The sequence below is a fragment of the Coffea arabica genome, chromosome 7e, assembly GCF_036785885.1.
Source record: "Coffea arabica cultivar ET-39 chromosome 7e, Coffea Arabica ET-39 HiFi, whole genome shotgun sequence".
Classification (NCBI taxonomy): domain Eukaryota; kingdom Viridiplantae; phylum Streptophyta; class Magnoliopsida; order Gentianales; family Rubiaceae; genus Coffea; species Coffea arabica.
This window is the reverse complement of record NC_092323.1, coordinates 35,292,012-35,364,100: the sequence shown is the minus strand read 5'-3', so window position 1 is coordinate 35,364,100 and position 72,089 is coordinate 35,292,012. Positions and strand designations below refer to the sequence as shown.

At 36.5% G+C, this 72,089-nt stretch overlaps 1 protein-coding gene and 1 long non-coding RNA gene across 2 annotated transcripts in view; one reads left to right on the top strand and one right to left on the bottom strand.

Moving 5' to 3' along the window:
• Nucleotides 1-13,958: 13,958 nt before the first annotated feature.
• Nucleotides 13,959-37,296, bottom strand: LOC113697874 (lysine-specific demethylase JMJ27). Its single transcript, XM_072059385.1, has 13 exons — nt 36,515-37,296; nt 36,298-36,413; nt 35,830-35,929; nt 35,601-35,742; nt 34,964-35,027; nt 34,082-34,880; nt 32,771-33,100; nt 31,180-31,953; nt 29,388-29,460; nt 29,221-29,306; nt 16,648-16,767; nt 16,113-16,168; nt 13,959-14,194 (listed from the first exon to the last, which is right to left on the bottom strand). The coding sequence occupies exons 1-13, from the start codon at nt 37,157-37,159 to the stop codon at nt 14,191-14,193; spliced, it is 3,309 nt and encodes a 1,102-aa protein (XP_071915486.1). The 5' UTR covers nt 37,160-37,296; the 3' UTR covers nt 13,959-14,190.
• Nucleotides 37,297-71,664: 34,368 nt separating this feature from the next.
• The window catches only part of LOC113702479 (uncharacterized), an 824-nt gene continuing 399 nt past the window's right edge, over nt 71,665-72,089 (top strand). Inside the window, exon 1 of the long non-coding RNA XR_003451140.2 lies at nt 71,665-71,702. This is a non-coding gene — a long non-coding RNA (uncharacterized lncRNA). The remainder of the gene's footprint in view (nt 71,703-72,089) is intronic.

Here is a 72,089-nt window from a genome sequence, read left to right as displayed (position 1 = left end):
GGCCCAGGAATTTGTACAAATCATTTGTTATTGGGGAGATTGCAATTTCTTACATGGATCGAAACCCTAATCTATCCAAATGGAATGAATGCGATAAGCGATTTTCTCAAAAACAAATAGCCATCCCAACTCTTGATATCAAAACCCCTAAGTTGTCAAATGGATCAGATGAAATTGATGAACTTTGTTGGATCGCCCTAAAAAAATGGATACACTTGGTCAAATAGATTGAATAAAATTAACGATTTATTCAAAAATGACTAGATTACCCTAAAAGGGTAAACTGGCCAAATGAATTGAATGAAATTTGACAACTTATTCGAAATTGACCGGATCATATTAAAAGGGTAAATTGGTCGGTTGAATGAAATTGGTGATTTATTCAAAATAGATTGCCCTAAAAATGAACAAATTGATAAAATGGACTAGATGGAATTGATGAATAAATTGGTCAAATTGTTTGAATAGAATTGATGATCTATTGACTAAATTGTCCTAAAATGAATGAATTGACAAAATAAAATTGATAAATAATTTGATCAAATGAATTGAATGGAATTGATGGTTTATTCAAAAATCAATGGAATTATCTTCCCTTTGGTAGTTTCAAAAATGCATTGCGATGCATTAGCCTATGAGCCTCCTATAATCAAGATTTGGCCTCAATAAGTTTATCATCTCAATAATGAGGAATTATTTGTGAATTTCTTCAAGTTAATGTCCTTTAAGTAAGGGATTTTTACCAACTATGTTAAAAATGGCCAAAGAATGATTGTTAGATGCTCATATTCTAATGTGCAAAAGTTATTGTGTTATCAAAGAAAAAAAAATCGGATCCTACCTTACCTCGTGCACTACCTCTTCGGATAGTACAAGAAATGTAAACGTGCAAGTCTCATTGGCTTATATATCCGAGACACAGGGCGGTTTATTCCTAACATGGGATTTCCCTAAATGGCATTCCCTTCTAGGGTTTATGCATGATGCCATTTTATCAAAGCGAGTAAATATGCAGTACACAAATGAAACGTGACCTAAAGGAACCCCCTTTTTGTATGCCGGGGTGAGTCTAAAATGAAATGTATTCATATTACAAATGCGAAGCATTGAATTTAAACGTGTCACATCAAACGGGGTAGGCTCCTAGAGAGTACCATGCCAAGACTCTTATTTTCTAGGGCTGATGAATGCAATAGAGACAAAAACCAAGAAAAGTTAGTTCAATCGGATAAATACACATAACATATTGTAGCAAAGCAATACAAAGAGATAAAGCAATAAAGGAAAAGAGGAGTGGGATCCCTCCCCTCGTGAATAGTGTCCCTAATAGGGTAAGGCAGACTCTACCCTAGGTAAACTATCATGGATGCATGAGGTATTGGCTCACTAATGCATCTAGACTCGATATGTTTTAGGTCCCCGAGCCTTCAAACTCGTGGCCAAGGGTCATCAATTCCAAGGCTCTTTGTCGGTGGTTCGAGCGATTCCCCAAACACCGCTACGCACACATCGTGTTACGGCTACGTGTTTGAGTGAATCAATTAAAAAAATCCTCAATCTTCGACTAAAAGCTAAAGGCTATTAACCCAAAGTTTAAAATGGAAGATTGGTGACCCCTCGGATCATGCTACGCACACATCGTGTCGCGATCACACGTCCAAGTGGGTCGCCTAATCCTAATAGGGTGGAGTGGCGTGACAAGCCACTAAAAGAAAAATAAATGTGGGATAAAAAGTAAAGCGTATGCACGTATGCTAGTGCTTGGTTTGGAGGGGAGGGATCGAGAACCAATGCGAGGCTCTAGGGTAATATCCCCCCACCCAAATGCAATGCAAAGCGTGAGATAACATAAATAAACCATCCATCCATCAAATCAATCGTACGCAAATGGGTGAGGAAGTGAGTTGATACGCGCGAAATGCAAAAAATCCTAAAAAAGGAAAAATGCAACCCTAAACATCCAAATGCGATGTATGAAAAGGTTAAAAGAGGAAAAGAATAACTAAATCAAGTGCTCGGACCCACTTAGGAAATCCCCAGTGGAGTCGCCAAGCTGTCGCGCCCCATTTTTAATAATAAAAATATAATAAGTGAGTGAAATATGTTTGAAAAATGGTGATGTGCGTGAAAATGAAAGAGAAAGGCCATGGGACTTTGAAATGCGACGTTTTGGCCAAAAATAGTAATCTAAAAAGGTTTTGGGAAAATGTAGGAGTCGTCACTTGGTATTGAGTTAGGGTGTACCAAGTCACCTAAAAAAATGTGGATTTAAATGTAAAACCTTTTTAGATTGATTCGAAAATCTACGATAAACCAGAGAAAAATGGTTCGGGGGTCACAGTTGAAGAGAAGGAAAGCAAAGACAATGTCTAAGGCATCCTCTCAACCTAACCTAAGCTAGTTGCATGATTTAGTCATGATTTTCCTAATTTCTAACCAAAAGATGTATCGCATTTGAATATAACTAATATGAATGCAATCCTAAACCTAATGAGGAATCGAAAGGGACAAATATCTCTTAGAGGCTCGATCGGACTAAATCACATGAGTTGTGATAGCTAAGGATAAGCCCTCCAAGAGGTCACGAGTAATGCTAATGATGAAAAAATGAATGGAATGAACGTGTGCAATGTGAAAACATGAGCTTGTGTGAAATGAAAAAAGTAATAATAAAAATAATAGTGTGTAAGTGGGAGTGTGCAAATGGGGGTGCAAGGTGAGGTATGTAAAGTGATAGTGTGAAGTGCATGTGTGCTCAGTGGTAGTATATAAAGTGCAAGTGGAAGAGTGAAAATGTGCAAAATAAGAGTTGTGTGAAGTGAAAAATGTGGAAAAGGGGATAGAATATGAAGTGAGAGTGCAAAATGATAGTGGATAAATGAAATGCATGAACCCTAGAGGAATGCGAGCAAGATGGGTACGGGGAGACCCTAAATCGTGACTTTTGCTTTTCCTTTTGGTTAGAAAAAGAATGAGCGTGCTAAGGCTATGTGTAGCCAAACTCGTCCATCCCCCTTACCAAAAGAGTAACTTCCTAACCTAATCAGGCAAATGACCCTAATACTAGAATGAAATGTAAAATCCTAAGATTGTGTTTCAAATGCGGAAAAAGGGGTAGAGGTTCATGTAAAATGCTAAAAAGAAAAATGAATGAAATGTAGTGCAAGCATGCAAGTATGTACTAGCGAGGGACGGCCCTATTGGGTCTAGCATTGGACTAGCCCTTTGCTAACGCACTCTCACAAGCGTTGGACTTGTGAGTGATCGGGAATAAGTAACCATGACTAGCATTGGACTAGCCACGGTTATATCGTACATTTGCATTCACCATATATACACAAGTAAATGGGCATAATTAAAGCAAGTAGGCATGTGAGCACGTAATTCACATAACACGTAAGCATGCATATCTAGATACAAAAATCTAAGAAAGCGGTAACACATAGCACATAGTCACGCAAATCACACAAGTAAGAAATAAAGCAAATAAAGACCCTAACTATTACATTTGAGGGGGGGCATACTACAATCTAAAGGGGGAAATGAAAATAAATGATTAAAATAAACCTAACTATTACAATTGTGGCATTCAAGTGCCTTTCAAATAATTACAAATTAAATGAATTAACTAAATTAAAACAAATAAAGTAACTAAATAGAATAAGCAAAAATAAAATAAAATATCCAAAAGAGCAAGCACTTAATCACGTAAAGCCACATAATTACACATAGGAAGTCAAACAAGTAAAAATAAGGGATAGAGTATACCTCCTTTGAATTGGGGCCCTGATGAAGCGAAATTACTTATTTACCCTCCAAAACAATAAAATTGTCAAGGTACCACTTTAATTAATGAATAATCACATGAAATGGAAATGAACACGAAATTGAATCACTCAAAACATTCCAAGGAAAGTAAACTACTCATATTTAACCAATTAAGACAAACAAGGACCCAATTGAAACAATTAAAGAAGTTAAAGGGGCCAATTTGATTGATTTTTCCAATTTTCTGGGCCATATCGGCATAAGGGAAAGTTGAGAGGTTCAAACACAACAAAAAAAGGACCTAATTGAAAGAAAAATCAAATCATTCGGGCTGTGATGAAACTACTCATGATTCAGGGGACGAAATTACAGAAAAGTAATGTCCAGGGGTCAATTTATATTTAAATCATGCCCTAATTGAACAAGATCTGGAAGTTATACAGGCTTAAATGTGATTTCACCAAAGGGCAGGGATCAATTTGCAAATTTCCAGATTTTTACAAACAAATGGTTCGCTGAAGCTTTCTTCTTCAACGTGACTGAAGGAAAGCTTCTGCAACCTCTGATTCGGCCATTTTGCCCTAACCATCAACTATCATGTTTAAACAAGCATTGAACTGGCCGAATGTTATGCAAAAACAAAAATCGATTCATCCTTGAAACTGAAGTCTCGGTTGGACATTTCATCGAGCAACAAACAGGCATTAAAAAATTTGACCAAATTTTGCTCAATTGAAGTTATAATCAGCCCAGAAATTGCACAGAAAATCAAGATTTCAGTCCAATTTAGCACGTAAGGCACACATATTCTAAAATCCATGAACGATCAACATGAAAATGGAAATAACGAAATCACCGAAAACTCATTTTCAAACACTGGATAGAAAACTAAAATTTTTAGAGAAAAAACTTAAAGTGCTTTGACGATGAAGATCCGCGGGCGATGATGGTGGGTTCCGGTGGTGGCAATGGCGGCTCCGGTCGCGGCCTTTCCCTTCTTGCTTCTGGCCTGAAGCTCTTCTGAATGGCGGCCTGCTCCTCCTCCCTTTCCTCCCTTTTAATTCCCGTAGCTCCTTTTCTATTTCTCCCCCCTTTTGTTTTCTGTCCGCCGTTGCCCTTCCCCGTTTTTTTTTCTTGCCTTTTTCGCTCTTTCCTTTTCTTTTTAGCCGAAAACTTCCCCCTTTTCTCCAAGCTCTCCGTCCCCTCTTTTTACTCTTGCTCTGTTTCTTCTTTTCCCCGTAGCTTTCCTCACTCCGCCGCCCCTCTGTTTCTCCTTTTTTTTTCTCCTGACCGAAGCTCCCTTCCTCCCATTCCCTTCTCTTCTTTTTTTATTTCCCAATTGATCCTAACACTACAAGTGTCTAGACACCTCACCATCTAGGTGATGTGTTGTCCAAGACAAAAAGGGACACTTGTCTCCAATCACATACACTCCACTTGTCTCACATGCAAACTTCAACCAATTTTTGTCATTGTCATTTTTTCAAAAATCACGTTAAATAAATAAATAATATAAACAAATTTAAAAAAAAACAAATTAAACTTTCAAAAATGGCCATTATTTTTTTGCCTCTTTTTCCAAATTGAATTTAAAAGAATTGAAACAAATTTTTCTGAAGATTTTCACACTTTTTTTCTTAATGCAAAAGATACCTTAAAAAATCAAATAAAAAATAAATACAAATATTGAACGTTAAAAAAAATAAAAATTTGGTGTCTACATTAAGTTTGAAGTGCATTATGGAAGTAGGACCCACTAATGTGGTATGAGTGATAAATTTTTGAAGATTAAGAGGAGTTTTGTACAAAGAGATATTATTTTATCAGGTGCTAAGGGATACTAAAAGGTTGGCTAGATATTTTAGCCTTTAGAAAACAAAGAGATGAGGCTTAACCATAGTGAGCCAAGTGTCGCACAAGTCATGGCTCTTTGACTTTGACTAAGACTTTTATTAACAAAAAATTTGGCCAAAATCCTATCATCTTTCCTCCCTCTTTGGCCGAAATTTTGAGCTAAGAAAAAGAGAGAAAATTTCAACTTCCAACTTCCAATCTTGCTTGAATCTTGAGTTTTAACCTTTAATCTTGCAAACTACTCCATAAAAGGCGACATCTAAGGTGGATTAAGGGCTTTGGTGGAATGATTTGGGAGAAAGAAACACTTAGTTTCCATTTCTTCTTAGGGTATTAAGGTAACTATATCAAGAAGCTCTCTTTTCTTTTAATACTTGCATAAGAGTGGATTTAGGGTTTAATTTTGGTAGTTTTCATGAGAAATTTCATGGTTTGAGTGGTGATTGAAAATTTTCAGTTTTGATGCTGAAATTTCAGCTTTATTATGATGATTTGAGCTAGGCCATGATTTAGTAGCTTTGCCATGTGAATTTTCTAGCTTTTATAAGTTATTATGGCTTGCTTATGGAAAATTTTAGCTTGTAGTTGAAATTTTCAGCCTAGGGTTATAAATTTCAGCTTTGTTGTGGTTGATTCTTGAGCTAGAAATTTGCTATTTTTGGGTGGTTTTGTGGCTTTAAACAAGTGTACTTTATAGTCTATAACTTGTGGTTGTGATTGAGGTTGGATTGAGATGAAAATAAGTATTGAGTTTGGATGGAAAAATGAAGAAAGTAGGGGAAGTGCTGCTGAAATTTTATTGACCTTCTTTCTTGTGAAATAAGTGATGTTAGAAGGATGATTTTGGGTTGGTTTGGATTTAGGTTACATGTGATTTCTTGAGTACACTTTGATGGTAGTGCATAAGCTGAAATTTTGACAAAACCATGTGTAGAATAAGAGGAAAGTGATGGTTTCTTCTAGCATGCTTTCTAGTTGCATTTGTTTCACTTTAATCTCGAGGTTGGTTGTCTTTTAGCTATTTGTTGCTGGAAATTCCAGCCATGATTTGGAATGAGGAACTCCTTGGTTACTCATGTCCCTTGAGTCCAAATATTCTCTTTTCACTTCAAAACCATATTTACATTTTTTCACTAGTAGTTACTTGGATTTTCTTTGGTTCACCTAAGCTTTGAATGGTTGAACCATAATCCTTTATCTTGGTTGTTCTTAGGGTTTGTTGGTGATCAAGAGCATAACCCGGGGGCGAACTTTTGACGTTATTTTGTTTAAACTGGTGAGTGTCAAGTGCATGTTTCTTGATATCTTGATTTGAATGACGCCACGTGTTATGTGTTGAATATTGAACTTGATGAGGCGAGGGTGTACTTTATCACACTCATCCTCCTTTTTTTGAATAATCTTGTACTTGCTTGAACTTGATTGACCTGTACTTGTATTTGGGCTTGTGCTTAACTTGTTAGTGCTGAGTGGCAGCATGTACCACACTTAATTCGAGTGGGAGGTGTCTCTCATTCTCGTCTCAGTACTTTTATCTTGATTAAGTCGATTAGAGAGTTATCTCATCAACCCTAGTGCTGAGCGGCAGCATGTACCATACTCAATTCTAGTGAGAGGTGCCTCTCATTCCTGTCTTAGTACCTCTATCTTGATTAAGTCAATTGGAGAGTAATCTCGTCGACCACACTTGTTCTTGCTTGGGTATTCGAGTATTACCACCACTGTTTCTGTTTGGTGTACGGACCTGGTAAGGGGTATGTTTGGTAGATGAAAAACTGGGATAAAGTGGAGATCTATGGTCATTGTTTTGTTTCTTTAAATGTTGATGGAGTGTCAATGGGTTTGGAACAAGTTAATGCAACGGGGAAATTGGCTCTTGAGATCCATCTGTATCTTTTTACTTGAATGCTCTGTATGAGTGGTGGTGTTTACTTATTTCATTATGTGATGCTTATATTTGATCGATTACAAGTTTAGTTATGTGATTTGTGATTGCGTGACCTTTTGACATCTCATTGGGCGAAAAATCACCCTGTTACCCTTTGTTTTTCTTACAGGGAACAAAGTTTTGAGAGCGTGATTTTGGGGAAAGAGTTGAGCTAGTTTTAGTTTTGTTTTGTGTAAGCTCCTCTGTATTAGTAAACTTCACCTGTATTTGTATAAGTTTGGATACTTTGGTTTGTATATTAAGTTGAATCTTTAGCGACTCCATTGTATATAGCTTTGGGTTGATGAATGGGAGTTCAATTGCACGTTTTAGTACTTTATGTGAATTTTGGTTTAGCAGTCCTGGCGAGAGTTGGGCAGGCAATCCGCTAACCTTTGGGGTATGCCCTAAGGGAAGGTGGGGCTGTCACAGTAGTCCGTTGATGAAGAAGGCCATCACCACAGTTTTTTCTCGATCCTCAATTTGTATGCTCTCATCCATGAACCAGATAATATTGTCTTTACAAGGCTCCTTAGGGTGTTGATGAATGCTCATGAGGTGTGTTGATATGCGAACAAAGGCTTGAGATAATACAAATCGTATCACAAATTGGTCGGCCAAATTTTCAACATTTGAGATGGAACCTACATTAGTTGCTGAAACCAGATCCAAGCTCTATTTTAGAGAAGAAAAGGAAAGGCCTGACACCTGATAGGGTCAAGAAAATTGTGAAGAAAAAATATGGTATCAGGGAACCAGTATCCCCTCATATACTGTTCGACCTCAAGGATAAAGAGGGAAGGGTTGTCTCATACATGGAGTTTGTCCCAGCATTCCACCTGATTGTGGACTTGTCAACTAATTCCCTGATCTCTGGACATTATAGGAAAAAAATATTCCCTCTCCTCCTCTTCCGGTGACTATCATTTGACTAACGCTCGAAGGAACTGGGATGGTATCTACTGCATCGCCACGATGTGTGAGAGAAGTCTTTCTCCTCAAGGCAGTAAAAGAATGCTCGAGGTCGGTCTTTGCTACCTTCTGTAGGAAGGCTCAAAATGGTCTTGATCTTCATACTGCCTCTGAGAAGAACCAAAAAAGCTCCAGGATATACTTCCTCTGAAGAATCCGGGATATCCTCCCCTTCTGCTCGCGATTTTCCTTTGATGTGCTTGACAATGGCTTCAAAATACTCTATATTGTCAGCCACAAAGTTGCCCACATCTTCTAAGGTCATCCAATGACCTCAAATACTGCTCTTACCCCTTTGAGAGAATTCCACTGAAAGGTGAGTTCCTCAAGACTCCCTCGAGTTGAGGCTAATCAAAAGGACTCCATACCCTTTGTTATCAGGTATTCTGAACCATTTTTATAAGTTATAATGCAAGTTTTCCATAGATAGCACCAATTGAATAGTCTCAAATCGTGTTGTAGTTGAAGAAGAATGAGCTTGGATAGGATGGTTCAGAAATTCTACAGAATCGTGGTCACTCTAATGCTCAAGTCAGCCCAAGGTTAAAAATTAATTGCTAGTGAAAAAAGTACACAAAAGTACATTATATCATAAAGGGAAAATGATCGGTTTCATCCTTCACATTTCACAAAAATATTCTTTTCGTCCCTCACTTTTAAAATGAAGCAATTTCGTCCTTGACATTTAAAAATTAAGATTATTACATCCCTGAACCCAAATTTCAATCTGAATCAAACCACCAATCAACCTGATTACAAATTTTGGGGGTGTAATTGGTAGATCACTTGGTTTACTCAACTTGATATTCATGTAAACTTTAATGAACCTAAAAAGAAAAAAGAAAAAATTATAATATAAAAAAGAAAGATTAATCTTTTCTACATTATCATTGTATATGCTGACGGTTTTATGTACCACCATATCATTTTAATTTAAGTTTAAACACCAAATTTTATATTTATGATACACATTTAGATTCGCAAGCGGATATACTAACGGTGCATGAAAAGATTTATCAAAAAAAAAAAACTCTACTATTCCAAGACAAAGAATGGCCTTTTATGTTATAATTTTTATTTTTTTGGTTTAATAAATGCCATGTGAATACGATGAAGTTGACCGAATGATCTATCAATTTTATTTTCGAAATTTATTACTGGGTTATTGGATGGTTTGATTCAGATTGAAAATTAGGTTCAGGGATGTAATAGTTTTAATTTTTAAATGTCAGGGACGAATTTGCTTCATTTTAAAAGTGAGGGACGAAAAGAATATTTTTGCGAAATGTAAGGGATGAAACAGGTCATTTTCCCTATCATAAATGTAGATTTCTCAAATATTTATAGGGGAAGTGAGCACACCTAAGAGACTAGTCCCTAGTGAGTCCAACTCGGCTCACCCTATCATACACTAGGTAGATAGAGAGGCCGAATTGTCACCTGATGGACAGTTTCAAGACACAATTGTCAATTTCCCGTTGACCTGGTGTACCATACACCTACATTTTCTATCCTTTCTTCTGATTTATGTAGAATCATATATTGTAGTATATTTTTGTTAGATCATACCACAAAAAATGATACAATTAGAGCTTTGTAGAAATTTCTTGTTTTTGAAATAAAAAATAGGAAATATTATAGTGAATTGCATCATTTTAAAATTATTTTAATTAGTTTCAGGCATTCAAAATGGGAAAAAGCTTTGAAATCTCAAGTATATTCTAGTTTTGGAACAAACTCAAGCACATACCCACAAAGCCCATCAAAAGACTAGAAAGAGTTATAGAGAGAGTAAGTTCTGAACATGTTTATACTCATGGTTGATATAATATTATTCTCCTGATGCAACTAGATGATTTGTTACAAGAGAATGCTACAAAATATTACCTAATCTTATTAATCTTCATATCCTTTCCATGTACTTGAGCTACAAGAATGAATACATATTGCATCTCTTGATTATCATCATGTTTTGGCATACCTAGTGTTGATAGCAAATAATGGATCTATATGCCATTAAGTTGAGGAAGCAATAGATCCATTATTTTGATTTTTTTGAATTACTGGGAGAAAAACAAAACAATCAATTAAAAGACGACAGAAGAAGTCAATATCTCCGTAATTTAGGAAAGCAAATTTCAGCATCATAAGAAATATTGACATACTTGACCCCTTAAAGCCAAAGGGCACAAATCATTGGTAAATGATTCATAATTTACTCAAGAAGGATTGCCCCTCCATATAGTTTATACTTTTTCTCAAAGAACTAAAAATAAAGAGATGATCATTTTTTTTAAGATGATCAATTTAGTCATTTGATAAGTAAATAAATATTTATTGGGTATATGGTGTTGTAGCACAATTCCTGCTAAACAATGATAGCAAAACCATAAAGAGATTATTTTATCATAAACTATGACGTGATAGTGTTGCAAATACTCTAATGAAATTCATGTACTATATAGTGGCAGCCTATTGGAAGAAAGAAAATGTCCTTTTTTTCTTGAAATTTATTAAGAATGACAATTTGTCCCCTCACTAAATTGCCAAATGAACCTTATATTTATAGTTATTAGTAATTTGCCAAAGAATAAATAAATGAAGACAATAACTATAGTAACAAATCTCCAGTTCCAACTTCCAACGTAACTTAAAAGTTACTAATTGATTTTACCTGACCCAAAACATCCTTACCTATGATTTGCGTATCTTTATCATGAGATATTTCTTTAAAAGGATTAAGAAAATTTTCTTGTTAATTTGTGTCCCCACTCAAAAATAGTTCTAGATCTGCCACTAATATCATCCACGCAATTGACAAGGTTTTTTTTCTATATTTAGGGCTATACATTAAAAATCAATCTTTTAACTATTGACAATGTAAAAACTTTTATTTACACGAGCAACGTTGTATACATAACTTTAGTGAGTCTTCTCGAGGTACATTGTGATGAATATCAAGTTCTAGAAAAGGAAATATGTTATAAATTTATATAATTTAATCCACAAATTCACAAAAACCTAAGTCGTTGATAACCAAAGGTGATGGTAATAATTTTCAAAACATGCTTACATGAGATATCAAGGGTTATACCTAAAAAAAATTCCTTCCATAAATGGCGCCCTATTTGTTGATGAATAACTGAAGAGATAATTTTAGAAACCTCCCTTGAAGTTCTTAACAATTTCACTCAACTCCATTCAAGTTTTAATAATTACATTGAGCTTCCTTGGTCCAATCAAATGACTAAAATGTCCATTTAATAGTAATGCATAAAGAGGCATTTAAAGCCAAAAAGAAAAGCCATACAAAACCCTACTTCTTATTATCCTGCTTGCCATCTTCTAATCTCAAAGAACAACAGCCACCTTTTTTACAATTTTCATCTCTCCCTCTCCCCCTCTATCGTACCTCTTCTCTTTTTCCTCCCATAACTACTCCTCCCTCCTACCATATTTTGTTGTTACCAACTATACAACTATTTTTTACCATCTACACAGTTTATCAATGGTCTTCCTATCTCTTTCCTACTATAAAAATTTTAGACCCTTTTCCCTTTTTTTAAATTAGTTTTACTCTTTACAAATGTTGGCCAATTGAAACTACCTAAGCAACAACGTGCAAATTGTAGATTTTAGTGTCAAAGTAGAGGAAGATGAAAAAGGCAATAGTGACATAGGGAAAAAAAATGAAATTGACAGTTGGAAGATGAAGAAGTGACTATTATGTTTGTTAAGCAAAATGCCTAGGAATTGAAAAACTCAATTTGGTTCTCTTTTTTATTCACCTATTGATTGTGATTTCACTATAAAGGTAGAATTTTGTCTTTATTTCTAAAAATGCTATAGACCAACGATGAATTATGTTCTTGGGAACATGGGAGAGTTTCTTGGTATTGGTATTGGGGGTAGTGGTGGTGGATTACATAAGACAAGAATTAGCAAGTACTGAATTTTGAGATGGGTCACTGGCAAGCTTTACTATGGTCATTGAGCAACTTATGGACTCTTCCATAAGTTGCTCAAGTGTGCCAACTCAAATTATTAATGGATCAGTTGACAAAGGATGCTAAGTCATTTTACATTAATTAATCCACTTTTTTCTTTCCATCCAACCTTTCCTCTCTATCTGCTCCAACTACCAACCACCGGATTGTTCTTATTTAGCCCTTGAATTTTTCACTTCACCATGAACTAATCCTGAAACTTTTGTGTGAACATCATATTGACTGAAATTGGGAACACAAACTCATAGGGACAATTGTGGTTTTATAGGACCCTTAAACCTACTTTTGGATAACGTGATATAATGCTATTTAATATGAAGGCCGTGAAAATCCAAAAACTTTGATAGAAAATTCATCTCCTTGTCATCTAGTGTAGTGAATAGAGAGGAAGGGAAAGGAACGTTCATTTGATATAGTCGATGCTTATCACTTTAAGCGATGATGCGGATTACAATATGAATGAATGAAAAACATGAGAACACTGTGCAAATAGGACACTATCTGATTTAAGGAAGACAGAATTATTTTATAGATAGACATAAATGATATGGGCAAAGACTCTACCACTACCTATAGACCTACTTCAATTTGTACTACTACAACTAGTAAGGGTTGGTTGTATTAGAAAATTTTAACCCAAGAATACTAGGGGGATTATTCAATCAATGGATTGGTCACATTGGTAAGGGTTAGAAACAAAAAGAGGATTAATTACTATAAAAATTTGACTTGACATCATTTTATTAACTGACCCATTAATAATTTGAGTTGATATGCTTTCATTGGCTATTGAGCAACTTACAGAAGAGTCCATAAGTTGCTCAATTTCCATAAATTGCTCGATGACCATAATAAAATTTGTCTGGTTGGAATCTTTGGACTCCATTTGCTTGGCTAGGTTTGCCACATACAAGACATTAAAAACAAAACTTTTTTTTTGTTTTATTTTCTAGACGAAAAGTGTTGTAGGATATTTCTGAAAAAAATATATATTATTGGACCTATATTGTTACATAAATCTTAAAAACAAGAGATGCAAGTGTAATTTTTTAAACTTGAACGAAGCTCCTTGCAATTGCCGGAAAACTCGAGAGGTTTATGAAATTATCCCATAACTAAAAGCTACTATTCCTAGTCAATTTACAAGATACCCCTAGCAAGATAAGCACGTCAAAGTCATTTTGGTCAGGGACCAAGAAACCAACTTTGATTGCCTCGTGAACTTGAATATACCAAAACTATATGTATATACATATAGTTTCTACATACAAAGTTGTCTGAACAGTGCCTCCAACACGAACAGCTCCAAAATGGAGCTGATGAGTAAAGCATTTTTTACTTCAGATGACACTCCCCCACTATACGCCCACGTGGAATATCTCAGATTGCAATAATTTTATCCCCATTCCATTTGCAGTCAGAAAAACCAGTTCTGAACAAGTTACGCCAATATATCACCCACATAGAATTTGACTAAAGAAATTTAGTCAGAAATCATAATTACCATGATACAATTTCTATCACTAGCATCAGCAATATCAATATCTAGTGTCACAAGTACACAGTAGATTCAAAAGGATATCTTCACAAGCCAACAAAACTGTCGTTCAACTCTGAACGAGCACAACCATGTAGAGATCCACTTCCATGATGGAACTTCCATCAACTGAAAACCCGGAAAAAAATTTATCAGCCAAGGAATCTCCCAGATATCACGGAAACTAGAAACACCACAAACAAAAAGTCCAAATAAAAAAGATAATGCCACCTATAACATTGGAAATAGAATTATTGAAGATTGAATTACCAACCATGAACTAAATAAAATGAGGTTCCAGGCTAAATTTTCATACTATATATCTCAAGAAAAGGTTTCAAATTTGAAAAATATAAGCATACAAAGAAACCCATTCAAGCAAATTAAACGATCTCGCCACCATTTGGGTAACAAAAATACACATGATGTACACAAATGCAGACATTCCAGTTAAAATTATCACAGATATTCTTCCAGGAATTAAAGCTGGTCTTTAATATACCAGTATTCCAGATAGTAGGGAAGCTCAAAGGACACAGTGGGAGAGTGATCCCCAAAAAGACGTAGTAGCCAGAATTGCAATTCACAATAACAGGTGATTGTTCTGTAAAATAGAGCTGGGAACAGCACTCTCGAATTAGAAGAGATTTATCAGAAAGTGAAAAGTTGTTGCAGAAAAGCTATCTAACTATGATTTTGTGGCCAAGACCATAATTTTAACTCTACTAGTGAAATTGAAAAGCCCTGCATGCTGACAACTTAGACAGAATTGGAACTTTGTGAAAACTAAGCAATTCAAAGTTCAACATAATGCTCAATTCCTTTTACATATAATGTTAATGTTTAAGTATCAATTATATCCTGGTCCAATTTCCAAAACAACAAAATCAGTATCCAACTAGACTGGCCATCTGCTCGCCAAGACCCAACCTTTAATAGGCCTGCTTGGTTGGCAATGAATTTTAGGCTAAAGATATACCACGTCAGTATGCTTTGTGCCAAGTTTATCAACAACAAAGCTCTCAAAATAGGCAAAATACATTCAGCTCAAGGCAGGAGTAACCCACCTCAATCACTATCTCAGGTGCTAAGATTTGCTTAAATTCACAATAAGAGGATGCGCAGTTGCACAGAGCTACATAATTTGAAGTACATATGAAAGTGGATTATTAAAACATCATTAATATGCTAAATGTCAGTTCTTTGTTGATCTTCCCTAGCAAGAACTACATTCTCAAATGCTGTACTACTTTTTTACCCTAGCCCACAAATCTCTTGTTTAACCCCATCTCGTGATGTCACTATGATCAGATCCAATCTACAGTAAAAGCATATTTTCCAAACGTAAGTTAGAATTGAAATTCTACTCATTGAAGTGACTTAAAACTATCAAAACAGTTTGGAAGTGCTTCCTATTAGATGCTCAAATTGTTTCATCAAGTTTGAAAACCTTTTGTGCTTTTACATACATTCCATTGCACTCAAAATTCCCAATTCCCATTCTAAGGTGGTACTAATTAGTAGTCATTATTAACTTTTATGAATTTTCATAGCATCTACCAACAACCACATACAGCATAAAGACTACAAAATATCAATCTGGCATCTAATGGTTGATGAGTTTGTACACACCCTGCAACAAAGCAAGTAATGATACAAGCACAGCATGGAATAGAAAAACTTTGCCATGTCATATTCAATCACACCAAATAAGTTGGATTCTTCTTTAAATCAAACACAGAATTACCAGAATAAAAGATGTAGATGAAAAAACATAGTTACAACAGAAAACATGAAAGAGCACAAGGTTAACCGTACCAAAAAACTTTTGTGTACACCTGAAACTTTCAAAGCGATAATCTGAAGTCATCAACAAATTTAACCCATTACGCAAAGTCAATTCACCTGTACAAAAGAATACGACCATTCAGATACGATGTTTACTATTACACCAGAAATGGAAATTAAGTAGCAAGATGCAAAACAATTAGAAAATTATCTTTGTTAAACCATGCATCAAAATTTGCCTGTCTACAAATGGCAATACCTATTCTCCAAATCAATGATGGCTTCCTTCATTGCATAGTATGTCATTTTCTTGACCTGTCCCAAAAGGAATCCATAGGCTGTTAGACACTGTTTTCAACATGCATCACTTCGCGTAAGACAAATATGTTGCTGATTATATATGCCTCCACAACTGAGGATGAAATACCTTAAACCACAACCAGTCAAGCTAATGATTAAGCATATAAACTTAAAAGTACATGAGAGATGTAGCTTTGTCAATTAGAAAAAATTGAATTGTTCGTCTTCACAAATTTCTGAAAAACAAACGCAAGAAAAAGATGCATCCAGCGAAACTGTAAATGTTGATCAAACTAGTAAAAGCTATATAACAAGCATCAGTTCCTTCAAAAAGTCCTTTTAGTAGCCATATCACCAAAATATTAAATTAAGTGCCAATCCTGCTACCACAAAAAGTGTACTTCAGCAAAAATGCATTCAAAAACAAAGGTCACACATTTAGAAAAAACAAAAAAAAAAAGCCAAAATGAATGTGCTAATAATCAGATTCATACCTCCAATTTGTCTTCCTTTGCTCTGTGGTTCTGAGGAAGTACACGGAATTCTTCAGTCATACGGACACACTCACCAACATTTTCAGGTGAGACAAAGTCGAGGGCAACCTTTATGCATGACTGGGAAAATAAAAGCAACCAAAGCATTAGGGAACTGATCGTTCAATGCATAGAGAGCAAAGAAACAACTCCAGCATATGCAAAACAACCTATTATATACAAACAAATACTAGGATGCTGACCCCTTGAACTGATGTAGGATAGGATGAAAAGCATGGCAGATAATTCTTCAATTCAAATTTTACTCAACTAGCACACCAAATTGGTTCAGTTAGAGGTCAACTCATTGGTCAGTAAACCATCTAGATAGAGGGAACAGCATTTCCTATACATTATTTCCTCAAGTATTGTTCTCAGTGCAATTTAGCATAAAAAAGTCAACCATTTTACAGAATAACACAAAAGATAAGAGAAGCATGTAAGAAATATCATGAAAGCAGAGCTTCATTAAAGACAACTTTCATGTCTGCAAAGCCCCTGGTTGAATTCTATTCATTGGTAACAGAAATACAAACAACCGAATACCCCGGCCGTCCAAATGCGATTGAAGCACTTGGCAAAACGTGCTTTGCAAAACAGTGCAATGGTCAATGCATAGTTTAGCCCTTGAGAAGTATGCTGGAATATATCTTATTGGCCCAGCACAGTTGCTTGTTAAGAATGGATGAGCACATGCAGGCTATCCTTAGACAAACCACAGTTGCAGTGCTCACATTCCTAGAACGAATTAACCAAATTTTGCCGCTAAGTGGACAATTAACTTTTTGGTTCCCTATCATTCATTTTCTTTTGAATGTAAATAGAACCAAAGCCTATATAAATGTACGAAAAAAGGAAGCACGAGAGTAGCAACGGGGCAAAGGGACTGAAACTAAAATTTCAAGATATCATTTGAAAAAAAAAAAAAAAGATTTAAAAGTAAAGTATGCAACTCTTTAGTTTGAACTTCACATTAACATGGTGGGGACAAAATGCAGGTGAAACAAAATAATAGCTGCAGCACAGACATTACAAGCTTTAAACCGATAAAAGCTGTGGCCACCAGGTATTCTACTCTATTTTCTTTCTTTACTTTGTTCATATGTTGATGACTTCTACTGACTTCAGTTTTATTTTAAATTTCAAACGCAGCCTATTAACGCCATGTGTGACCTTGTCCATCAGAAACCTCAAAACACCAAAAATGCATGCAAAGTATCAATCTCTGAATTTTAGGTATATCTTATTTCGTTTCTAGTTTTGTTCTATTGTTGCAGTGTACTTAACTGGTGGGGTTTTGCATGGTGTGCTTCTTTTTTTAGTTAGGAGGGTGCTATAACAATTTACATCTTCCTTTCAAGCTGCTACTATAAATTTTAGGGTTGGAAACGTTCATTTTTAAGCAGTCATTACTTTACCACAGTTGACTTTTTTGTTTCCTTTTCCTTGCTGTCCCAACCATATTTACAGAGTTGTAGGCCTCTTCGAAGACTTGTTGGATAATTATTAACAGAAGACATTTTCATTAGTGTCTATCTGAAAAGACTGGCCAGTAGAATGTTCGGAACATTTACTCAAAAAATTTTCCAACACCCGCACACCAACAAAGCCTTATACATTTACAAATCTAACTTCACTGCCTAACCTTATGATATTATCTCCAATATTTTCACGCATCACAGTTTGCCACATCAAGCTCTTTAGGAGATTAGCTTCACAAATTAGTAGAGCCAAGAGGAGCTGAAATTTTGTTTACAAGTCATAAATATGAGGAGGAACTACAATTTTAGTGCAATACAATATCCATTTTTAGGGCTGCAAAACACCAGTATTGCCCTAGATTATCATAAGACCAAATAACCCTTTATGAAGTAGTTGACGCACATGTGTCCCAACTATTTGAGCAGCTTCTGACCTATAACAACAGCAACTTAAGAAATAAAGAATAGTCAACAACCACTGACTTCCCACTCCCAGATGGATGCCAACCAAGGCTTCCCATTCACCTAAAAGTGGAGTTAGACGTGGACCTCCACCTATTAAGTCATTTGCAAGAGTATATACTGGACATAAAATTTCTCTTACTACTCTTGATAAAGTTTAACATAACTTAATTTTGGAAATTTCTAACAAGTATGAATAACCTCAACATGCTCCACAATGATGGTATCAAGAAGAATATTTAATTTTTTTTATTTAAAATGTTGCCATGTGTTGAAGATATGTAATCTGATATTATGAAAAGATTTGATATTGTAAATATTAGGAAAGATTAGATTTGATTGATTATAGTATCATATGATTATAGTATCATGTGATTATAGTATCATATATTAATTAGGTAATAATATGATTATAGTATCATATGATTATAGTATCCACTTGTGTATATATATTTGTATATTGTGTAGTTCAAAGTGATATGAAGAAAAGTATTTTCTCTCTCTTTTTCTTAGTTTACATGGTATCAGAGTTTCAGGCTCTGTTATCAGTTTGTCTTTTGACGTGACCCTATTGAGTCACTTTTAGGTCTTTCTTGTGTGAATTATAATGGCAAATATGAAAGGTAGTAGTAGAGAGATGAAAACAGTAATTTCTGATGTTATTCCTACAACATCAAAAATTACTGAACACAAATTGAGCGGAAAATTTTTTTTGGATTGGAGTAAAACTATTCGGATATATCTGCGCAGCATCGATAGAGATGATCATCTCACTGATGACTTGATGGGGAAGAAAAGAAGGTTTGGCTAAGGGAAGATGCAAAACTATTTTTGCAGATCCGAAACTCTATTGATAATGAGATAGTCAGTTTCATCAATCATTGTGAGTTTGTTAAAGATCTCATGGATTATTTGGCTTTCTTGTATTCTGGTAAGGGTAATTTAAATCATATATATCATGTTTGCAAGGAATTTTACAGTTCGGAAAAACAGCAGAGATCTCTTACAGAATATTTTATGAATTTTAAACGTGTACGAGGAATTGAATTCTCTCCTTCCTTTTAGTACTGATGTAAAAACTCAACAGTCTCAACGGGAACAAATGGCTGTAATGAGTTTTCTTTCAGGATCACCAATTGAGTTTGATGCTGCTCGAACACAAATTCTCTCTAGCCCAGAGAATGTTTCCCTCCATGAAACTTTCACACGAGTGTTGAGAACCGAGGGATCTTTGTCTACTTCCAATGTTACTAGTGCTCTCGCGAGTCAAAGTGGAGCTTGTCATAATGGTAGAAACAGTGGCAAAAATGGGACTGATGGGATTGCTGGTCATGAACAATACAACTCAAATAAGCGAGTCTGTTATCACTGTAAGAAACCAGGCCATACCATGCATACGTGTTGGGACCTTCATGGTAGACCTCAACAGCAGTCCCCGTTTGCAAATTTCGCATCCCAGGAAAATAATTATGTGCCGTCTGACAAATCCATACTCATCTTTGCTGATGAGTTAGCCCGCTTTACTGAGTTCCAAGCCTCACAAAAATCTGCTAACCCATCTTCTAGTACCAATCCTCCTTCTATTGATCACTCAGGTAAACCTATTACATGCCTTGTGTCATCTTCTAACAAATGGGTCATCGATTCCGGTGCAACAGATCATATGACCGGTAATAAAGATATCCTCTTCTCTTTTAATCCTAGCAAAGATCATCCGAATGTTACTTTGGCTGATGGGTCATATGCTTCAGTTGTGGGTTCTGGTATAGCAATTCCTGTGTCATCTATCCCCTTATATTCAGTCTTATGCTTACCTAATTTTTCGTTTAATCTACTCTCAGTCAGTAAAATTACAAAAGCTCTCAAGTGCTGTCTCATTCTTTCTTGAATATTGTGTTTTTCAGGATCTTATGACGGGGAAGATTATTGGTAAAGGACGTGAGTCTGGCGGTCTGTATACACTTGAAACCCCTTCATCAAAAGTGCCGAAACCTGTTGCATGTTCCTCCACCTTGACTCCGCTTGAAATTCACTGTCGTTTGGGTCATCCATCTCTACCCATTTTGAAAAAGTTGTGTCCAAATTTTCAAAATTTATCCCCTTTAGATTATGAGTCATGCCAATTTGCCAAACATTATCGTTTGCCTTACTTGCCTAGAGTCAATAAACGGCTTCATCCCCCTTTGAATTAGTGCACTCTGATATCTGGGGCCCTTGTCCAATAGTATCTAAGTCTGGTTTTAAGTATTTTGCCACCTTTGTTGATGACTATTCTCGTGTTACTTTGTTATATTTAATGAGAAGTCGTTCAAATTTATTTAATATCTTTTGTTCCTTTTGTTCTGAGATAAAAACACAATTCAATGTATCTGTCCGCATTTTGCAAAGTGATAATGCAAAAGAGTACTTTTCTAAACCCTTTAATTCATATATGTCAGAAAATGGAATCCTTCACCAATCTTCATGTCCTAACACACCACCATAAAATGGTGTTGCTGAAAGGAAAAATAGGCACTTATTAGAAATTGCTAGAGCCCTTCTATTTCACATGAAGGTTCCTAAGCAATTTTGGGCAGATGCGGTTTCAACAGCCTATTTTTTAATTAATCGCATGCCATCTTCTGTGCTTGCTGGTGAGATTCCTTATTCAATTTTGTTTTCAACCCAATCTTTATTCCCCATTGAGCAATGCATATTTGGGTGTACTTGTTTTGTTCGTAATACCCGTCCTCAGGTGTCTAAATTAGATCCCAAATCGCTCAAGTGTGTGTTTTTGGGTTATTCACGTCTTCAAAAAGGGTATAGATGTTATTCTCCAAGTCTAAATCGTTATTTAGTCTCTGCTGATGTTACATTTTTTGAGACACATCCATTTTTTCTTGAGTCTAATGTCTACAGTAGTCAGGGGGAGGGAGATGATATTCTAGTCTACACTGTTACAATAACTGTTCCTACAAGACCACCGATCATTCAAGTGTATTCTCGTCGTTCTCAACACATAGACTCGCATCTTCCACCATCTTCTCTGTCTACAGATCCGAATCTTGATCCACCGCTTCCTCAGTCTCTAGATTCCAGTCTTGATTTGCCTATTACTTTAAGAAAAGGTAAAAGACAGTGCACTTACCCAGTTTCATCATTTGCTTCATATGACAATTTGTCTCCCTCCTTGCGTTGTTTTACTACTTCCTTAGATTTAATATCTCTTCCTCAACGCTTATCTGAGGCTTTGGAGCATCCTGGTTGGCGGGCTGCTATGGAGGAAGAAATGATAGCCCTAGATAATAATGGTACCTGGGATTTGGTTCATCTACCAACAGGTAAGAAACCTATTGGTTGTAAATGGGTGTTTGCAATAAAAGTCAATCCTGATGGTTCTATTGCTTGCCTCAAAGCTCGTCTTGTTGCAAAAGGGTATGCTCAGACATATGGGGTGAATTACTCAGACACGTTTTCTCCTGTAGCAAAACTCACCTCTGTTCGATTATTTATTTCCCTTGCTACTACTAATAATTGGCCTTTGTACCAGTTAGATGTTAAGAATGCATTCCTTCATGGGGATTTGCAAGAAGAAGTTTACATGGAGCAACCACTTGGATTTGTTTCTCAGGGGGAGTCTGGTAAGCTTTGTAGACTCCGAAAGTCACTATATGGTTTAAAACAGAGTCCTCGTGCTTGGTTTGGGAGATTCAGTGAGGTGGTTCAAGAGTTTGGCATGAAGAAGTGTAATTCTGATCGTTCTGTCTTTTATCAACAATCTGAAATTGGTATTATCCTATTAGTGGTTTATGTTAATGATATTGTTATTACTGGTAGTAACAATGCAGGTATTACAGCTCTTAAAGATTTTCTTCATTCGTGCTTCCAGACAAAAGATTTGGGTATGTTGAAATACTTTTTAGGCATTGAGGTTACAAGATGTAAACAAGGTATCTTCTTATGCCAAGGGAAGTATGTTCTTGATCTTTTGAAAGCAACAGGAAAGTTAGGTGCTAAGCCATGCAGTGCACCAATGATCCCCAACATGCAACTTACAGCAGATAATGGGGAGTTATTTTCAGATCCTGGAATGTACCGGAGATTAGTGGGGAAGTTGAATTATCTTACTGTGACTCGTCTGGATATTGCATATCCGGTTAGTATTGTGAGTCAATTTATGTCCTCACCAAGAACCACCCATTGGGCAGTTTTAGAGCAAATTTTATGTTATCTTAAAGGAGCTCCAGGACGTGGTATACTATATGGTAATCATGGTCATTCTCATGTTAAATGCTTCTCAGATGCGGATTGGGCAGGTTCTAAAATTGATCGAAGATCTACAATTGGATATTGTGTCTTCGTTGGAGGTAATTTGGTATCGTGGAGAAGTAAGAAACAAAGTGTAGTATCTCGCTCTAGTGCAGAGTCCGAATACCGATCTTTGGCACAATCCACTTGTGAGCTTATATGGATACATCAATTATTGTGTGAGGTGGGAATCAATAATTCACTTCCAATGAAATTATGGTGTGACAATCAAGCTGCCCTTCATATAGCATCAAATCCAGTTTTTCATGAGAGAACAAAGCATATTGAAGCTGATTACCACTTTGTTCGTGAAAAAATTCAGCAAAACTTGATCTCAACCAGTCATGTGAGAACTGGAGAACAGTTAGCGGATATTTTCACTAAACCTCTAAATAGTCCGAGAATTGATTACATTTGTGGCAAGATGGGCATGATTAATATCTATGCTCCATCTGGAGGGGGAGTGTTGAAGATAGGTAATCTGATATTATGGAAAGATTTGACATTGTAAATATTAGGAAAGATTAGATTTGATTGATTATAGTATCATATGATTATAGTATCATGTGATTATAGTATCATATATTAATTAGGTAATAGTATGATTATAGTATCATATGATCATAGTATCCACTTGTGTATATATATTTGTATATTGTGTAGTCCAAAGTGATATGAAGAAAAGTATTTTCTCTCCCTTTTTCTTAGTTTACACCATGTAAGTATTTAAATATTCCTATCGCCTCTTGGACTTCTTTAAAACCATTGGGATAAACTAATGTACTAACAGTCCTTGTACTTGTCACATTGTGAGTGATCCTTGCAACCTATCTATGTCATATTGTGATAAACTTGCTTAGTTACCTACAGAAGATTGCTGTCTATTTCAATTCAAGGGGATTTGCAAAAATCCTCAATAGATTGTATGATCCAGTAGCAAAAAGAAACTCAAAGTTGGATATATGCATCAAGCTCAGAATACATTCATATGCATCACACCAGATTCTCTGGGAGAGTTTTAACAACGTTGAATTGAAGCAAACTGCATCTTCAAACTGAGCATTAAACTTCAAATCAACAAAGTTAGACCTTGTGTCAATCACACGGTAGACATTCTTACTTTCAGCTACTGTAGCAATTTCTGGACTTCTTTCATGCAGTTGTCAATGTCATGCAGCATATTCAAGTCTAATGTCATCATAAATTTGATAAACTCCAAATTGTTAAACTACCACTATTTGTGAAATCATGAATTTCCCCTTGACAACCTACATCACATGTCCCATAAAAACTTCCATTTAAGCTGTCACAACTAGTTGTTTGAGAGTTTGAACTGTCCACAATACTCGTCTAACATGCTTCAGTTCCATCAACTGCATTACAGGAAATAGTCTATTTATAGGGCTGCGAAACACCACCATCACCCTAGATAGTAAAAGACCAAAAGCCCTTAGTGAATTAGTTGTCTACCACTAGAGCTGTTAAATGAACCAAACTGTTCGGTAGCTCAGTTCGTTTTGACACATTCGTGTATGTGAAAAACTCGTTCGAAACCTTAAGCGAACCGAATTCGAATGAATTTTTTTGTTCAATTAATAATCGAGCGAACACGAGCATGTTCGCGAGTTTTAACGAACGTTTGCAAACATGGGCACAATTATCATTTGACAAATTTTAAGGTTAATTTTGTGGCTAGACTTTTATATTTGGAGGGTTTTATTTGTTATTTTTATGTTAATGTTAGTTATATAGTTAATGAATAATGGAATTTAGTCACTTAGTGCTTTAATTGTTTTTTAGAATGATTAATGATTTGTATGGCATATTTAAAACTTAAAGTAATTTGAATTTGAGCATTTCGAACATGTTCGCGAACGGCTCGTTTAACACGAACACGAACTCAAACTCGAACATAAACTTTGCTTAACGAGCCGAACATGAACAAAGGTTTGAAGTTCGAAAATTAACGAACGAACACGAACGTTGTTCGAATTGCTTAACGAACAGAGCTCAAACATGAGACACTCGGTTCGATTCAGCTCGTTTACAGCTATATCTACCACATGCGCCACAACCATTAAAGCAGCTGCAAAACAACTAATGCAACACCTTAAGGAACAACCACCTAAAGGCAATTTCAAAGGCCATGGTCCTGCATTACTATAAAAACTTGGTAAAGACAATTGCAAGTATAGGCTGATGAAATCTTTAGAAAGATGAAGGTGCTTACAATGGTTGGCAGGTGTGCAAACTAAAGAACATAATGAGTGAAGGTCATGAAAGGACCATGTTATACTTTATCCCCAAAAAGGCTGCAGATTGGAGATCAATCATGGGGGCAGTTGAAAGTGGGTTGTCTGTCAGGAAGAAAGAGCATACATAAAGGCTTTGGCTTTAAAGGATTTTGGACAGTGAGCGGTTGTGGAAGTGGCAGACAGTGGAGGAAAGAAAGAAAGTGATCACATAGTCAAGAAAGGAGGGGAAGAAATAGAAAAGGTAATAGGGAACAGAATACTTCATGGGGGCAAGAAAGATCTTGGTAAAATGAAAATGAACAGACAAGCAGGTTAGTTGAGTAAATGAACAAGCCATGATGCATTCATAATCCTAACAACAGTTACAAACTGTTTTTTAGCTATTCTCTTAAAATACATTCTTAGACTATAAGCTATTTTGCTATTTTTAAGGTTATTGATATCTAGTTTCATCTCAGATAGGTGTGTATCCAAATAATCAAATGATCATATTGGAGATAGCAAAGAGAAGACAATAAAGGCCATCCTCATGTTATTAATAGAATATCCTATAAAGATGAAGTATGCAGCCTCCTTAGACAAATTCCCCATCTAGGCGAGAAAGGAGGGGAAGAAATAGAAAAAGTAATAGGGAACAGAATACTTCATGGGAGGAAGAAAGAACTTGGTAGAATGAAAATCATCAGACAAGCAGGTTAATTGAGTAAATGAACAAGCCATGATACACATTCTTAGCCAATAAGCTATTTTGCTATTTTTAGGTTACTGTTATCTAGTTTCATCTCACATAGGTGTGTATCCAAATAATCGAATAATCATATTGGAGATAGCAAAGAGGAGACAATAAAGGCCATCCTCATGTTATTAATAGAATATCCTACAGAGATGAATTATGCTGCAGCCTTCCAAAGACAAATTCCCCATCATTTGATCAATTGATGATTATGAAAATCAAGAGATATCATTCAGCAAATGCTGACAAAGGATTCATTAGTACAAAAAAATCAGGTACTGGATATGTTCATACTGTAATGATACAAAACAACAGTATAATCTTTATAGTAACCATTAACTTCAACGCAGTCAGCTCAAATGAATCTTCATCCCCGGCCAGATAGTATTCATTTATGATCCATACACAAATCGCCTTCTTTTATTCTACAAAGTTCAAAAGCATGTTTTTCTACATCTTACCTTCAGTACCAAAGAATGTGAATCATTATTATAATCTAAAACAAATCATCCTGCAGCTGAGGTTTGCTCAACTCCTACATCTTTTCATGATAACATTGGCAAAAATAAGAGGGCGATGTTGAAAGCTTAACATCCATAAATAAGTGACTATCTCAAGGTATTTCATGCATAGATTCATTGAACTGCTTGTTGGGAGCAACCCTCTCAAGTTAATCTATGAAACTAAATTTACTTGGAGCATCTTTCATCAATTAATATTAATATTTTCACCCTTACCACTATGTAGCCCAACTACAAATTCAAACATGACCCTCTCTTCCCAGCCTAAAAAATATGCCTTGTAGTTTCACTGATAAAACAGAATGAAGATTGCTCAGCACAAGGCAATAACCCACCACAGAATGCACCTACTTCAATCAAGGCATGCAACCCTAATCCCCTCCCCTCCCCCTTCCCCCCCCCCCCCAAAAAAAAAGGAAAATAGACAGAGAGAGGAAAAAAATATTTTGTAGCATAGGTTTGAAATAGTACTAAACAAAATGTTTCAACAACCATATTTTGTGCAGCAATATCATGACTTCAAGCATCAATAGAAGATGTGAAACAAACAATTCCATGTTTTCAACAAGGATGAAACATAATAATATGTATGCACTAGCTTGGACCACTTTTATCGCAATACATAATTAAGTTCATCTAGCATGCAAACTTTACCAAGACAACAGAAATCATGTTCTCATCACTTATCACTTTTAACATGTAAACATGACTAAACAACAAAATCATTTACGGAACCAGCAAAAGGTAGAGCTTTCACAGACACCATGAGTAGTGGTACATTACCTTTATAAATGATTTTCATGGTATACTTATTTTTTACCTGTTATAAGTGAATAAGTGGTGAGAATTTGTTGTCCTGTTTCATGGTAAATTTCACAAACTAGCTTAAACACAGTTTAATATTAAAATTAAAGTTATATCCTCTCCCAATTAAAATGTCTTCTTTAGCTCCACCTTACATGGATAATAAGGCTATAAAAAAAGGTGACATTGAAAAATTCTTCTTCCAAACCGGTTACACTTAAATGGGATACTAAGTTTGAATCTCATATTGGCTAATGACTAATAGTAAAAAGTGAGCTTCTTGATGGGTTCAGATTCTATTAAACAAGTAAAAAATTCCTCTAGCGGGATCATTAACTGCAACATGTGAATCTGTACTCAGAAGGTGAAGTATGCAATGTGCAGATTCATTTGATCAAAAGGACATAAAACCTACAAAGGGGCACATTTATCCAGAGAGTCAAAACTCTCATTTACCTTCTCCCAGGCTCCATGTCAAGACTGCCATTGCCACATGACAAGTCTTGGGAGAAAATCTAAAGGAGAAACTATCTAAGAGTGATGTTTTCATGACAAAACGAAGCTCTACATTGGCATGGTCCTCAGAACATCATACAAAGAGTACCAAATGACTTCCATAACTAAGAAGAAGAAATTCAAGATATTAACTTTTATGCAACGCAAAACAAATAAAACACCAAACAAGTGAACTTTTGGAAACTGATTGATTTATAGTTTGCAATCATCACATACATCCTTAGATAGTACGGTTCCCAAACAATCATGTTAAATCAAAGTTATCATTTTGGTTACCGACCTTATAAATGTCCACACAATTGTTATCTTACAACATTAGCATGAAGGTTATTGTTTCTTATTAGCGCAAAGGTTATCCAACATCAATGCAGGAATCTCAAGTTGTATGGCTTGAATAACAAATAAACCAGAAGAATATCATACACATTAAAACATAATAACATCAGAAGAGAAAGCCCACCCTGTGCTTTATCTATTAGAAATATGGAAGAGAAAGAGAATTCAGCAACTACATGCTAAAGCTGGCTACAGGCTGTGAACTATAAGCCATTTTAGCTGTTTACTTTTAATAGGGAAATGGTAGATATTTAATTCAACTAATCCCCTCTCATGACTACACTTATTTCCAGCAAATGTAGTCCACGGATGAGATTTAGACCAGTAAAGGTCCTTGGGTCCAAAACTTACCTCGTAAACCAATATAAGCACCACAAACCAAATGTCATTTAGATAATAAAGGATCTAGCCTATTTAAGGTACATCAAGAATTTCAATTAATAGCCCAAAAGATCGCAGAGAAGACAGCAGAAAAAAAAAAGAACTGCCATCATGCCTGGCAACTAAAACACTTTACAATGTCACCACGCATCTACAACATGAGAAGACCACAGCACCATCTAAAATACATGCTAAAATGAATAAAAAAAACAGCCTAAAAGATCACAGATGGGAGAAAAAAGAAGACCACCACCTTTAGAAAACAAGTTCAAGTTGTAAGGTATCTTCTCCTCAAAAAACCTCTCTCACCAATGCCAAACCATCCATTCTGTCATTCAAATCTAGCCATAATAAACTGCATCATCTTTACACTTGATCACCAAATACATGTTTCTAAATACAAAAGAATGTAACCTAAAACTCATCTATATATTCAATTAGAATTTACACCATCTCAAACCCATGTCTTGCAGAAATTTGAAGACAACGTATTATTATATACATTTATCAACCGTACCGAAATAATTTTGACTATTACAAGTAGCAACTATACATCGTGTAGTTATAAGAGATGACACATGACGTTTGAATTTGAATCATGATTGATGTACAAGCAAATTGTTTCTTGGTGCACTATAGCATGACAATGGACTTCTTCACCTCAAAGTTAGTTGTTGTTTGAGAAAATGAATAACAAGTTACACAAAGTAAATGCTTTCAGAAAAGGAGATAAGAAAATGCTTAACACAATAACTTACCTTCAAATTTCTGACTTGGTGAGGACAGCCAGCAGGAATGAAAACAGCATCGCCCAGTTTTTGAACAAAAGTCCATGGTTCAATACCTATACAACCACATAGAACCATGTTCAATAACGTGCAGTAAGACTAACCATATGCCGAAAGAACTACAACAAAAACCTAACCATATTCCTCTTTGAGCCTCCTCTTATGTTCCATAGTTAAGTATATACTTTGATCATGTATTGGGTGAACCACCTGACATAAAATGTAAAAGATGTAGACAAATTAGCGGAAGACAAACATTTATCTGAAGAGCACAAAGCTTCCACCGCATTAGAGGAAACAATACAGAAAATTGCAAATAAACAATCATATAAACTTTTATCCAAACATTTCATTCAAGAATTCATTTTACCACACTGGCTTTCAGTCATACCAAGTTTCTATTAGGCTTAATTACATATTGCCCTCTTGTAAAAGAAATTAAACAACAAGAGGTTATGCAATAAGGACAACAACAAGAGGAAAGAGAAATTAAATTGAAAAGTATACATTTATTCTATGTAATTTCTATTTTATTAACAAATCTGGTTATGCATTTGTAACTAAAAAAATTAAATTTTTAGAATACATATTTTCCTTATTTTTTTCTCTTTTTCTTCATCTTCTTTTCTTCTTTATGCTTATTAACAATTCATTTGACAGTTAAACATATACATTTTTTTCTGTAGAATATTTAACTATTATAAATTATTATAATTATAAGAGACTAATAAGTGTATATTTAGTAATAGTATTTTATGTAATATCTTTTTCAGTAACAAGTAATGCATACTAGTGCATCAGCAACATTTTATCTACAGTTAAAGCACAACAAGAAATTGTTAATAAAAAATGGAAACTACTTAATTTACATTTATTAAATACACACTTATTTTGTATAATAGTTCAGAATAGTTAAATATTTTAAACAACAAAATAATGATAAATATGTTTATGCATCAAAAGAAATTGTTCATAAGAAAACAAGTTTATGCTAAACAACAAAAAGAAATTCTTTGGTACATTATTCTCAAAATTTGTATATTATAGTCGATATGGAGGACTAAAAAGAAATTTATACATAATAGGAAAAGATGAAGAAGAGAAAAGAAAAAAGATCATCTAACAATGTGTAATAATGAAGGCAAATTGTCCTGCTGCTAGAGACGTACATTTGACTAGCAGTCATAGGGGGCAATTTGTAGGTTTTTTAAATAAAGTGGGCAATTTGCTGCTTAACCCTAATTACAGGTGGGTAATACTTGATTAAGCCCTTCTATTATCTAATTATCTGTTTAGCTGTTCCAAACCAAGAGAAAAATTCTTGGTTTGCCAATGTGCAGATGCCTAAATCAGTAATCTCATTACTCAAGCAACTTTAACTCAGTCACTTTAATAAAATGCTGTAACTGCTAGCATGGCTACACAATTGCTGATGAAATTTCGTTCGCACTCTCTGACTATACCACAGACATGCAGCCTAATGACCATTATAATGAAAAACCAAAAAAGGAAAAAAAATGCTTAATCAATCATATACTAATTTGAAAATATATCAAACATTCAGAGAAAGGTCCAAACTTCAAAAAAATGAAGCAAAAACCATAACATAAGCTATTTGGCATGAGGTGTATATACAACTATTCTAGTAAAAAGACTGAAATGTTTCCAAGATATTGCATTTTACAAAGACACAAATTGCATCAAATATCTAAATGGGATGAGAGAACAAGTACAGACGATTGTCTTCCTTTTCTAAACAGTGGGGCTAGTTCTATTAGACGACAAACCAGGAGAAAAGATACCATGAACAGTCACAATATGCAAAAGCATCACCCATATGTCAAGTTGAATTGACAACCAAGAAACTGCAAACAACAAAATAAGTTCAAGGTAACATCGAGAAGACAGCATTTGCAAATTAGTAGCTACCTGTTCTAGTGGACGACAATAAACATGTCTGAATTCCTTATAGTGTTTCATGAGATACTGTTCTAATTTAGGCACATCCTGCCTCCTGAATATGTCCCACCAAGCACCACTATCCATGTCCGCAAACCCTTCAACATTGTTTCTTAAGACTTCAACAACGTCTACCCCCTTCCTTTCATCCAATTTTCCATCTATACTTGTTTCATTACATTCAACTCTATTTTGCACATCAACAAATTCAAGCTCAGTATCATGACTTCTCTGAACTTCCAGTGAGATGTAAGATCTTCCATTTTCTTGATCAACATTTTCAGCATCAATCAGATTATTTCTCTCAATGTTTTCAGCTTTATTCTTCTCTCCTTTTTTTCTTCCTCTCTTCCTTTTACCACCTTCCTTCACACCATTGCCACTAGCACTAGTATCAATATGCATAGTCTCATGGTTAACTTCTCCATTATCTCCATTCTTCGTCCCTCCCTTCTCAAACATAGTTTGCGAGCCTCCCCCAACCTGATCAGATACTTTGAGTTCTTTGGTTTCAGAATTCAATTCCAAAACATCAATCCCCACCCTCTGCGGAATCCTCAAACAGTTGCTTACAGAAATTTTCCCTTCAGCCTCATCCTGCATGTCAAATATATGATGAGATGTCTTTCCATATCTGCTTAGCTCTCTTTCATCCTGTGCAGAGTGCTTCTGTTTCAATTTTTCAATTTTCAAAAGCTCTTCAGGTTTTAGGACAACACCTTCAGTATGTGTCAGCACATTCACCTGAAATCAGCAATGAACATTCACAAGGAACAATATAAGTACATAAAGCAATTTAAGAGGAGAACAAGGTAACAAAGATGCAGATGGTCCATGGTACTAGAGTTCCTCTAAATGTCAAACCCCCGCCATTTAAATCCCACTGCTCCAATTTACTCAAAGCACTATTTTCTATCATTTTTCACCATAATCTAGGAGCCTGGGTAATAATCACCAGAACATTTTTCAGAGTCGGGTAATCCAGCACTCTGGAATGCATTATTCTAGCTCCAATTTACTTCTAAGCCAACCAAAGTTAAGACAACTTCTAACAATTGACAGCAATAATATGCAATAAAATGTTATGTGACATTTCCTGATTTCCAAAGTCTTAACACCTTGCCACTCCAAAGGATGTGAGAAAGTAACTTTTATGCTTTACGACCGCCACCTTAAATGTTATTTACCAAGTCCAATGACAAAATTGGAAGTAAACCATGTGTAAATTTTGACAGACTTCTCATTAATCACCATTTTTTCCTCAAACTCAACTTTCAATGTCACAACTACCCTAAACAAGGGCATTTCTAACAAATTTTTTTGGGACATGGTGATGTCTTAAAGTTAATCCCAGAAACTCCAAGTTGCACCATACATCAAATGCTTCTACAAGCAAACAAACAAAAAAAGGTCTGATGGAGATACTATGAGCATTGAGTTGCTATACTATGAGCCTTGAGTTGCAAGTTTATGCAAAACTAAGTCCACACTCCGCACCCTCCAGATAACTAAAGCTAAGGAAGAAAGAAAAATGCCACTAATACAAAATTGTATTCCATACCGCATCAGACATATCACAGTGAAGCTTGGTAACAGAGTCTGCACGTCCAAGTTCCTCAGCATATCCATATGCAATATATGTTTTTGGCCCCATGTCTGGCTTCAAGCAATTCTTTGGAAGCTTGACAGCAAGATTTAAATACCCACCACGTGGATGAGTATAAACCTTAAAAGGCAAGCAATTAATAAACTCAGCATTATGACGAGGTAACCGCTCCTCAAATAAACTAGATGGAGGCCAATCTTTCAACTTTAAAATCTGTGGCCATCCATAACTGTCAAAGTTACCCATGGAATAACCTCGAAAGAACTGGTGTACATTAATATCAACCTGCAAAGTATGCAATAGAAGTACTAAAAATTTAATTAAAAATCCAAATCAAGACACTGTATAACTGCAATATTTAGTCATTTGAACAGAATGCGGATCTTGAGATTCATTCAAGGGTGTTAATAAAGCATACTCAGATAATATCAACAAAATATACTGTTTATAGAATGAGAACTTTCAATTGTGATGGGTTATATGAGCATTATGCTTGAAGGTGGAGACATAAGTAGCATTTCAGACAGAAGGCATCCAGCTTAGTATTCATTTATTTCTGACATAAGATCTGAGGATACAAAATGCTACTGCACCATTGACACACCCAACATAAGATACAAATTAATGACCAAAAGATCTCAAAGTGTAGGAAGAGTGCTCAAAGGCACAGTAAAAGGTCTCCCAAAGTAAAATAGAATTAATCTTCCAGAACTGAATTAAACCTACATGACATTGTCAAATTACTTATTCAATTTAGATCACCACATGCGATCCATTCACTTAATAAGAAACAGCACACTAGGCAATGATTTTATTGGGAAAATATAACCAAGCTGACCCCATAAACGATCCAAACAACTTCCAGCATGTATATCCAAAACAAATGCATAACACATAGTCCATCACCCTAAACTAACCCAATATATTTAACTTACAACCACTGAGCCACATTTTTCTCTGCCCTGCCTTTCAAAAGCTACTGATTTTTAGAAAAGATGAAAGTAGATATTGAACAAAAAGGATATTTCAAATCAGAAAAATGAGCAACATTGTCATAAAAAACCTATACTTAAAGAGCTAGATGCAAGATACAACTTGCAGAAGAAAGGGGTTCCAAATGCAATGAGGCAACACCCACACATGCTGCAATTTTTAATTGGGCTATTATCTGCCAAAACTGGATATAAACATAAATTTCTGAATCAGAAAAGCCAAAAAGCATATGAGATGATGTAAATGTTGTGCAGAAAGGGTAGATAAGCTGACCTCACACCAATCTAAGCAACTTATAGCATTTACATTCAAAAGAATTGGATGATTAACATTTTTAATCTGGCGAAAAGCACGCCACATCACCATTGGTTCCCAGCTCAAACCCAATGTTGTATCAAGAACATTCCTGACAATCGCAGGTTCACCTTTCATCCAATGCCATTGAAAATGCTTCAGATCCTCAGGCTGAAGTTCAACAGCTTTTGGACAGTACAAAAAGTTGTCCTGAGAATCTTCACGAGAAGCTGCTTTACGCAAGTTACCACAGCTAACATTAAGTCCATCTGCAGATTTTGAACACGAACACAACTTCTTAGAAATTTCAGGAGCATCTTCAAGTTTGAATTCTTTTATCATTTTCTCTGCCCTCACAAGCAACTCAGAAATCTCAATCTCTGAAATCAAGCACTTGAGTTCCAAAAATCCCTGACTACAGCCACCCAGTTTGGAGGGAGGGCAGGGAATGCTACCATCTTTACTGGATTTCCATTGGCTAACTATGTCCACATCATCCACAGAAGCGTTCTCAATTTGTGCATCACAAATCATCTCTGTATCAGTTTCAGTTTGGGACCATCTAACACACATTCTGCTCTTAGTTGAACCCTTAGCATGACATGTCTCACCACCATGCAAGTAATCTGGCCCCGGATCAATAAATTCTGCAGTCCTTCCCTTATCACTCCCTTGCAGACAGCCATCCCTAAGCTCTCGACAACAACGAAGACAAAGGTCATAAGAGCAATTGGGGCAGCTTCGGTGGTAGTCAACAATAGAAGTTTTGCAGTTGTTGCTGCAGATAAATGATGAAACATCATTCTCTTGAAAATGCGGAGTATGAATGAGTAAGCAAAAAGATTGTGCTTGAAAGCCTACCAAAAAATTCTCTCACTATCCTCACAGCTTCCTCTCTCTACCTTGATCTCTGACACTGACAAATCTGCAATACAAAAATAAGTACATTAAATCCTCTGACCATTTGTTAATACACAATTTTTCAGGAGGTTCTCAAATGTTAGTCAACTATTCTTTTTCAATTCATTAGACCAAAAATTAGCATAAAGGAACACTAGTAGTTAAAAAGCATAAACATCAAATGGCAACCATACTTGTAAGTCTATCCAGAAAAGTCATTTTACGAAGGAAAACTAAGTAGTAACAAAAGAAAAGGCACTTTAAGGATAGCATCTGGTTAACATGTTCATGAGAGTGTCAAGAGAGAACACCAAGCAAGTCATGGTTCCAGAAAAACGTGAAAGCCCATATCACCAACTTTCAACTGAGAACTTATTCACTTATGTTAATTAAATAAGCATATGTCCTCAAGTAGTCACATATTTAGGACTTGCTTTAATAGATCCAACAACTTTATTATGCGTCTATGTGTCTGCTAAAATAATTATGAGTTGGCCTTCTGTTTCTTGCCATGTCTACTCCCAAAATTAAGATGAAAAGCACATAGACAACAAAATCTCAGAGCTTCTACAAACAAAATGAGAGTACATGAGCGTACATTTGAGCTTTGCCTCTATCTCCTTCTCCATCATCTGTTCCTCATTTAATTGTTTCAGGTATGGCAGAAGCAGTTGTAGGATATACTTTGAGTACTCAACCTTTTCTGCAGCACTGAATTCCAGTTCTAATTTCTCCTTGTCCTACATAAAACAATAGCAATTGAGAACATATGATCAAATACCGAAAAGGACGCTCAAGAAAGTAGGAACATGTGGAAGAAAAATCACTTTTATTGGCATCTCCATGCGTAAACAGGCTTTGCAGTTGCAATTCTTCCGACAAACAGGACATGACTCCACAAAAGCCTCTTGTGGAACACCAGGGTACCTGCATATGAGCCATATATTAAAAATAATGACCAACACTTACAGAAAAGGCAAGATGTACCTATGCTAGTTAAACGACTATTCCTCACAAGAGCACAACTGATTAAGCTTACACTGCAGTCCAGGCCCACCAAAAACTCCTACTGCTATTAAACTTGGTAATGACAAATTTCAACAAGCTTGACAAGTACTGAAAATAAGCAGTACATGTTTAGCTTCAAAGTAAGATATGCAAACTCTCAAAAACAGGTCACCATATCAACAATAGACAAATAGACACTTTCAAGTGTGTCATATCCTGACAGCTAAAGAACCTTAACGAACATGAAAAACATTTTGATTCATTTGTCTGCATCTAGGATTTCATACCAAGATTTTATGCAGGGAGTACAATATCTCTTCGTCTTACACATGGTACAGCGAATAACCTCTTCTTTGTCACTTCTCTGGCACTGATGACACATATTGGACTCAATTAAGATACCCTGCCACATCAAAATTCAAATTTAAAAGCAAAAAAAAAAAAAAAAAAAAAAAAAAAAAAAACCTATGTAATGTCAAGTTTCAGATAATGCAAATATCTTACATTCTCATCCTTGAGCACTCTCTTCGGTTTAGCTTCTTCCCACGTCACCAGTTTCTCTTCCTTCTCTCCCTTTCCTTCTTCTCCAGCTCCTCCTCCTTTGTTTTTGTGCCGCTTTTTTCCTCCCTTTTTCTTCTCAGTTTCCCCCTGCTCCTTTTCCTCTCCCCTCATTAATTCACCACCACTCCCACCATTCTCCTCTCCTCCTTTCTCTACTGCAGCATTAGACGGCCTCCTCCCTTGCCTTCTCTTCTTGCTTTCTCCTTTCACATCTTCCTGATGCCCTTCTGATTCACTACCAACTTCCTTCTTCCCCTTGGGTCGTCTTCTCCACTTTCTTCTGCTCTTTTCCCCTTCCTCCGACTCTTCCTCCTCTATAATCATTCTCACCAACTTTAACCTCGCCTCCACACTCGATTTCCTCTGGCTTGCATAACGCCTTCTTCCATCACAATCCCCCTTTCCTTCCTCCCCCTCATCACTCACTTTTCCTTCTTTATTCTCCCTCCTCTCCTCCTCTGCCCCTTCTTCCTTACCCTTCTCCAAATTCAATTCCTTGTTCCCCAACTCTCCATTCTCCCTAAACTCATTCTTGCCAACATCTTCTTGCCCATTATTCTCCAATAATTTCATATTCTCCTCCTCCATTCCGCTCACCTCCAACTTCTTGCCCTCCTTATTGTCCCCTTCTTCGGCAAAAGCCTTTCCTTCTTCAACCTTGGAACTCCTATTATTGTTGTTGTTTCCCTCCTCACTGAAACTGAAACAGCGTCTTAGTAAGGTGTGTTTGGTGTCATAGAATTGGGGCCCATAGAATTGAAATTGGAGAGAGCCAATTCTAATTCTTTTGTTTTTTTTTTTTTTTTGAAAATTCTAATTCTTTTGTTTGGATACAGCTTTTTGAAAAGAATTAGAATAGAATTCCAATTCTACAAGGGCCCACTTCCATGCTTTGAATTCTTTGGTCACCGTGTTTGGCTAATAGTTTTGACTAAGTTTGTCTTTTACAAATTTTTTAATAACTTTATCTATAATAAGTTTAAAAATTTTCAATGTTTTTAAAATACATATTTCAAAATATCCAAAAACACACTAAAAAATTTCATCTTAAATAAATTTTTTTACAACTTCTATAATAAATTACAGTAAAGTTTTACACAAATATTTAAAAAACTCATTTGCCTAATGGCCCCATTTGCCTAATGAGTTTTTTGGGTGCTTATCTAAAATTTTATTGTAACTTACTCTAGAAGTTGTAGAAAAAAATTTTGAAATGTGCAAATTTTTGGATATTTTGAAGTGCATAATTTAAAAATTTTGAGAAGTTTTTGAGCTTAATATAGCTAAGGCCCTGTCCGACAAATGAATTTTTTGGATGTTTATCTAAAATTTTACTGCAACTCATTATAGAAATTGTAGGAAAATTTTTTGAAATGGGTAAATTTTTGGATATTTTAAAGTGTATAGTTTAAAATTTTTGAGAAATTTTTTGATGTTACTGTAGAGCCTGTCTTGTGGCGACCCCACTTCCCCCTAAGGCGAACCAGAGGGTTGGCGGGCCGTCTACCTAACTCTCGCCAAGACTCACGCAAGAAAACTAGCCTAATCCTTCCGAAGCACACTCTAAACTATTACAATATCGTTTTCCTCCAAATAGGCTGCTAACCAAAAACACATTAACTTCAGAAATAACAGCATTTTAAGATAGTTAATCGTCGATTCTTAAATACCTCACGCGTTTCAGGCCCACGAAGCAAAATCAAATAATTCCAAACAACAGTTTCATACAAGCCAAATGACAAATTTAGGGTCTACACTTTTCCGGCTTCAAGTGGCAACCCTAAACAAAAGCTACATTGTTAAGTACGAATTACAACCATACAAAGTAAAAGTAGAGTTCAAATCTTTCTCAAAATGCCAGGACCTGTCAAGGAAAACAAATAACGTGGGGTGTGCTAAATCTCAGTGGTGCCCCGAAACATGCAATCACATAAATCAAACAGCGAGTAATAATTTCCACAAAATTTAACAATTAGGAAAGCGTATAACAGCATAAGGTAGGATATAGGGGCTCTCAGGAGCCGTTCTTCCAAAGCTTGATCAAAATTGACTGCCGTTGACCCTCCGTCAACGTTTGTACTTACAACACGCAATTCCGTAGAACACCGCTTTCACCAAACTCCATCCACCAATCAACCCCCTACTGGGCCCGCATACCGCAAATAGTAGTTTGGTAATACTCGAGTATACTTTTTTATAGACTAGTCGAGGGATTCACCCAACGACGTTACGTCCAACACTTAGATACCATAGACTGGTCGAGGGATTCACCCAACGACGTTACGTCCAACACTTAGCAAGTGCAAGCAGAATATTCACGAAAACATTTCAAGCAAGTCACCACTCGAAAGGCTAATGTGATAAAGTACACATAGCTCACTTCGATGGATCAGAAACCATTTTCCAAGTTATCACAAATCGAGTCAAGAAAGCATTTTAACCAAATAAGCATAGAACAAACGGGGACACTCACCAAGAGTGAAGCTCAAAAGTCAAGTTGGGAATCGAAATCCGCGTCCTCGTTAAACCCTAGAAAACCAAGTTTTAAAGACTATAAGTTTTCTATACAAGTTCTAGGTTTTCGTGTATCAAAGATTATCTAGCGTATAACTAGTTTACTTTCTCAAAATAAATCGACAATTCCACTTAGAATTAAAACTGGTAGAAGTAGTAAATTATTTCGTATAGTTTCCTAAAAAAAAATACTTTTCTTTCTAACGGAGCGGCTAGAACTAATTTACTTGAAGTAAGGTTTCTTGCCAAACAAGTTTCATACGTCTTTTCCTTTAAAATTATCCGAATCTCATATTTTTGGCAAGTTTCTCTAAAGTAACTGGTCGGGACAATTTTTAAAGAAATCTAAGGTCTAAAACTAGTGTAACTATTTCCTAAAAAATAATAAGGTTAGTTTAAGTCAAAGGAAGATATACTAGTTGGCGAGGTTTTAAGAAAAATCCCGGCACCCGGATTTCAAGCATTACCGTACTATACTAAAATTTATAGTTCAATACTAGGTGAAATATATTCACGTAGCTTGATTTAAAAATACTCAAGTCCACAGGACCAAAACGGATTTCACGATTCCAATTCACACGCACATTATACCCCAGTTGGCCAATACAGCAAAATTACATTTCAATCAGCAGTTTCACTAGGGTTTCGTCAATCATTAACTCTTGGTATCCAACAATTTCTTATTATCACAAATCAACTAAAATGAAACTGTTAAAAGTCGCTAACATGTACATGAACACAGGGACAAGATTTGATACAACGTCTTACCCAAGATTTCAACCAATAATCTCTTCACTATACCCTCAAATCTAACTTGCATGTTAAAACTCAGGTATGATATAGCAAATCAAACTTTAATGTAACAATTTGGAACCCAAAATTCGTAAGGAAAACTTGAAAATTCTCCATGCCTTTCCTCGGCCGAAACTGGAAAATTTCAGCAGCTTAGTTTTAACATTTCCGGCCAAAACTAGCAACATATCAAGAGCTTCACATCTAGGTATTTAGCAAGACTTAGAACAACATATTTTATGCATTTCCAAACGTTATTCTCCACAGAAGATTTCCAGAACAAGCTGAAATTTCCAGTTTCACTCCCTCGGCAAAATCAGAAACTTTTCCAGCATTTGATCAGTCACAATCCAAATTTTTCCTTCGGCTAAAACCTTGTATTTTGCACTCAAATCTCACATGCACAACTACTGAACTAATTAGCTATCATTTCCAGTCCAAAATCAGTTCGGGCAACAACAACATTCATCCATAATTCCAGAATTTTGTGCAACTACTCTCGGATGAGCTTGCATGCAGCAGGTTTCTGTTTCATTCTTATTTCCTAGCTTAATCGAACTAATTAACCTCATGCAAGACTTAATAATCTTGTTTTTAGTTAGTTAATCACATCTATCGGCTCAAATTATCCCAAGAAAGCAAATTAAAAGCTGCATTTCCTGAACAAGCTCTCGGTAAACCCATTTTTTCCACAAATCAGATTTTTCATTGTCTTAGCTTATCATCTGAAGGTACAATATCACATGCATGTCCATAACCAGCCTAATCTACCTCTGATCAATGCATCTCAATCCAGAAAATTACCTCAGATCGAAGCTCACTCACGCGACAGAGAAATTGAAATTTTCTCTCCTCTCGGCTCGCTCGCTAACAGGATGTGCTGGTCCTGGTTGCGGTTGGTGCAGCTGTGGTTTTGATGGCTGGAGTTGACGAAGGTGGTGATGATCAGCAGCTCACACGACTTCCACTTGCTCTCTCCCTCTCCAGAACGGAAAGGTTGCAGCTCTCGCGCAGCTTCCTTTCTTTTCTTTCCTCTCGACTTGCAGAGTACGAAATGCAACTCCCTCTCTCACACTTCGTCGATGATAACAAGGCAAAGGAAATGTTGTTGTGAGTTGAGGTGGTGGAATGGAAATGAGTTGCGGATGAGGGAGGTGGAGTGTTTGAGAGGATAAAAGGAAATGCAGTCCGGCAGAGAATGGAAATGTTCTGATTTGAAGAGTGGCCAATGGAGCTCGGATGGTTGCATGGTAATTTCCGAAATTGTGGAGGCTATTTTAGTCTTTTCACATTTCCTCCGAATTTTCACCTAAGACCTCAATTCTAATCTAATTCCAAAATTTACCCCAAATGTAAATTGAATGCCTAATAATATACTAATCTTGCAGAGATTCGATTATCGAGATTTTTAACGTCCTAAGTATACCAAGGCAATAAAATTAATCTAACTCATGCAATATTAATTTAACATAACTAAAACCAATTAATTGAATGTTTTAGCACAATTATAGTATTTATAACATAGGAATTATTTTCACGTACTTAGTTAAGAACAAGTAAAGATAAAACTAAAATTTATTTAAAAAATTAGAAATGCGAATGAAATATGCATGTAGATGAATGTATGTATGTATATTTATATATATATATATTTTCTCGAGGTTCTCACATGTTTGGCAAACAAATTTTTAGTCAAATTCGTCTGTTACAAGTTTTTTAATAACTTTAATTACAGTAATCTCAAAAAATTTCTCAAAATTTTTAAACTATACACTTCAAAATATTAAAAAATTATACACTTTAAAATTTTTTCCTACAACTTCTACGGTAAGTTACAGTAAAATTTTAGACAAACATCCAAAAAACTTGTTTACCAAACGGGGCCGTAGATAAAGTTGTTAAAAATTTTATAACAAATAAACTTCGCTAAAAACTTGTTTGTCAAACAAACCCTAAAGTTGTTAAAAAATTTTATATCAGACAAATTTGGCTAAAAACTTGTTTGTCAAACAGGTCCAATATTTCCAATTCTAATTCCATGCAAAAGTGGGTTGAGATACGGAGCCTAAACGGGTCATCTTAAACATGGATTTTTTTCTTAAGTTACCTAGCTCGCAGACATAACTCTCTCTCATCTCTCTCCTCTGGCACTTTCACGGCAACTTTCTTCTCCGTCAACGCCATAAAATTTCCTCTCTCTTTAATCGGAGAATAGCACCAGTTGCTCCAGTGACCCCTTAACCCTTTTTCTCTCTTTTGATTTAGCATTTGTGTGAGAGCCCGTAAATTTTTTTAAAAAGTACTAAGTTTTATTTTTCTTTTAATTGCACGTTTTTTCTCATTTTATTGATTTGAAAAATTGTGAAAATAATTTTTATGAGTAAATAGAGTTTTTAGATGATTTTTCTAGTATCGAATAGTTTTTGAAAAATTAAGAGCGTATACCGGACGTGGGACCCACTAGTGCAAAAAGTTCGAAAAAATTCAGCCAACTAGATTAAGTTTTGGATACTGGAATTAAATTATCGGGTGTTAAGAGATAATTAGAGGATGATATGTGATTGGTGTGAGAGGAAACAAAAGGATAGAGATGCTTTAATGAAGTGACAAGTGTCACTTTGTGAGTGGTTGCAACTTTTGACTACTATTCATGCTTTTACCATTTGGTTAAAATATCTCAAAAATTACCAAAAATTCACTCTTTTCTTCTCCATCTTGGTCGGCTCTCTCTTTCTCTCTTTCTCTCTCTCTTACTCTAAGCACAAGGAAGAAAACTCTTCAAGCTTGCTCCAAATCATCAAAACCAACCATCCAACCTTGATTTTGCTCCATAAAACCACTTAAGGAGGTGTTGGTGAGTTGTTGTGTGAAGTTATTTGGAAAGTTAAGGTGTCCAATAGCTCTCTCTCTCTTGTTTTAAGGTAAGTTGTGAAGAACCACCCTCCTCCCTTAATTGATGCTTAAATCATGCTTAGTGGTAGTATGAGATGCAAGTTTATGGGTTATTTCTTGATTTGTGGTTGAAGTGATGAAGTTTTATTATTTTTGGGGATTTTTTCTGTTTTAATATAAGCATGATTGTGTGGCTAACTATGATGATTAGAAATGGTATATAATGACTCTAGGAGGTGGAAAAAGTGATTAATTGCAACCAATTTCTGGTTTGGAAGAAATTTCAGAAAATTAGGGTTCTTGAGGGAGCATTCTGCCCGAATTTTTAGCTCCTAGTTAGAGGCCGAATTGGCCTTGGCTTAAAACATGAAAGTTGTAGGGAATGACATTTTAGAGGTGTCTACAAAATTTCAGGTCAATCAGAGTAGTGTAGAATGAGAAAATTCGAAATTACTATTGCTGTTGTGGTTTTACCCGAATGTAAGAATTGCGCCTGTAATTGGTTGTTTTGGCTGGAATTGCTTCCGAATTGGTCGTTGAGGCCTTCTGATGAAATTTATCCCTGTTTCTTAGCTTTCAGCTGATTTTAGAATTTCTGGATTTGGACTTGGAGAGCCTGAGTTATGAGATTTCCGCTAGAATGCGTTGTGGTGAATCTGTTTTTCCGGTTCTGGTATAGTATCTTGCATTTTTGACCTTGTTACACTCAAAATTGGACCAAGTTGCCTTCTGGAACATTGTAGCCCTATCTCTTAGCTTCGAAACGGTGGGTCTTGCACCTTCATCGGATAATCGTAGTGCCTTTGGTACCATTACCGCAAAATGAGGTCAAAAACTGTTTTTTCTTTCAGGGCTAAAGCTAATTCCATTTCCGGATTTTTCTGGTTTCCTCTAATGCTTACGTATGCTCATGGAACCCTATTTCGGTAGTATTTGGCATTGGTTTATGACTTGTAATTGAGTCTTATTGTGCTTATTTGAATATTTTAGGGCTTGACTTTCATTTTCGGACTTTTCCCTAGCTTGAATTATACTTGTACTACTCGGAGCCTACTAAACGGCTATTGAATGAACTTATGTTATGTGTGACTTTGGGACTGGCTGAGGACAATAATGAAGCCATGACGGCTGGAAAAGTAAGCAAATTTAGGGGAAATGCTGTCCAATTTTCTAGGCTGTTTGGTTCCTTTAATTTGAATTGACTTTTGATAGAAATGAACGGCTTTTGGGTTGTTTGAGCCTAGGCCTTCATGTTACCTTTTCGTTCCCAAAAATCATGTTTTGCACCCTTGCATTAGTAGTTATTTGGCGAGGCATACGACTAGTAGTCGAGCCTCACATATGCATTCTGTGTACTCGATTTTGAGATGTGAAACCTTCAATTGGTTTACTTTGATTATTTTAGGGTTTCTTGGCGATTAAAGCCAATCTGAAGTGAAAACTTTTGAAGTATCTGAACTTGAACCGGTGAGTGTACCACTCCCCTCACTTGTTGTTTAACTCGGTTTCTGAACATGCAATCTGTGATATGAACGTCTGAACTATCTGTTTATTTTGTTTGAGACGAGAGTGTACTTTATCACACTCGTTCTCTTGTCTGTTTATATGCCAATTTTGGTACAAATCTAAATCTGTTATCTGTTATCTGTTATCTGTATCTGTATCTGTTCGGACGTCGTTTGGAAGTTTGTATCCAACGACCTTTCTGTGACCTCTGAGCTCAACCCCCGTGGCTAGTTACTCGAGTCGGGCCGGCAAGGGCCTGGACGATTAGATAACGAACCACGGTAGTCTGTTTTGGGATCTTTGGGTATTGAGACCCTTGATTCCAGGTATACTCGAGTATTACCATTTTTGTTTCTGTTGAGGTGAGCGGGCCCGGTAAAGGGGTGTTTGGTGGACGGAATTTGGTGTAAAGTGGGGTCTACGGACGCGTTGGTTCTATATACGTTAACGGAGAGTCAACCGGCTTGGATCAAGTACTGCGCTGGAAAGCTGGCTCCTGAGAGGCACCTGTATCCTTCCTATTTGAGTCCTTATGTTTACCTGTCTTACTTTATAGCGGGCATGTGTATCTGATTTGTATAACGTGAAATGCCATGATTTTTCTGCTACATGTTTGGTACCTCATTGGGCGTAAGCTCACCCCCTCCTCGTTATCTTTGTTTTCCTTACAGGAACCTCTTTTGGAAATCATGATTTTGAGAAGCGAGTTGAGCTAGTTAGATATTCTTTTGCTCTTTTGTATAACTCCTCGAGAGTGAGCAAACTCTAAATGTATTTCGTTTCACTGGTTCCCTTTGATTTGTAAACCTAGCGACATGTATTTATGAAAGTGTTTTCCCCATGTGATTTTGGTAAGTTACTTTTAAGCTTGGCGGTCTTCAATCGTTCAATTCTTTTTGGGTCCTATCGCGCGTAATATAGGATTTGTGTGATTCTACTCCGTAGTCCTGGCGAGAGTTGGGCAGGCGGTCCGCCGAACCCTTTGGTTCGCCTTAGGGGAAGGCGGGGCTGTCACAATTTGACAACTTTTTTGGGATGCTGCTTCAATTGCTCTTGAAGATCGGTACTATCATTTTTACTTGTACTTATCAATGCATTTTTTGATTGTTACTGATGAATTTGTCTCTAAATCGGTGATTGCTAGAATTTATGCAGAAACAATGGAATTTTATCTACTGAACAATTTGTGCTCCCCTTCCCCAAAAAAAAGAAAAAGAAAAAGAACAATTTGAGCCCTTTCCACAGATTTTAGTTTTTCGTTCTTGTACGCAATCTTGAATTGATTTAAATGGGTTCTTTCTTTCTCCTTGTCAGTATTTGATTTTTATACATGTATGTATAATCTTTGCTTCTTACATAGGTTAGCTTTTTTTTTTGGGTAATCATTTGTCAATGGGGTTTGCGTCTGGATAGTCGACTACATTTTGTTTGATGTAATGATCAACTGAAACCTAGAACATTAAGTGCATTCTAATAGTACAATGTTGAATGATTAAGGAAATGAAGGGCTATGGTGGGTTTTTACGTTATGCTCTGTTCTAGTAGGGATTGAAATGGAGACTAAAAAGTTATCCTTTTTGCACTATTCACTTTCTATTTTCTATTTTCTATTTTCTTTTTTTTTTGGTCATGCTCTTAAAGTTGTATTTGATCTAAGCATTGTTATAGCCACTTCATATCTATTTGGTGATTGTGTGACGCCCCTACTTCTCCCAAGGGCGAACCCAAAGGTATCGGCGAAATGCCTGCCCAACTTTTGCCAGGATTCGGTACTAATTCAATTTAAACTCAATAATAACCAATCGATACTAAAAATCGAAGAGATAAAGGAAGGTCGATTCCTTAATAAACGTTCAGGTCTTACATCATAATCTACCCAATTACTTTACATTCCCAAAATATACAGCTTCCAAAATCAAATTCTAAACAAATACATTCACAATTCTAATCAAATGAAGCATCAAGTAAGCTTCTCTAGAATTCCTCCCATTTCATCTCCTGTTAAGGAAAACAAATCTAACGGGGTGAGCGGATGCTCGTGAGGCCAAGAAAACATGCAAGACAAGTAACTCAATAACAATAGTACTTACACAATAGTGAAAACTATAACATTCAAGAAATTCACAATTTATAATAAACCCCCTTGAGTAAGATGTAGGAGCTCTCAAGAGCTAAATCTTTGCTTACTTTGCCCAAATTTAATTCAATACTTTCTCGTGACGACACCCCGTCACCCGGGTAGATAATTAAATTCATAGCACTTTACGTATTCCATTTGTGTTTTTGAGACGACTCGAAAGGTACCTCCCACCCAAATCGGTGTGGTACTTACTATCGCTCAGTTTATAGGTTTGAGACGATTCTAGAGATACCTCCTACCAAATCGGTATGGTACTTGCTATCCTTCAGAAGTCGATGAGACACCGCTCCAATCGACTTAGAATGCTTAATGGTTTTGAAACGACTCGAGAGGTACCTCCCACCCGAATTGGTGTGGTACTTGCTATCGTTTAGAGGTCGATAAGACACCTATCCAATCGATTTAGAATGCTTAATGGTTCTGAGACGACTCGAGAGGTATCTCCTACCCGAATCAGTGTGGTACTTGCTATCGTTCAAATGTTTAGGGTACTGAGACGACTCGAGAGGTACCTCCCACCAAATCGGTGTGGTACTTACAATCGTTCAGTGGTCGATGAGGCATCGCTCCAATCGACTTATGCAGCCATAGCATAATTAATCATTTCATTCAATCATTCATTTCATTTCAATCAAGTTATTTACGATTCATTCATTTCATTTCAATCAAGTCATTCATGATTCATTCAAATGAGACCGAGTGTGATAAGGTGCACACTCGACTCAGTATTTTCAAAATCTCCAATCACTAATAACAATTACGCACATATCAAGTTTACATACACTTGACACTCACCAAGTAATTCAAGAAGCAAGCACAAGCGATTGTTTATGCGTCTTCCGTCAGATCCTCTTGAAGGTCCTCTTGAGTGCGTGAGCAGTTAATAATGAACTATTACACACTATCGCTTAAAACCCCTAATTATTGAGAAATTGTACTCATGTACAATCTAAGAAGATGCCATGGAAATGAGTCTTAATTACTCGTGAATCGAGACTCAAAAGTGGGGTTTTAAATAATACAAGAAAATCTAATTTTCATTTTTGAAATCAAGTGTAAAATGATCAAACGATATCGAAGGAAAATAGAGAGTTCGAAAACCTCAAATTCCTTTAAGTTTGGAAAAATTCAGATTTGACCAGCAATTTATGGAAAATCATATCTCACTCTCTGTAAGTCAAAATTTAGAAAATTGGAAACCGTTGGAAACTAATTCCAAAGTACTAAAAGTTCCTAGAAGACACTTTTCTATTGTTCTAAATTGATGACATTCAAATTTTGGGTTCAAAATGTTATGTTTGGAATACCACGACAGTTTTGGGTTGATTTTTGGTAAAGTTTGGAAATTCGGCAAAATTCACACAATGCGGACTAGCTTCCGAAATTCATAACACAATAAGAAGTTCAAACAAGGTTTCAAACAGGACAAACGGAACTAAATTCGAAGTTTTGTGCATTGATATATAATAGTTTGAAGTCGGCTGGAATTTGGGCACAAATAAGAAATTTTCCAGATTTGAAAAGCAAACTTTGTAGCATCATTTGGATATCGAAAGGTTGTTGAAATAACACGAAATTTTGTAAACTTAAACCTCTACATGTGGAATACCCCTGTATAAAATTTCATACTAAAACTTACGTGGGAAGGTAGTTATCAAAACAACTGAAGTTCGTAAAATGTTTTAAAGCAAATCTGTCTTCTTGCTTTCCTTTCTTTTCAAAACATTTTGCACAATGAAATCAGTCCCATTTCGGTTCATTTTTGAAACCAAGGTCCTAGAAACATCTATTATACATTTGATAGGTGATTGACACCAGAATTTTTGAAACAACATATCCCAAATCAAATTAGACCAGTCGGCTAGCAAGAAAGAAGGATTTTCCAGATTTCCAGCTTTACCGCAGTTTGAAAATTGAACCATCTCTCACTCAATACAACTTGAAATTGAGAATGGTCAGTGGTGTTGGAAACTATATTTCAAAGGCTACATTTCATCAGAAGAAATCAATTTGAAAATTAGTTTATAGCTAGCTCGAATTCAAGCGACAAGCCGCAGCTTATCACTGTCACTCACACAACACGGCAGAACAGAATAGGTAACATTGGTGAACTACTACGGTTAACTCAGTTCGAAATAGATGGTGAATTTTATACTGTTGGAAAGCTACAAATGTCTAGTTTCAAATGTCACAAACGGCACTTGATTTCGACGTCTGTACAGAGAGATATGTTCAATTAAAGAGACAATGTTCATCAGCCCAGAGCATGTTTTTCCAATTTCTATAAAGTTCGAAAATTCAACTTTTGCTCAACCAATTCAAGTGATTTTTGGTAGAAAATTTCTACACAACTTATACAACATATACACATCAGTTTCACAATCATTTGAGTACCTAAAATTTGAAATACAGGTACGGCAAAAAAGGATAGATTTGTCTAGCATTCCTGCGAAATTTTTCATTCATCTTTCCTTCAATTTCTAAGCTTAATACTCATCACAACCACAATAACACTCATATTATCATCATATCAGCACATATACCCAAGGTGGGAATTCATAGAGCTCACTTGAACATTTAAACTCAAACCACAACAATAACCATGAAGCTACAAGCTTCCTAGCAAAGATCCATCCACTAAAACCAAGACTAGAAGATTAGATGATTACCTCCTAGTTTATTGAGATAAACCAAAAAATTTTACCACTAAAAACCACAAGAAAACTGCCAAGATGAAGCTTCCTTCCAAGCTCAAGTGAATCTCCAAGTGATTTTGTGGTTAATTGCAAAGTTAGAGGTGATTTGGAGCAAGAGATGGTGCAAGATGATGAAGAGCTTTGGTCTCTTCCTCCTATGGTGATGCACGGCTGTTATGAGAGAAAAAGAGGGAGTGTTTTGCTGATAATGAAGCTTCCTTGAGAAGCTTAAAGTGTGTGGCCAAAAGTGCTCCAAAAGTCAACTAGGAATAGTGCGCTTACGCGCGCGTTTCGTGCTCGATTCCTCTCGGGTTTGTTTCACTTGTGCACTAAACCTCCAATGCACTTCCATTCATACTATTATTATTCATCCTTAATAGTCAAATAATAAGAGTCTAAAGTCCTTCAATTTATTGCGCGCGCGAAAACGCGTACTTCCGATTTATGCGCGATAAGGTGAAATTTCTAAGAAATTCTTATAACAATAGTATCACTAACTAATATTTGAGTATTTAAACATAAAAATAACTATTTTAAAACTAATGTATGAGTCTTCAATCTCCAAGGTCACTGCACTCTCAAATCGGTTATTGTCTCCAAACATGTATTCACTAAATCTCAATAAACGAGTTTCCAAAAATTAAATTTATTAACGGAACATTTTAAAAATATTTGCAAATCATAGTTCCATGTAATTGGGTCTAAAAAGGTTAAAATAAAATATTCGAAACAAACGGGTAAATAAATATTTAAATAAACCAATAATATTCGATAAAAATAAGAAAATTTTCGGGTCCTCACATCCTCCCCTCTTTAAAAAGAATTTCGTTCTCGAAATTCACACTTAATATAATATCATACCCCTTACTTGCCAGGTCCACTAGATCTGCCAAAATTCACAGTTTCTATAGTTTGCACTAACAATTAAACACTGAATTCCACATAGGAGTCCTAACCTCTAAGCTATAGGGCAGGGATCACACTTTACTTGTACCACTCATGAAACTAGAGTTTGCACAAGAATAGTTGACTACAGAGTCAATTAATAGTCTAGTTAAATGATTTAATCAGGTAGTTCAAAACTCGAATAGGAAGATAAATTTTCAATAGAAAACTAAGGTTACCAAAATCTTCAGACTCAATTTGTCCAAAACCATTTACTCGCATTCGATTTTCAAAATTAACAATTTTAGAAATAACCAGGTTTCTTTTGTCCCAGATGACCAATAAAATATATTATATACATATATATATTTTTCAAATCAAGTCAGTCATAATATGCGAGATAAAATTGAGGGTTTTAATGCATTTTGGATATATATGTGGCAAAATGCGATTCAAAATTTCAAAATTAGAGCTAAAAGATACAAACTTTTCTTCATAACCCAAGACTAAGTTTTCTTAGTAAGAAACTTTAGATAATGTTTTTGCTACCGTCATTAATACATATTTCAAATTCCTCAAATACATTTAAGAAGTTTAATCATGCGATTCAATGCATGGATATTAAAACACATATATAATAAAACAATGTATACTTGAAGGATGTTTCAAAAAATAAAATTTCCTCAAAGTTTTGAGTTAAGAACTGCGTTTGAATAAACGTATATTCTAGAAAACATTTTTAAGAGAGAAAGTGCTTTTATTTAAGTAAAACAAGTAGGTGCAAATCTCAAAATGAGCGAGTGTAAAGTTTTTCAAAAGAAGCAATAACCCGATAAGTAATGCTCATGTCAAAGTATAAGAATACTCTCAGGAGCCAATTTCCCGTTGCTTCACCAGAGCTTGATCAAGTATTAGTTGACACTCTGTCAACCTTCAAGTAAAGTAACCAATCCAATAGTGCTTCGCTTCACACTAATCCGTCCACCATTCAACCCTCTTACCGGGCCCGAACACCAACTAAATATTGGCGGTAATACTCGAGTATACTGATTAGTGAGGAGATAACACTCCACTCGACAACACTAGATACCCATGGTTCGTTATCTAATCGACCAAACCCTTGCCGACTCGACTCGATTAACTAGCCAGTGGGATTTGGGTTCCCAAGTAGTCACTATAGTCGATTACCGATCGACTTAGTCAAGAGAAAAGTACGGAGACGGGAATGAGAGGTACCTCCCACTCAGATCGACTGTGGTACATACTGCCGCTCAGCACTTACAAGTCAAGCACAAGTATATCAAGTCGATTGCAATAATAAACAAGTACATATCACATTAGGACAAATGCGATAAAGTACACCCTTGCCCGATCATACCAATTAAATATCATTAGATCACATTGGTCAAGTATTGAAAACAAGTGTCAAGTTCAATTAGGTATTTGAAAGTACTCACTAAAGATTTAGTGCTTGTCAAAAATCACGTTCAGGTGTAACTCCTTGGTCGGAGTCCAAATCTGTGATACAATATTATTTAAAAGCTTGAAATCAGCTAGGGTTCGAACTTAAGAGTTTCGCTCCAAGAAGAACAAGTAAATGAAACTCATTTAGATAGGATTCATGTTATGTATCAAACTCTAGAAAATTCAGACTCGCTCTTTTGATATTGCTAAAAAAGCAACTAAAACTTTGGAATTCGCATTTGAGTCGCAAAGACGAGGAAAACGTATTTCTATTGATTTTTCCAAGGGTACGAGTTTCGACAAAATTATAACTTAGATACCTCCATGAAAGAGGACTTGAATGACCTAGACAATTCAAGCTCAATTCAACCCCAACTCTTCGCTCAAACTACAAGTGCACACGTCTAGTCCTCGAATGAAAATTTAGGCAGCACGCCCTTTGTATTTACCTATTTTCCAGCCATTTATCGCTTCACTATTTTTCTCAAATCAGCCCTAAAGTCACACACAAGCAATGTTACCATCATAGACTTTCTATTAGGCTCCAAAATCATCCAATTATAACACAAGTCTAATAATACAACCGGAAATCAGTTTTGAAGACAAAAGGCTAAACAGCAGATTTGACATCTTATAGCATTTTGATCACAACTGGAGCAAAGTTTATCGGATTGGGGTACATTTTATACCATTTTGAAGCTAAGACAAAGGATTACAACTTTCATGAAGACAAGTCAACCCAGTTCACATTTGATCTAGGTTGAATTTGCAGATTACAGAACCAGAATTTCAATGTTAGTCTGGTTGTCAGCACTGGATTTGAATGACAATAACTCAAACTACAAAATTCCGATTGAGGTGTTTTCAGATGCGTTGGAAAGCTAAAACACAGGACTAAAATTTTTATGTTTTGACCAAAGGCTGATTTGATACGGATCAAAGTGAAAAATGAAGCCAAAAATGTGAAATCTCAAAACTGTCTACAAAACAGTACATTTGGCAGTCAAGGGCATATTTATCATTTCACATGTTACAATGCTCTAATCGTGCTCCGATCGAGCTGAAATTTTACAGGCAGCTATATAACATCATTTCCTACAACTTTTATGTTTTAACCTAAGTCTAATGCGGCCTCTAATATAGACGAATGATGCTAGTCAGAACAGGGCAGTTTCAATCCTTAAAACTAGAACTTGATGAAACCAAAGTAGAGAATGCTCATTCATGTCTTACACCACTATCCCAACTCCCTATCCAGGATTATAGATATCATATGCTCTCTAAATAACAAGGAATACAACTGAACAACTCAAACCCTAACTCAAAATCCACCATATCCATCAAAACTACCAAAAGAACTATCATTTGCCACAAGTATGAGTTGTTATACAAACATAAGCAAGAGTAAGGAAGAGATAAAGGAAGACAGCCATAATACCTCTCTAAGATGCTTGCAAGAGAAATCCTTCACCTTTCCTTTCAAAAACTTTAGCACACCAAGCTTCCTAAGCTCCTAATTTAGAGGTTAATCGGTTTAGATTTTCGGTTTTCACTCACCTAAGCTAGAAATCCAGATGGAATGAAATGGTTTTCACTCTTTTCTTTTTCCTCTTATAAGTCATGACCAAGATTGTGACGCCCCACTTCTCCCTAAGGCGAACCAAAGGGTATCCGTGGGACGCCTGCCTAGCTCTCGTCAGGACTCAAGACGAATTCCGTTCAAGCTTAATACAATACTAGTTATCATGGTAAGATAAAGTAAGAAGGAGAAGTCACCTCCATAAGTAACTTTCAAACTTATACCACGAGTTCCAAAATACATCAATTATCCAATCCTTACATCGAGTTCTCAAAAGTTACATCAACTCCCGAAAATATACAATCATCACAAGCCCAGCCAAATACATTGGAACCCCTAATACCCAAGGTACATCCGAAGGGTTCCTCTAGGTTTCATCTCATCCATTCCTGTAAAGGAAAACAAATCTACAGGGTGAGCAAAACACCCGTGAGGCCAAGAACACACATGCAAGCACATAGTCCAAGTAACAAGCCCAAATAACAGGTCAAATGATAAAGTACAAGTAATTGACAATTCCAATGAAATGTGAACAGAAACAATTCAAAGATATGGTAGCTCTCAGGAGCTAAGTTCCACATGCTTTGCCAGGGTCATTCGTATACCTTCCCACGATGACTCTCTGTCAACCGGGTCAGTATTTTCAATCCGTAAATCTCTACTTACTTCTCATGTCCGTCCACCGTACATACCACACCGGGCCCGCACAACATTTATAGGGCGATACTCCACCAGTATGCCAAGCGAGATCTCTCAAATAGATCAAGCTTATCATGTAATCTCTTGGCTCACCGAGGTTTCCGACCAAACCCATGCCGGCTCGAGTCCCAAGGTCGGCCTATGAGTTTGAGCGTCCCCCATGTAACATGTGAGCGTCGAGGAGATTCACTCCAGCGACGTATATAGCCATAGCATACTATTTCATGTTATTCAAGCATTAGATATATCCAAGCATTTGATAATTTCAAGCATTTGATATATTCCAGCATTTCAAGCGTGAGTTATTCATTTCAAATTAGAATGAGTACGATAAAGTACACACTCGACTCCATTTTCAAAATCTCAAGTCATGGATAACAAGTAAGCAAGTATCAAGTTCACAGGAGTTCAAGTAATTATGCACTTGACACTCATCAAGTAAACAAGAAGAAAAGTCGATTGAAGTTCAAGTGTCCACCGTGGGATCCTCTTGAAGGTCCTCGCACGAACCTGAGTAATTAATAATGATTCATTACTCATAAACCCCAATTATCGAAGAAGATTGCACTGGTGTACAACCTAAGGAAATCTCATGAAAATGAACCCCAATTATTCGTAAATAGAGACTTAAAGATGGAGTTTTAAAACACAAGAGCAATCGAGTTTTCATCTTTGAAATCAAGTATAAAATGTTCAAGTAATATCGAAGGAATAAGGAGAATTCAAAAAACTCCATTTCCTTAAGATTCGGAAATTTCAGTTTTGATATGAGATCTTTGAAAAATCGTATCTCACACTTTACAAGTTTAAAATTGGAAAACTTCATACCATTGGAAACCTTTTAGAAAGTACTAAAAGTTCTTAGAAGACACTTTTCCATGATTCCAAACGGAAGGTATTCAAAAATTGGCTCAAAGTTGCTGTTTTGGGGTATTTAGGACCGCTTCGGGGTTGGTTTTCGGCAAAATTTGGAAATTCGGCAAAATTCACACAGTACAAACCAGACTCTGAAATTTGTAACTCAATTAGAGTTCAAGCAAGGTTTAAGACACAACAAGCGGATCAAGAATCAGAGTTTTGAGCGCCAAGATATGGTAGCTCAAATTTACTAAAATTTCCTTGTTAAACAAGGGTTTTCCAAATTCAAATCATGAACTTTGGAAGTTTAGTTGAGCAGCGAAACAGACTCAGAATGGCACCAAATTTGGTATGATTACATTATCATATATGGGCTATTCTTCTACCAAATTTCATGGATGAATAAGCACGGGAAGTTGGTTAACCAAATCACTCAAGTTTCCAAAATTTTAAGGCAAAGCTGCCTTGTGTATGAAAATTTCCTTTTCTAAACTTTTGACCAAGGGAAAATGCCTAAAACATGTCTCTTTTATGATAATCAGGTCTAGTGAGGATTCAAAATACATTTTGTAGGTGATTTACACCAAGAATTTCAAATAACAAATCCCAAACCAAGATTAGTTAAGGATCAGTCCAAAAATGAAGAATTCCATCACTGAGTCAGTTTCAAACTTTGGCCACTTCAAACTTTGGCCACAACTCACTCAATTCAACTTGGAATTGAGCATGGTTGATGGCGTCGGAAAATAAATTCATAAAGCTACAATTTCTCAGAAGAAACCATTTTCAAAATCTGTCCCCAACTAGCCCACATTTGAGCATCAAGTTGTAGTTCATGTTCTGCTTTCCAGTGAACCAATGAAACAGGGCAGCCAAGTTCAAATGGTTGGTGTGGTTCACTCAGGTGGAATCTGAACATGAATTTTATATTGTTGGAAATCTGGGAATGTATAATTTCCAATGCCACAAACGGCACTCGATTTCAACATCGGAGCAAAAAGTTATAGCTGAAACAAAAACACTGTTTGGGCAAATCCGGGAAAATTTCCAGTTTTGAAGAGCCTTCGAAATTTCAACATCTACCCAACCAAATCATGTTATTTTTCAACGAAACTTTCTACACACCCCATATAACATGTATACATCATAAACAAGCCATTAGAACCTCAAAAATTTGCACTAAAGTGCACGAACATGGCAGGGGTAAAACAGTCACTTTTGTCCATTACACCTCCTTTGAGTTTCTACCAACAATATAGCCTTATTCCACTAATTTAAGCACTAAACCAACATTAATAACATCATCCTTCACCAAATTAGTCCATCCAACCAAAGTGGGAGTTCATAGAGCCCACACAACAATTTTCCACATAAATAAAGTTACCCACATGGATTTGCAAGCTCATAAGTTCACTATTACTTCCATAAATCATGTTTTTCAAGGTGGATCATCACTTACTCTTGTTGGTGACTTAAAGCAGAATTTTCAATCCAAAGATGCTCAAGAAAACCATGGAAAGCAGCCCTCTTTCTTAGCTTGATGTAATCTCCAAGTGATTTGCTAAGTGTAGGTGAAAATTGAGGTGAATTGGAGGAAGTTTGATGAAGATTTGATGAAGAAATTTGAAGAGCTTTTGAGTTGTTTTTCTTGCTTGATGGCTGGCCAAATGAGAGAGCAAGAGAGAGAGATTTTGGTCTGAAATGAGGCTTCCAAAGGAAGCTTTAATGTGTGGCTATAATTTGTTCAAAAGTCAACTCTCCCTCGCACCCGCACGCGCGCGTTTTGTGCTCGATTCCTCTTGCGTTTGTTTCACTAGTGCACTAAACCTCTAATGCACTTGTATTCATATTAATATTATTCACTCTTAATTGTCCCAAAATAAGGGTCTAAAGTTGTGACAGCCCTACCTTCCCCTAAGGCGAACCAAAGGGGTTAGCAGACTGTCTGTCCAACTCTCGCCAGGACTAACGAAACAGTTTAATGCCATCTAAAACGATTCGGAATATATAAGCACGCTTAAACAAACCAAAATCTCGAAATAAAAAAAAATGAAAATCGGCATCGGCATGAATAGTGCCAGACACGGCAGAATCCGGTCGGATTTCTGGCTGGATTCCTGGCCGGATACTGGCCAGAGAGCATCTGGCTGGATGCTCAAAAATCCAGGGCAATCCGGCCAGCAATCTGGCCAAGTTCTGGCCGGATTCGGCCCTGCCGTTTCCGCCAAAAATTTTTCTTTTGCCGTTTGAAATCCACCCAAACATCAATCAAACATATGCACCTTGAAATTTAGCATGTACAAGCCAAAATAGCATACCAAAGTTACCAAGCTCATTTACACATGTACGGGTTCAATCTTACAATTCAAAAGAGGGAACAGATCAAAATACATTTAGGGTTTCATTCATTGAGGAGCTATACAAAATGTATTCACAACTAGCTCAACTCGGCATCAAACTATCAAAGCCATTCCAAAAGTATTCAAATTCTTGTAAGGAAAACAAAAGGAATAGAGTGAACTTATAAGCATAAAGCTTTTCAGTCCAATTCATCTAATAGGAAGTAAGGCAAGAGCACACATCAATAGATTCGGTAAAAGGATACGGACGGCTCTCAAGAGCCCCTTTCCTCACTTGTATACTTGATCGGACCACATTGTCCCTCCATCAATGTTTAAAGAGTAACCAACCGTAGGCTCCACTTTACTTCCATTCCTTCCACCCGACATACCCCTACCGGGCCCGAACTCCAAACAGTACAAAGGTGGTAATACTCGAGTATATCGGAATCGAGAGTCTCATACTACAAGATTCCATATAACAGTCCCCATGGCTCGTCAATTTTCACGACCAAACCCTCGCTGGCTCGATTCAATCGACTACCAATGGGGTTGAAATCAGTAGTAACAGTAATGGCTGTTGGATACTCATTCAAATGACACCAAATCCAGTATTTCATGTACCATTCAAGTACCACAATAAACAGTCATATATAAGACGAAAGGGTGAGAGTGATCAAGTACACCCTCACTTTAATCAGTTTCATTGGTGCAAATAAGCATTCAAGGCATCAAATTCAAATGTAACAAAGCCACATAGTAACAAGCAAGTGAGTAGTACACTCACCAAGCAAGCAAATGAAATTTCATAAACTTCCGCCCAAAGAGTGTCTTGAATCACCGTCACGTCCTAAAATATTCAAACAAGCACAATAAGACTCGATTACAAGTCATAAACCAATTCCACAAACTACCAAAAATAAGACTCCATTAGAACGTATAAGTACTAAAGTAAGCTAGGGAAAGTCTGGAAATGAAAGTTAAGCCCTAAAACCCAAAAACAGTTTTGACGTCATTTAGCGTATTAGACACAACCGGCACTACGATTATCGAATGGATGTACAATACAAACCGTTTTGAAGCTAAGAGAAAGGGCTACAATGTTGAAGAAGGCCACTCAATCCAGTTTGTAGTGCAACTAGGTCAAAATTCCAATGTAAAAAACCAGAACCGCATAAACAGATTAGTGAACCGCATTCTGGTTAAATAACCATAATTTAGGCTACCAAAGTCCAATTCAATTGATTCCAAAGCCATCCAAAAGCTAAGATACCAGGATATATTTCTTAAGAAGACATCAACAACCAAATCAGTAGTATTCCCGGTCAAACTAACCAATTACAGAAACGGATTATCAATTTCGGACAGAAACAGGGCAGCAGGGGTATTTCAGTCTTTTCATAGGCTACATTGCTCCGATTGGGCTGAAATTTTGCAGGCAACTATAAAATATCATTCTCTACAACTTTCACGTTTTAATTCAAGGCTAATTCAGCCTCTAACTAAGGGAAACAGTACCAGGTACAATGGGGTTAATTGAAACCCTTATTCCGAAATTTCCTTTCAAAGCGGAAATTTTCCGCAAATAGCCACAATTTACGCACTATAACTTCATTCTAAACCATTCCCAACCATCATCTATGGCCACACAATATCAAACATATAAAAACAGAAAAATCATGAATAAATAGAAAAATTCACCAATCTCAACCAAAATCATGAAATAGCCCACAAAATCACATCTTAGACTACCACAAGCCACTAATTAAACATCATTAGATAGAAAAGAGAGGTTCCTTAGCTGCTCACCTTATCAACCAAAGAAAAGAGACAACTTAGCACATTAGTCTTCCAAACCACTTCACTAATCACCTCACAATCACTAAACTAAGGGTTTTTATGGACAAAATTCAAGATTAATCGGTTGGTTTGTTGGATTGAGCAAGATTGGAGAAAGAAATTGGAGAGCTTTTCTTTCTTTTTCTTCCTAGAGAGGGCCGGCCATGAAGCTTACAAATAAGGATGATTTTTGAGTAATTTTTGATTAAATTGGTAAAGTAGTGAATAGTGTGGTCAAAGTCCAAGGGCTAGTCACCAAGTGACACTTGTCACTTCAATTAATACATGGTTATCCTTTGTTTCTCTCACACCAATCCACTTAGGAACCTCTAATTATCTCTTAACACCTGGTAAAATAAACCCGGTATCCAACACTTAACCTAACTGGCCGAATTTTACCGAATTTTCCGCACTAGCGGGTCCCACGTCCGGTATACGCTCTTAATTTCTCAAAAACTAACCGATACTAGAAAAATCATCTAAAAACTATATTTACTCGTAAAATCTATCTAGAAAAGTTTGCTAATAAAGAAAATGCAGAAAAGCATGCCATTAAATAGAATAAAACCTAAAAAATAAGAAAATTTATGGTCTCTCACCCTCTCTCCCTTAAAAGAATTTCGCCCTCGAAATTTCTCACCTTAACTCACGAAAAGTTCAGGGTATTTCTTTTGCATCTCTTCTTCCACCTCCCAGGTAGCTTCCTCTACCCCATGGTTTCTCCACAGTATCTTAACCAATGGAATCTGCTTGTTTCTCAGCTATTTAACTTTCGGGTCAAGCAATTGGACAGGTTTCTCTTCATAAGCGAGCGATTCATCTATGTCGATTTCCTCTGGCTGTATGATATAGGATGGGTCGGGATAGTACTTCTTAAGCATCGAGATGTGGAAGACGTCGTGAATTCGAGAGAAACTGGACGGTAGTTCCAGGCGATACGCTACCTTACCAACCCTTTGGAGAATCTTGTAAGGTCCAATGAACCTCGGTTGGAGTTTCTTTTGTGAGGACCCGAAAATTTTGCTTATTTTATTTATTTTACTGGCTAAAATAAGTATTTACTCACCCGATTTCTCCGAGTATTATTTTCTAAGCTTTTTAGGTTTAATTAAACGTATCCATAGTTTAGTTATATTTTTAAAGCGATTCGTTTTGAAATTTAATTTCTGTAAGCTCGTTAAGTGAAAATAGTAAATACACGATTGGAGTAAATAATCGATTCAAGAAATTACATATAACGAATAAGTGGTTAAATTAAAAGCCTAATTGAATTTTTATAAAAATTGAGAATTTAGAAATATCCTGATTTAACTAAGAATAACGGTAAGAATTTTGAGTGAGAGCTTGACAATTTTATTCCTTATTTAAAATTTAATACATGTTCTATTTTCTTTTATTTATTAAAATACATGTTTAATTAATTCTTTTCGTTTACAAGTAAACCGGTAATACCTCTGGAAATTGTATCACTTACACCATTAAATATTAGTATTAGTTAGAATCTATTGTTATAAAAATAAATAACACAATAAACTTGGAAAACAAATTTGGAGACTTGTGCATTAGTCTCAAAATAGGTACTTTATATTTAAGCATTCAAAAGTTAGTTAGTTATATTACCATCATAGGAATTCTTAGAAATTTTATTACCTCGCGCTTAAATTGGAAATACCTAGGATGGTGTGAGAAAAACTCTTATAGGGGTATGTAAATTAGAATAAACTAAAGTTTGAGACAATATTTGAAGATGATAAGATTCCAACTCCTTAGCAAATAAATACTTTAATGTTAAAAGACCATTGAAGCCTCAATACTTGAATAAATAACCATGCAACCAACTCTATTCCCTTTGTCTTGACCGAGAGAAACATTTGCCAAAGTTCCATTTTTTTTTGCTCCATTTAGCCGAGAGAGTGAGAGTATTTCTGGTTTCTCTTTGCTTCCAGCTGAAGCCGAGAGAGTGTGAGGTAGAGAGAGAGGGATATCTTCATTCCATTCCCACGCACAAAAGTGAGTTGAGTGAGAGGGGGAAACTGCAACTCCTTGGTGTCTATACCAGCCAAATTGGGGAAAGAAAGAAGAGGAGCTAGTGCGATTTGCTTGAGGAACCGAGAGAGAGAGAACCGTGAGTTTTCCTAATTCTGTCCGTCAACAAGAGGGAGAAAGAGAGAGAGACAGAGTGTGAGTTCCTTCTACATTCGCCACATCCACCAGCTGCCATCATCTTCCAACCGCAACACTACAGCTGCAACCATCGTGTGCGTGAGCTTAGCCGAGAGGACAGAAACTTCAGCTTTTCTTGTTGCATGAACCGACCTTCTAGCTGAGGTAAATTCGAGACTTAGATTAACTAATTACTGGTAGAAGAAGCTGTTTAAAAGCTTGTATGTTGAGTTTGTGCGTTTAGACGATGAAATCAAAGCATGAGGAAAATCTGGTTTGATGGAAATGGATATTGCCGTGAGCTTGAACCAGAAATGCAGACTTGATCTTGCTTAATTGAAGTAATCTGAGCTTGTAATTGCGATTAACTAACTAAGAATTAAGTTTTTAAGCTTTGCATGCCGTTCTTTAGCGCGGTTAAGTAAGAAAAAGAAAAGGAAACAAGGAATCTGTTGCATGCAACCTAGCCGAGAATAGGTGAACAAATTCTGGAATTTTTTTGGGATGATTATAACTGTTGTTTGAATCTAATTTTGAACTGGAAATGTTAATTGGCTAGTTAAGAAATTGCATGCCGAAATTGAGTACTTAATATCATGTTTTAGCCGAGTAAAAAGTTGGATTATGACCAATTAGCTGCTGGAAATTCTGTTTAGCCGAGGACAGATTTATTGTGGTGGAATTATTTGCCAAAATCACATGCTATTTGTTTTTTTTCATGTCGAAAAATTTTGATGGTGGGCTCTATGAACTCCCACCCTTGGATTGATGATGGATATAATGCTAGTTTAGTGTTTAAATAGGTAGATTAATGATACCTAGCTAGTCTAGACTCCAAGAGATGCATAGTTCAAAAATGTTCAGATTTGCCCTATTTTAATCGCACCCCTTTTTGCAAACTTTTGAGAGTTTCATGACTTGTATATCATGTTGATACGTTGAATATATGGTGTACAAAGTTTCATTGAAAAATATTGAGGTTTGGTTGGTCAAATAAATTGATTTCACAAAGCTAGTAAATCTGGAACAATTTCCGAAATGCTCTGACCAGCTTCCGTATTTCGGCCATAATTTTGAGCTTCGATGTCAAAATCGAGTGCCACCAGCAGCATTTGAAACTAGACATTCCAACCTTTCCGACGGTATAAAATGCACGTTCTGGTTCCATGTACGTGAGCCGAACCAACCATTTTAAGTTGGCTGTTCTGTTTCTCTGTTTTACAAGAACAAAATGCTGTGGCTGCAACTTGTGGCTCGAATTCGAGCTAGTTGCACGCCAAATTTGAAAATGATTTCTTCTGTGAAATTATAGATTTATGAATTTATTTTCCAACAATTTAAACCATGCCCAATTCCGAGTTAGTTTGAGTGATTTGTGATCAAAATACGGAACCTGCCCTGCTCTTGAAAACCCTGATTTTTAGACAGATTTGATGCAAGGCTTGGTATAGACTTGATAATTAAATTTCTTGGAGTTAAACACCCATCAAAGGTACCATGAATGTTCTTTAGACTTCGTTAAACAAATGAACCATGTTTAGGAGATTTTCCCTTGGTCAAAATTTTGGAAAAAGGAAATTTTCATATACAAGGCAGCTTTGCCTTAAAATTTTGGAAACTTGAGTGATTTTGTTAAGCGACTTTCCGTGCTTATTTTTTTTTATGAAATTTGGTAGAGGGACAACCCTTATATGGTAGTATTATACTGCTAATTATGGGGTTATTCCGAGACCGTTTCATGGGTCAAATAAATTACCAAAGTTCGAGACTTGATTTTAGAAAACCCTTGTTTAACAAGAAACTTATAGTAACTTTGAGCTACCGTATCTTGGTGCTCAAAACTCCGTTTCTCATTCCGCTTGTTTTACTGTAAACTTGGATTGCGATTCTAAAAGTGAATCAAATTTAAAAAGCTAGTTCCAATCAAGCGAATTTTGCCGAATTTTCAAAGTTAGCCAAAAACCAACTTAAATCTGCCTTATGAACCAAAACAGTAACTTTGAGGCCATTTTTGACTATTTTCCATTTAGAATCATGGAAAAATGTATTCTAGGAACTTTTAGTACTCTGGAAGAGGTTTCCAATGCTACCAAGTTTTCCAATTTTTGAAATGTAGAAGGTGAGATACGATTTTTCAAAGTATCGTATCAAAACTGAAAATTTTCCGAATTTCATGGAAATGGAGTTTTTTTTCAAGTACTCCTTATTCCTTCGATATTATTCAAATGTTTTATCCTTGATTTTCATGATGTAGACTTAATTTCTCTTGTACTTTGAAACTCGCTTGAGAGTCTCGATTTAGGATAATTAAGACTTGTTTCACGAGATTTTTTTTTCCTAAGTTGTACTATGTTACGATCCTCATCAATAGTAGGGATTGTAAATGATAGATTATTACTATTTGCTCAGGCGCATACGAGGACCTTTAAGAGGATCCGACAGAGGACGCTTGAACTTCAAATTGAACCTATTGCCCTTGTTGCTAGGTGAGTGTTCCATATAGGAATACGTAATTGAATAAGTCTAGGACATACTTATTCATGATTATTAAGTACTAAGTGCTATGTGTTAAGTATTTACAATACTCATGCCTACATAAATAATGTATACTTGCAGTGCATATCGACATGAATTGGTTAAAGTGTTTTCGTGACTTGATATGTGATAATTGGAAAAATGATTTCTGATCCATCGAAGTTAGGCGAGTGTGTACTTTACCTTACTCGACCTATTCAAATGATGAATTCTACCTTTTGTTGAATTACTTGATTACCTGTGCATGTTGTAAGCTATAAGCTGAACTTGGGCCCTGCCTCGGTTACTGACCTACTCGAGCCAGGACTGGGCTCGATCGGGTAGGTTGGAACCCTGGACAACCGTTTCGGTATACTCGAGTACTACTACTGGAGGGATAAGGTGATGGCCAGTCAACCGAAGGAGTTACCAATCGGGGTTATAAGGACGGAAAGTGGACCGAGTACTGTATCCTTTTGTGCTTGCTTTACTATTAATAATGTTATTGCTCTCCTAGTCGACATTTCTTGGGTAAGACTCCTCATGAGCATTAATCTCTGAGATGAAGCAATCCTTGTAATGTTCTTCTAGTCAGACGAGCCACTATTTGTTTGACTAAAAATTCATGAAAATATATTTACATGGTCATTCATTCCAAAAATACGTTAGCGATTTTAAATAGTTTATGAGTTGTACTCATAGTAAAGTTACCAGCAAGAGTGCTACTTCTATATGTGTTTTCAAAGTAGCAATTACCCGAGTAATGATTATCACCTTATGATAACATGCCATTGTGTAACCCCGAACCATGCATATGACATGCACAACGTTCTTGATTTGTTTGAACTGTTAGAGTGTCTTGGAACCTCACTGGGCTGTGTAGCTCATCCCACGTTGTGATTTTCTTTTACAGGGTTTGAGACCAAAGGTGCTCGGAAGTAGTACTAGATTGTTTACTTTTATGAATGTAATTCGAGTTAAACATTGTAGTTGTGCTTGGGTTGCCACTTGAAGCTGGAAAAGTGTAAACCCTGTATTTGTATGTGGCTTGTATGAATTTGTTACTTGGTTTGTAAGGATGTATTTGAATTGTATATTTTGTTTCTTGGGTTGAAATCGGGAAGGTATTTTAAGAATCAACGTTGGCTATCTTAAGGCACCGTTATATCTGAAGTTAATGTGATTCTAGAAACCGGCTTATTTGGAGGGAAACGATGTTGTAATAGATTAGGTTATACTTCGGAAGGATTTTTGCTAGCTTGCTTGCGTGAGTCCTGGCGAGAGCTAGGCAGACGGCCCGCCAACCCTCTAGTTCGCCTTAGGGGGAAGTGGGGTCGCCACATCTTTCCTCTACCTGCTGTGATTCTCCATAATGGTGTGACTTTAAGAAACACATGGTCCCCAATTTCGAACTCCAAATCTTTTCTTCGATTGTCTGCATAGCTCTTTTGTCGACTTTGAGCGGTTTGGAGTCGTTGTCGTATCAACTTCACCTTTTCTCGAGCCTCCTCCATCCATAGAATAGTTGCTGGATCTAGCGCCTTTCTCTCGCCAACTTCATCCCAGTAGATTGGTGACCGGCATTTTCGTCCATATAGTGCCTCGTATGGAGCCATTTGAATTGACGAATGGTAGATGTTATTGTATGCAAACTCCACTAAGGTCATGTGTTGACCCCAGTTACCTCCAAAATCCAGAATGCAGGTTCTTAACATGTCCTCAAGAGTTTGAATTGTTCGCTCCGATTGTCCATTCGTCTGAGGGTGATAAGTAGTGTTTAAATTGAGTTTGGTCCCGAAAGTCTCTTGAAACTTCTGCCAAAACCGCGATACAAAACGGGGATCTCGATCGGAGACGATACTCACCGGAATACCATGTAACCTCACAATCTCGTCCATGTACACCTGAGTCAATTTATCCATGGAATACTTCATGTTTACCGGCAAGAAATGGGCCGACTTGGTTAATCGATCTACGATCACCCAAACGGCATCGTGTCCTCGTTGCGTTCGCGGCAAACCTGAAACGAAGTCCATGGAAAGGTTCTCCCACTTCCATTCGGGTATCTCAAGGGGTTGTAGTAAGTCTGATGGTTTTTGGTACTCTACTTTAACTTGTTGGCAAACGAGACATTTCTGCACGTACAGAGCGATTTACTTCTTCATATTGTCCCACCAATAGGCTCCTTTCAGATTCTGATACATCTTGCTAGTCCCCGGATGGATTGTATACTTGGATCGGTGAGCCTACTCTAAAATCTCCGTCCTTAACGCTTCCTCTTTGGGTACCACCACTCGGTTCCGGTATCTTAAAATTCCCTCAGGACTAAAGTTGAAGTCAGTTGATTCCCCTTTTTCCACCTTCTCCCCCATATCCGCACCATTGAATCCTCCTTTTGAGCTCCTTTTATCTGCTCCAAGAGGGTGGAGGTTACCTTAATGTTGCCAAAAACTACCTTATTACTCCCAAGGCAGGGTTTCCACTCACAAACGGATTCCAACAAATCCCACTCTTTAATCATTAACCCCGCTACCTGAGCCTTGCGACTTAAGGCATCGGCCACCACGGTCGCTTTCCCCGGATGGTAGTTGATAGTACAGTCGTAATCCTCCAGAAATTCCATCCATCGCTGTTGCCTCATATGCAACTCCTTTTGTGAAAAGAGGTACCGAAGACTCTTGTGATCTGAGTACACCTCGAATGTTACCCGTGCAGATAGTGCCTCCACTTCTTCAGAGCAAAAACAACCGCGGCTAATTCCAAATCATGGGTTGGGTAGTTCTGCTCATGGGGTTTTAACTTTCTAGAAGCAAATGCTATCATATTTCGGTTCTACATTAGCACACAACCTAGACCTTCCCGTGACGCGTCAATATAAACAACAAAGCCGTCAATTTCGTTTGGCAGAACTAAAACCGGCGCCATGGTCAACTTTTTCTTTTAATTCCTGAAAACTTGTGATACGAATCTTGTTGGTGAGAAGATTCGCGACCCAAGATCACTTGTTGGATTTGACTTTGAACGCAAGAAAAGGTAGCAGCGGAAACCTTACGACCCCTCTAATCCCCGTGACTACGAACTTGTTGATATTATCTCAACCCGTAATCAAACGAATTAGCGAACCTCAGGCAAGTGTAGAAGGCGCCACAATTCAAGTGTGGTTCTGGAATTGATAAGCCAAACAAGAACACTAGAGTAAAACTCTAAGTTGTTCAAGGGTTGCTCGAAAGCTATGGAGAAAATTCTCTCAAATATTTTATGATAAAAGTGTCTACCCTTTAATGATGCAATATGGTGCCTTATATAGGCTACAAGTCAAAAACCTAATCTAGTAAGAAAATGGACTAAGGGTGCAGTGGATATGGGCCCTAATAAGGGAGGCTTAACCCCCGACGGTTGGGCCTCACGTGGGCTTTCCTTCCTAGGCAGCCCAGTCTAGCAAATAATAATGAGTAAATTAACAATCCTACCCTTGGAAATTCTACGTGCAATATGTACTTAGCCAATTATTCAATCTAATCAACTAATGTGGAAATAACTAACTATGATGCTAAAACGGAAATTAGGGTTTGGCAAAAACCCTAATCCTCAAGTGTAGCTTCAATGCTCATTATCGGACCGCGACCACCTTCACTTGAGTGTATGAATCCTTCAAAATACTTGTGTATGGCCTGAATAAGTACATTGAGTTGCTCACGAAGTTTCTTTGCGCGAGCCCTAGTAATGGGTCCACTTGGGGTATGCACGTGATCCTTAGCTCCTCGATTACTCGAGCCATTGTTGGCCTGCCCACGTACCATGATGCTATTATTCCCCTCCTCTTGAGAAAGATTTGCCCTCAAATCAAACGCATCATCTGCATCAAAAGGAGCTAAGTCAGAGACATTAAATGTAGCACTAACTCCATACTCACCAGGAAGGTCAAGTTTGTAGGCGTTGTCATTGATGCGCTCCAACACCTGAAACGGTCCATCACCATGTGGGTGTAATTTATTTCTCCTTTGAACAGGGAATCGTTCCTTGCTCATGTGCAACCACACCCAATCCCCGGGTTCGAAAATCAGCTTTTGGCGCCCTTTGTTGGCTTGCTTCACATATTGAGCAGTTCTCCTCTCAATGTTGGCCCTGACTTTCTCATGCAGTTGCTTAACAAACTCTGCACGTTTCTTACCATCCAAATGCGCACGCTCATTATTAGGTAATGGCACTAGATCAAGTGGTGTTTGCGGATTAAAACCATAAACACACTCGAATGGAGAGATGTGAGAACCCTGAAAATATATATATACAAATATCATTCCGTATTTCATTTGCATATTTAATTCATTAGTAATTTTAGAATTACTTTCACTTGTTCGCAGATAAGTACTTAAAAACACTTTTCATGTGTGAACTAATATAATTTTTCTAAGTTATGAAATTTCTTGGTTTTGCTTAAATATATTAATACATTTGGAATTAGAATGATTCTATCGCCTTAACATAAAACGTTAGAACACTTAGTCTCTATTACGCTAAATCAATGTTACTTGAGCCGATTAATCTTACTACCTTAAAATAAATTATTTAAAGTCCAATAATTAATTCTAATTAGTGAATAACGTCAAAACTATAAAGCCGACAAATTTTAGATAAGAATAATACAAGTATACTAATTACGCGTGGGACGTAAATATTTCGATAATTGAAGCCTTGCAAGATTAGTACATCATTAGGAATTTAATTTACGTTCGGAATAATTTTTGGAGTTAAATGGGAATTGGGGTCTTAAGTGGTCATTAGTAGGACAATATGAAATGTCTAAACTACCCTCCCAATCTCACCAAAACCACCATGCAAACCCAACAAATTCCGGACAACCTGATTTTCTCACCTCCCTATTCGTCCAATCCCATATTCACCAACTCTACACTAAAGCTCATTCCTACACTCCAACTTCCTTAACCTCGCACCACTCCACCCTCTTCATAGCTTCATTCCCTTCTCTTCACATCACCACAACCCTTCACCTCGTAAACATCGACCGGAAGTGAGAGAGAGAGAGAGAGCTCCATTCCCTTCCTGATCAGAAGCTGGAACAAGGAAGGAATCGCGAGCTGCAACCATTCTGTTTCTTTCTGTGAGCTAAAGGGGAGAAAGGAGAGGGACACTACGTGAGCTTCATTCCTGACTGCACCCTTAACCAGCTGCAAACCATTCTCTAACCGCCACACCATCGCAACTGCAACATCACCAGGACAACTATTCAGCCGCAAGCAGGCCGAGAGGAAGAGAGATAGAATTTCTGTTCGATCACGCGTACAAGCTTTCAGCAGAGGTAGATTCTGATTTTAGAGTAGCTTATTAGAGGTAGATGGTAGTGTTTAAGAACTTGCATGTGGGATTTGTGCATTCGAATGATAAAATTTAAACATGACAAATCTGATTTTTGGGAGAAGATGATGTTGCCGAGAAACAGAGATGGAGATGCAGATTTAATTTTGTTTCCCCGTGACAATCTGGGCTTAACTATGTGATTAAACAACCAAAAACAAGAGGTTTAAGCTAGATATAGCCGTGCAGGTTGAGTTTGGACAGCCGGATGAGTGGGGTAGGAAAGAAAATCTGATATGCGTAAGAATTTGTTTCTGCCGAGAACTTGAGCTGGAAATTTTGGTTTTAATTTGCTGGGTGTGATGATTTGAGCTTAATCTTGGATCAACCTGATAGATAAGCTCCTTACTTAGTGTTGCATGTGAACTTTATGGCTAGGAATTTCGGTTGCATGGCTGGAAAACTTAATAGAAAATTTCTGGACTGCTGAACTAATTTTTCCAGATTAGCCGTTGAAGATGTTTTGGAAATTGCATGGGTATTTTAGCATGAAATTTGCTGGAAAGTGGTTGATTTTCACTTGGTTAGGTGTTTGACTAATTAAAATTAAATGATTAAGCCTTGCATGTTAACTCTGTGCAGCTGGATGATGAACTAAGGAGCTTAGGAAAATTCTGTTTTTATGAATTGTTGCAGCCGAGAGCTTGTCCTGTATCTTACAGCTTCATTTGATTCAATTTTGTTGTTTTGAGTTTGTAACCATGATTAACTGGTTAATAACATGATAATTGAGCTTCGCACGTAGCAAATTAATGGGTCTAAATCAGAAAAATAAAATGAACTAGAAATCTGCTACACGTATGATCGGCTGAGGTCAAGCTAAACAGAATTTCTGGATTCGTTTTAGATGGGTATAATTGTTGTTTGAATCTGGATTTGATATGGAAATCTTCACTAGCTAGCTACGTGTTTGCATGTCCTAATGGAGTACCTAAAAGCCTGTTTTAACCGAGAAAATAAAGTGAAAATAGAAAGTTTCTTCATGCATGATTCATCCGTAGCTTGCTGGACAGATTTCTGGAATTTTTGGGATGCTTAAACCTGTTATTCGAATTCGATTTTGAACCAGAAATGCTAATTAGTTAGCCAAAGGTTCACGTGATGAATTTGAGAATCTAAAAAGCATGTCTTAGCCAAGGAAATTTTGAATTTATAAACAACGAAGTGCTGGAAATTTTAATGACCGAAAGGTTGAACTGAATTCTTTTTAAGTGGTTCCTGGAATTTTTCCTTGGGGTATTATGAGCTCGAAATGCATGACAAAATGTACACGTTAAGCTGTGAAAGCTGTTTAGCAATGAAACATTTGATATCTCGAAAGATTTAACCAAAAATGTGGGTATACAAATGCTGGAAATTTTCCTTGTGGTTGCCAAAGTTTGAGTTAGAATTTCCAGCTTGATTGTGAAATTTTCTTTGAAAACATAATGGTTGAAAATGCCTGGAAAATGTGGTGTTAGAATTCCATAAGAGATATATGGATGGTTTGAATAAAAGTCTTATGGTTTTTAAAAGAGAAAAAGGAGCTTTTCGCAAGTGAACAAGAGTTTCCAGATTTTCGGATTTCACTGACCAGTCTAGGCAAAATGCATATATCTTGGTGTAGGAAAATCCGATTGAGGTGCCGTCAGTGGCATCTAAAACTAGATTCATGGGCCTTTGTTTTGTAGAAATTTCATATTTTTTTCTCCATGCGTACTGCTGTTCGTGACTCCTCAAAGTAGGCTGTCCTGCTGAAATGTCCTGTCCTTCATGAAATTGAAACCTTGACTTGGATCAAACAATTAGCTTGTTTGTGAATTGAATTCCTGATTTAAATTGTGGTTGGATGTGATTGAGGATTGTCAAAGGCAATGATTGATGGAGCCTTAGCCATTTGAATAATTTTATATAAGTGTTTAAGTGTGGTGAAATTGAACTGCTGGACTTGTTTGGAGCTAATATGTTTATTTCGATGTGATATGAACTTGCCAAACACCAAGTGCTAATGATTGACGAAGCCTTGGTTATATATTTTTGTTCAAATGAAATTGACTTTGTTGAAATCTAGGGCTAATGATTGAAGAAGCCCTAGTGACTTGCTTTTGAGATGTGATCTTGATTTGCGGGAAAATTTAAGTTGTAACGTGAATTTGATATGGGATCGAACTTGTGAAATTTCGTGTCAACCCCACAAATCCGTGAATGTTTAAGCAACTATCTAGATATTTTGCGCTTAGCCTTAATTGATAAAACCTAGTATTGTATGTTAAAGTTAGAAATTTCGTGTAGGGATTTTCTAAACCTTGCCAACTCGATATCTCTCTTTTAAGCGTAAACTAGCCTTATTACTTTTAGAAAATGATTTCACTAGTTTTAAAACCCTAAGTCTTGATCTATTTCCTTTTCTTTCCTTAAAATTGTCCCTGGCTAATTGTCTAGAGGAAAATTTCCAAAATACAAGATTTTAGTGGCTTTAACTAAAAATAGCTGAAAACTTCCTCGGCAAAACTTATTCTAAATAAAATAGTACTAGCCGCACTCGTATAGAGAAAAATATTTTTAAGGAAAGCCATATAAAACATTTCCTACTTTTACTAAATTTCAATCCTAAGTGGATGGTCGAATTGTTTCAAGAAAATAATACTAGTTACCCTTTTCTAAGGAAAAATATCTCAAGGAAAACTATAAGAAACATTTCTACTACTTTTGTCAAGCTTCAACCTAAGTAGATTCTTGAATTTACTATGGGAAAGAAAACTAGTAATATATTAGATAAACCTCGATGTGTATAAGCTTGAAATCTGAATAGAAACTTATAGTTTCAAAATTTGGTATTCTAGGGTATTGCGAGGACGCATAATTCGATTCCCAACTTGATATCTGAACTCCACTCTTGGTGAGTGTCCCTGTTTGTTCTATGCCTACTTGATTAAAGTGCTTTCTTGATTTGATATGTGATAATTGGAAAAATGGTTTCCTGATCCATCGAAGTGGGCAGTGTGTACTTTATCGCACTAGCTCCTTCGAGTGGTGACTTGCTTGAAATAATTTCGTGAATATCCTGCTTGCACTATCTACATGCTGGATGCCATGTCGCTGGGTGAATCCCTCGACTAGTCTATAATAACCTCATGCTGGACGCCACGTCGCTGGGTGAATCCCTCGACTAGTCTATAATAACCTCATGCTGGACGCCACGTCGCTGGGTGAATCCCTCGACTAGTCTATACTAACCTCATGCTGGACGCCACGTCGTTGGGTGAATCCCTCGACTAGTCTATAT

Excerpts from the sequence above, each read along its gene's own strand:
- LOC113697874 (XM_072059385.1), bottom strand. The coding sequence starts at position 37,159 with ATGGAGGAGGAGAATATGAAATTATTGGAGAATAATGGGCAAGAAGAT. Across the intron at positions 36,414-36,514 it reads GAGTGCTCAAGGATGAGAAT|GGTATCTTAATTGAGTCCAA; the intron begins GTAAGATATTTG and ends TTGATGTGGCAG. Across the intron at positions 16,768-29,220 it reads ACCAAGTCAGAAATTTGAAG|TCATGCATAAAGGTTGCCCT; the intron begins GTAAGTTATTGT and ends TTATTTTCCCAG.